This window comes from Parasteatoda tepidariorum, chromosome 9 (genome assembly GCF_043381705.1).
Source record: "Parasteatoda tepidariorum isolate YZ-2023 chromosome 9, CAS_Ptep_4.0, whole genome shotgun sequence".
NCBI lineage: Eukaryota > Metazoa > Arthropoda > Arachnida > Araneae > Theridiidae > Parasteatoda > Parasteatoda tepidariorum.
The window spans coordinates 36,552,892-36,624,980 of NC_092212.1; the positions used below are offsets into that span (position 1 = coordinate 36,552,892).

Here is a 72,089-nt window from a genome sequence, read left to right on the forward strand (position 1 = left end):
TTTATGATTTATTATTCGGTTCTTAATATTATTCAACAATCTAATTTATACGGTGAGAAATAAGGAGGGGGATAAAACAATTTTTTTTTCTAAATTACATTACTTACTAATTACGTTTTACTCCGTGTGGTACTTCGCATTTTTTTGATATTATCATTCTATTCGGGCGAAAGGGACACAATAAAGAACAATATGGTCCGTTCGATATAAATGCGTTGTTAAATAGTAACTTAAATAAGATGATTTTTCCAAAATTTATATCTTCAAAAAAATTTAATTATTTCTAGAGCGTTTGTGCAAAAATCATCTCATTGTCAAGAACATTAAATGTTCTTTACTGAGAATATAGATTTCGAACTATGACGTAGTAAACTACACGTATGTATATCTCTGCAATACGGAATTATAACAAAACGATCTCGATTACCCTACAGAGATTGACAGAATGAGTGTATATAAATGTTTGGAAAAGCTGAATCAGAATCTCTCTAATATATATATATATATATACTAAAAAAAACACTGTAGAGCACCGAGATAGTCTTGTAGAAACATGTTCTAATAGCAACGAAGCACGCAGAGCATGAGTTCACGCTACTAGAAAACTCTAAATTTTTCTAATAGAGAAATTTGGAGATAACCGTGATTGCCTAGTAGTAACTGAGCTGCACTTAATATACATTCATAAATGCGCTGGATGCTAAGTAAAAATGTTATCGTATTTAACACGTTGAATGCCATGAGGGTCACCGGTGACCGGCACTGAGTTTGTTCGTAGCACCACGGGGGTCACCGGTGACCGGTAAAGCCAAGATTATTAGAAACACATAATTCGAGTAAGTATTTAATTATTTTATATTATTATCGTTACTAAAATGGTTTGAAGAAATTAATGCAATATTATTACANTTAATGCAATATAGAACACACAAAAATAGTTTTATTTATAAACACAGAGATGCCAACTTGCTCTGGACAGAGACTAAATATTTTTAAGTGGTAGTTTATTTATTGTGATTCTTGGTTTAATAAATTCAATTTAGTAGATTTTTATCCACCACTATTTCTAAACAATTCGTAGGGTTATATAATTCCCCACTATTCTTAGATTTGTCACGCTATACGTTTCAAAAAAACAAGTAAAGTCTGTCTAATATTTGAAAATTTAGTTACCGTTTGGTCAGGCGGGCAAGCCATGTAAAATTAGCGTGACATTCAACGTGTTAACATAAGAGAACTATGTAGATAACTGAAATTGTCTTACAGTTACTGCACTGTGCCAAATATACGTACAAAAACATACGGGATGCTGCATGAAAAAGGCTAATTCTTTCTAATATAAAAGAACTCTGTAGATAGCTGAAATTTCTATGACGTAACTGTGCTGCCCAAAATATACGTACATAAATGAACTGGATGCTGCATAAAAAGGCTAATTCCTTCGAATATTAGACAGCTCTGTAGATAACTGAAATTTCTATGCAGTAATTGCGCTGTGCAGAATATACGCACATTAACGTGTGGGATGCTGCATTAAGAAGGTTAATTCTTTCTATTATAAGAGAGCTCTGTGGATACTGAAATTGTTTTGCAGTAACTGCACAGAATATGCATAAACATGCGGGATGTTGCATAAAAAAAGTTAATTCTTTCTAATAAAAGAGAGCTCTGAGATAACTGAAATTGTCTTGCAGAAAGTGCGCTGCTGAAATTACACGTACATAAACGTGCAGAATGCTGCATAAAAAATTCTAATTCTTTCTATTGATTTCCTATTTTGACGTTTCTTTCGTCTAGAACTGCAGCAATTACTGTCCTTACAGCTTTCTCGTGAGAAATTATTTATTATTTTTCTTTCGGATCAAATCGCAATATTTGATGAATTATTTCCGGTTAGAAAACCTGCCTCTTAAACAATTACCACAATGAAAAAAAAATCCATCGTTTGGGCCGAAGATTTGTAATCTAATTCTTCTGAAAAAATACATTAATATGCATCTAGGTTTATTGCCATTAAATGTATTTCACAATCTTTGAACAAAGATATGCCTTCAATTCACTCATTAAATATGATAAAAATAATAACAATGGAAGACTCTAGGCTGCAAAGCATTTAGTATTTAAACTACCTGCTTTGCTAATTTTAGGAAAAGATGAAATACTAGAAATAAAAACATTTAATTTATATCTTTTTCCAAGAGAAATAACCTGTCCGTGACTATCCCTTCTTGTGAAAGTTTACGATTTGTACATTATAACTCGAAATAAATATGATTTCACTTTTTTAGTAGAGTTTTGAAATTAATAGAAATTTAAAGTTAATTGTTTCTAAATTTTCAATGTTAAAATTTCTGCAAAATATTAATTATCTATTAAAATTTTATTCAAAATACAAACAATTCGTGTAAATATCTATATTATTTATGAATATTCTTGACTTATTTTAAATTGTTTAATAAGAGAGAGAGAGTAAAGAGATAAAAGAAAAAAATTTCATCAGACGTATTTTTTTAACACTTTTTGCTTATATTATTTTTTTCAAAACTCTATTTTGGATAATAAATAATTTTAAACTCTATTTGTTAATAGTGGAAATTTTTGAAAACTACTTTTAACAGAGTTCATGTGAAAAACATTAATAGCAAACTTTTTTAAATTAATTTCTGTATTATTTAGAAGAAACAAAAATCATTCTTATTAAAACATAACACATTAAAGCTCTTTTTTTAAACACGACGCATTAAATCTCTTTTTTTTTCTTTTTAGATAAAACATAATTTTTTTTCCAACGTAGTATTAATTGAAATATGCTTGCAAATGTAAACTGTGCAAATAGAAATATAAATGAAAACAGTTTTTACATTAATCTTCTATTGTTATCAAATTGAAATTTATTTTTTGAAATTAAGCATATTATGGATGGTGTTTTCTACACTACAGTTTGTCTATGGTAAGAACCCCCCTCTCGCCACAAAGTCTGAGGCCGTCTGCTGCTATAGAACCAAGAATAGCGCATTTCAGGGAGGGATCGTCATTTGAAAATAAAAGGATCTTTATAAGACATTACACTGTTAACAATATAACAACTCGCTGCTCGAACAATATGCTAACACCAACATATGAGGGTGCACAGCTTGCAACAAGAACAAACAGTAATAAACTAATAGAAAAGCGGCCAAATTGGAACTGCCAAAAAAGCAAGTTCTTTCTAAATCTAGCAACCATATCTCCTTTTTAAGCAATACATTTATAAATAACGAAAACAAATTTCCACTTCAAACTTACTAGAATTACTTAATATCATTAATATCTTATAAAATACAGCAGATTTAAGCACAGAAATTATATAATTTATTAAAAACAAAATTATCTATTTGAAAATATTGCCTCGTAGAATAAGCTATAGTAAGCAGCTGTTAACTTTTAAACCGGAAATAGAGCAGGTCAAGAGCTCAAAATTGTTGCTGTTAACATTTATATTGAAAATAACATCCATATCCAGATTATTCTTTGTATGGAAAATAATTTCCATCCATTTTTATAAAGAGTTTAATTAGAAATCTTGAACTAGAAATCTTGAAACTGTATTAGATTTGAGTTTTTTTAATTTATGTATTTAAAAACGAAAGTGGTAATCACACTAGAAATTATCGACTTAGCTTAAATGCTGTTACCACTAAGCTCTACCACTTTTTCGTATACTTTAGAAAGAATATCGTCAGAGATGACAACTAACATACTACAACTTCAAAGATATTTAGGACCTCCTTAGAATACGACAAAACAAAATCGAGGAATCGGTTAGTGGCGCTCCGCGCCAAACGCCGAAATAACCCGAATATCCAGCATCCAGAGATGACAACTGCTCCAGTCATGCCAAAATAATTATTAAAAAAACGGTAAATAACTACATACTAAATTTTGCAAATATTTGACTAATTTTGCTTGCTTTTTAAAAGATATAGCATGACATAACTGCTATAAAGTGGTGAATTATATAAGCCTACGAGTTATTTAGAAATAGTAGTGGATAAAAATCTACTAAATTGAATTTATTAAATCAAGAATCGCAATTGATAAACTACCACTTTAAAATATATATTTTTACTGATCGGAGCAAGTTGGCATCTCTGAGGAGTTAAACAAACTTGACCGGACTTACAGAAGAATAGCAATTTTCGAACAGCAGGAGAAAAAAACGAGCAAAAACCGCTTCAAAACATTTAAGCCAATTACAAATCAGCAAAACTATTTCCTAAACAGCAAATGCCAAGTAAACGCACATAAATTCAGTAATAAGGATAAGATTCATTCCGTTAGATACTGAAGATAATTTTGTTTCTGCCATTTGTATTAGGACAAAAATTTTAAAAATCTCAGTTCTGACGAGTTAAAAAAAAAGGGAGAAAGGAAGAAAAGAGTAAGAACTTACAAAAGGTAGTTTTGTAACACCTGAATTATAGCGATTGTAACTTTTCTTTTAGAATTCTAGGTAGACAAGAATGGAGCTTTTATCATCCCAAACTTGTTAAAATCCAGCTGTGCATAAAATAATTGCCTAGATGTATGGGCAACTTAAAAAAGTTGGTCTGACTTCGAAACCACAGGTACAGTAATAACTGTAAGCCGTAAATACTTTTCGAATTTTCTAAAGAATGCTTTCTTAAAGAAGGAAAATATTCTTGTTTCACTTTCCAGCAAATGATCCAATAATTACAATGATTTATTCAAGCTCTTACAAATATATTTAATATAAGTTGTAATCAACATAAATACATTGAAGGGCTGAGAAGTTCAATAAGAATGTATGTTGATTAATTTTTTGACAATGTTCGAAAATTGATTCAATGTGTTCCTTATCATTGTAATTAATTTCTTTATTGTGTACATATACTAGAGATGAGACAGGCTCAGCCCAAACCCGACAGCTCGAGTCCAAGAGCGATGCGGACTCGGGCTCGTTTACTGAAAAAAGGTTTCGGGCTCGGGCGAACAAATGAATCCATAGGTCTTGAGAGCCATTTTGTTCTAGCTCTCAATTTTTTTTAGTTGTATAGATCTTAATTTGATGAAAACTGAAAATGAATTAGTTGAAATATGGTTTCCACTGAAATAAAAAATGAAAGTAGACGTCGAGATCGGTTATCAGAAAAACATACTTAACACGTTGAACACTACACTAATTTTACATGGCTTGCCCGTCTGGCCAAACTGTAATTAACTACAAACTAAAATTGCAAACATTAGACAAATTTTGCTAGTATTAAAAGATTTAGCATGACTTATTTGAAAAAAGTGGTGAATTATATAAGACTACGAATTGTTTGAAAATAGTGGTGGATAAAAATCTACTAAATTGCATTTATTAAACCAAAAATCTCAATAATTCAGTAAAATTTGAATAAATTTTCTGCAATTTCATAAAAAAGTGTATACATTTTATAGTTCGATATCGTGTTATACGCTGTCAGCCAGTTGTTTTTCGCGGCCTATGTGAAAGGTCAGTGTCAGCAAGCGGTAGCTGAAGCAGCCTAAATGTAATTTTAGTGTCAGCCACCGGTGGTTGACGTGGCCTAAATGTAGTTTCAGTGTCAGCCACCTGTGGTTGACGCGGCCTAAATGGAAAGTCCAGTGTCAGCCATCGATGGCTGACTCGGTGCTCAACGTGTTAAAGGTGGTTGTTTTTATTCGATGCGGAAACTAATACAATTTTTTTATAAATGCATATCCATTTCATTTCATCGATATTTGTTATCGGAAAAAACATTGTTTTTAATTTGGATTTTCCTTTTTCAGCCAGCATATCAATTAAATAATTTCGTTAAAATAGTGGAAATAAATCTAAGACTATTGATTAAACGATATGATGAAAAGATAATATTCTTCGTTCATTGACTAAATGTTTTCAAAATAATTCATAAAATTCGAATCATTAAATGTTTACAAAATTATCAATAGTTTTTCGTTGATTTATATGATCAGAATTGTTAATGAAGTTTATTAAGTATCGGGGTATCATTTAGGATTCCATACCTAAAGCAAAAATTGGGCACCGTTGTGTTAAAGCATTAAAAGAAGTACATTTATATTAGTTGCTATCGAACAATAGTTAAATTGAATTCTATTTTTCTATCAAACATACAAATATGCGATATGGTTTTTTTCTTCATCCTTCTTAAAAAGTATAATTTTGAAGAAGAAAAATATAATATATTGATCAGTAAAGTATTTATTAGAATAAAGACAATTTTACTGAAAATTAAGTATATATAGCTTTACACAGAAGTAATTTTAATTAAAAGAGTGGTAATTATTGCATGAAATAAAATCGAAATCAATATTTTTACTATACAATGGAATCTCGATTATCTGAAGTCATTGGGAACGAACCTACATCAGATAATTAAAACATACGGATCATAGAGTATGGTTTGTATTTATTGTTTTTGCTATCTATTTTCATTAATATGTTCTGAAAACTTTCAAAGCTATTCTTCGGTTATCAAAGTAAAGCCTATGTTTCTCTAACATCTTTGTTTTCTTTGGTTTGTGCTATTATGCAACTGATTTTGAAAGTGCAATTTCGTTCCTTTTGTTCTTTTTAAGTGTTGAAATATTTTTTTTCTTTATTGAATTCTTTTTTAAATTCTTTAATAAAATACCCATTTAACACTATTTTCATTTTATAACTTCAGAACATTTTTTTAGTTGGAAATTTAAAAAGATTATTTTACAGTATTATTATTTTATTTTTAATATTTAGCATTTTAACATTAAGCCTTTTAACATTCAGCCTTTTAACATTTAGCGTTTTAACATTTAACATTGTATTTTCCTTGAAAAGCATTTATTGTTTCATATAAGTCCAGAGATTTGTGTTCAACTTCTTTTAGGCATTTTCTAGGCATATTTTTTTNAGTTTATTAAGTATCGGGGTATCATTTAGGATTCCATACCTAAAGCAAAAATTGGGCACCGTTGTGTTAAAGCATTAAAAGAAGTACATTTATATTAGTTGCTATCGAACAATAGTTAAATTGAATTCTATTTTTCTATCAAACATACAAATATGCGATATGGTTTTTTTCTTCATCCTTCTTAAAAAGTATAATTTTGAAGAAGAAAAATATAATATATTGATCAGTAAAGTATTTATTAGAATAAAGACAATTTTACTGAAAATTAAGTATATATAGCTTTACACAGAAGTAATTTTAATTAAAAGAAAGGTAATTATTGCATGAAATAAAATCGAAATCAATATTTTTACTATACAATGGAATCTCGATTATCTGAAGTCATTGGGAACGAACCTACATCAGATAATTAAAACATACGGATCATAGAGTATGGTTTGTATTTATTGTTTTTGCTATCTATTTTCATTTATATGTTCTGAAAACTTTCAAAGCTATTCTTCGGTTATCAAAGTAAAGCCTCTGTTTCTCTAACATCTTTGTTTTCTTTGTTTTGTGCTATTATGCAACTGATTTTGAAAGTGCGATTTCGTTCCTTTTTTTCTTTTTAAGTGTTGAATTTTTTTTTTCTTTATTGAACTGATAATAGTTTATTGAACTTTATTGAACTTTAAATTCTTTAATAAATTACCCATTTAACACTATTTTCATTTTATCACTTCAGAACATTTTTTTAGTAGGAAATTTAAAAAGTTTTTTTTACAGTATTATTATTTTATTTTTAACATTTAGCTTCGTAACTTTAAGCATTTCAACATTTAGCATTTTAACATTTAGCATTTTAACATATAGTATTACATTTTCCTTGAAAAGCATTTATTGTTTCATATAAGTCCAGAGATTTTTGTTCAACTTCTTTCGATCCCTAGGCATATTTTTTTAAATAAATAACGGTGAAAATTAAATATATTATAACTAACCTGAACTATTTTTTTTTCGAAAAAATATTCCAGCCTATAATTAAACGCATAAAAATCCATTGTTTCATAAAAACTTATCAACCATCAATTTCTTTTCAAGCAATAAATTTGACCGAGAGGAAAGATATTCCATAAACACCGCAGAAGGTTGCCTTTCAGCGATTCGCTAAAATGTTCAAAAACGTATAAAAATTGCAGTTTAGCGATTATTTTAAAGGATTTTATAATTTTTTAAATTAAAGTTACTACTCAAGCAAAAGAATAAAAAATACCTGACTTAAAGTGCATTTTTAAGAAAATCCTTGTCCAACATCTGGAAGTCATCGGGCAGGGCAGGTAATTATAATAAAGGAAGTTAAGATATTTTAATTGTGTTGGTACATGGCAATAATTGACTATTGTCAATAGATAATGAGTAACCATTGCTCTATTGATGAGAATTTTCCGCAATAGAAATCGATCTTAATGGTTCAAGGAGGTGACATCAAATATGGTAATTGCTCGATCAGACGATAGTTCTAGTTACGAAATCAGACATAGAAACGTACTTCCGCTGAATAAACGCATCTCTTTTTGGAGTATTATCATTTCCGACCACCAAAATATAAGGAATAGCAGCAATCTAAGAAATATGGTCCTAATAGTTTGGTCAGAAGAACAGTCAAAGCTTTAAAGTCCTTTATGTTTATTTTATTTTTGCTTATTTCGCCATATCTTGAGAAATTTTTAAGTCAATTAAAAAAAATATGCACGCAATTATAAAAATCGCTTATCCAAAGATTATTTTACACAAAAAAAGGATTTTTTTAATAAATAATTATTTATCACGTTTTATAATTTTATTTAATGATAGCCGATATATAATTGAAAATTTTGAATTTACGAGAGTAAAAATTCTTACATCATTTTAAAGAACATACTTTTTTATGACATAATACAAAATGTGAACGAAATCTCTTAAATAATTCCTAAGAAATCGAATTTTAAGTGCCTGCATTTTTAAAAATTGGTATCTTCAGGAACTGTTCAAGCCATTTCTTTCAAATTTTATAATTTGACGTATGAAATTACATTCTTTATACTGATGCAAATGCTTGAATACATTACAATTCAATTTTTTACGACTATTAATAATTAAAATAATAATAAATAATTATTAAAAACTTGCTAGCTTTGGCGATCAGCTCGGTCACCTTACAAAATTATTTTATACAACATATAAACTTTAATGGAAACAAATCCGAATGCACAGCACAATTGTATTTAAATAGCCCCCTTTTGCCCCCTCATACCTTAATATTTTCACAGTCTAGCTGTTTCCCGCCGCTTTGCTAGCGTGGAAGTATTTAGATTTAAATTTTAACTATTTTCAACTAGGGGGAAAAAATTCTGGTATAATTGCCGAATTGTATAGTAACGACATTTCTGGTAAGAAAAAAAAACATAATTCTGCCTTTAAAAAAATCAAAATATATGGTATTTAAAGTATTCATTTAGTAGTTTTTCCGTTCATATATTGACCGGAATTTCTGATTTTAAAAATTATGGTTCTTTACACATATTTAGCAAAAAATTCAAAACTAAAAAGTTAATTTGACCAAATAAATGTTTTTTATGTCATGTTCTAAAGTATCTTGATAAAATTACAAAATTTTACTACATATAGAAAATTTTATCACATAAAAAACATATTTTATTGTTAAAACCAAAAACATTACCAAATCGCATCGTTAAAAAGTATTGAACTTTTTGGTAAATTTTAACATATTCTGATAATTTTGACCATACTTTTTTCCCCTGTGAAAAGATGTTCACAACATTGTCAACGTTCTCTATATATTGAAATATAGCATTAATTTAAAATATGTTCGACTACCATTAAATCACACAAACTACAGTAAGTATGAGTTCGGATCATTTCAGCGTAATAGGCAGCAGAATTAATAAAACTATTTCCATCTCAGTTGTGAGATGACATGGAAAACTCCTCCCAAAATTCCATTATGCTCTATACTACTTCCTCACGCGCCACTTGAACCAAAACTTGAGTTTGTGTTTAAAATTTCTACAGTCATTTTAGAAAGGATCAAAACTAAATCTAAATAATTACTTTCGTAATTAAGTTTTTATTCCTATAAAAATATTAAATCATTCTAAATAAATACTTAACGCATAACATTTAAATGTTCTAACCAAATAAAGTGAATCTAAATAAATGCTTAACGTTTAACTTATTTTTAAAACAAGTTAAACGTTAACTTATTTTCTAACACTATTTTAATTATTTCTCAAGACAACCTAAAAAAAAATGAATACTAACTATAATGTTGCCATTATAGTTTATAGTGCAGGTAAGAGAAATATATACATAGATTATTTTTTCATGGAATTTGGATAAACAAATTTTGTAACTGTATGCAAAAAAAAAAAATTTCAATTTGCTTGTAAAGTTCACGAGACATGGAAAAATATTCTAAAAGTAAAAATAATATTAAGAAGTCCAAACTTTAGACTTTTCGTCAGACTGTTGGGACCATATTTCCCAGATTGAGGTTTTAAAGATTAAAAAATTTTCCACACAATTGTAAAATTTGTTTAGCCAAAGATAATTCTGTGTAAAAAATAACTTTTAGTATAGATTTAATATTTTTTTTTATTATTTAATGCGAGTCAAAAACATTTTGAATTTTAAGGAAAACGATGTTCGACACCATTTTGAAGACTGTAATTTTACATGACAAAATACAAAATTTGAGGGAAATCTGTCAAATAGTGCTTGAGAAATCGAATTTTTTTAGTCGAATTTGATTTCTTGGGAAGTAAAGAAATTTATTAAGATATAAATAAAACAACATATCTAAGTTGCAACAAATTTATTGTTCTCATTATTTACTAAATTATAAATTGCAACAAAAATAATGAAATGAAATTTTTAAAAGAATGCAATTTATTTGAAACAGTAACAAATTTAAAAGAAAATAAGAGAATTTTTTTGAAATAAAGAAATAATTCATACTAATAAAAATAAAATATATTTGAACTGATTTAAAAAATTTGCCCATTGTTTTGGAAGTTTTATTTATTTATTTATTTTGTAAGTTTTTCTTTAATTTTAAGACTAAGTACTTTTAATAAAACTTAAATTTTATTTCTTCCCAAAATAATTTTTAATTACTTAACAATATTAATTGTATAAATTCTCACTTTAAAATAAAAACCAAGCTTAAAAAAGGACAAAGAAAGGGAGAAAGAAAAAAGGAGAAAATAAATAGCGGGTGAATTTCGGTATTTTTTCACGATTTTTCGCTATTTTAGGAAATTTTCTGTAATACAAAATAACAACTTTAATTGTTAAAATTTGCCGCTGCGTTTGTATTTAAATAAAGAGAAAAAAAATTTACAAAAATAGGAGAAAAAATTTTTGAACTTAAGGCTGTTAATTATTTTTAGAGATATATTTGAGTTATCAGTATTTGCTTGTAGCTAGCATCGATTAAATTAATTCTTTCAATCAACTTATGTGTCTTAAGCTGAGCAAAAATAGGCAGTTGGGTTATTTCTGGTACATGTTAAACTTTATATATTTTGAATGAAGCAATGAACAATGATTGTACTTCTACGCGCGTTATATTAAATTTAAAATAATTGCTCATAATTCTGATTTTTTAGAAAGATATTTCAATGGCTTCTTTCTTTCGACAACAAATTGCAAGAAAGGTAATGATTTTAAAAGGAAATAATTAACGAGAACTTCGACAGCCTTACTCTTTTTTATTTTTATTCAACTCAATGGAATTTCAATTTTTTCTTTCTTTTTCAAAAATATATTTTTATAACGAAAACTGAATTCTCTTGTAATTTTTTGAATGAACTAGTTTATCTCAAAAGACTTTCAAATATTAGTATAGAAATATTTCTATGAGTACGTAACGGCAATATTTTCAAATACTATTTACTTGTTTTAGGTTTTACCCTTTCTAAGGAATAACGAAGGTTCTAGCTCAGTTACTCCCAATCTAATCTCTTCGTTTATCAAAGTGAATCGTCGCAGCAAGTAAGTATAAGTTCAATATTGTCCTTTATTTTAATTTTTTCAATTGATAATTTTTTTAATTTATTAACTTTAAATTAAATGAAATAGATGCTACTAATACAGTTAAAATAATTTTTTTCTGACTTTAAGGCAGTAGGAATTAAGATTTGAAAGAGAGTGTCCTAAAACTGTGTTTAATACAATTGCAATTTTAAAATTAGGCTATATTTCACCCTTATTTATTCTAGAAGCCATGATGCTAAGTTTGTCAACATGATTGAAGAATGCCGAAATGGGGTTTACATGGTTTCAAATGTGACAATTTTGCAATCATTAATGACAAAAAAATATCAATTGTGATAACGCTGTGATCTTTATTAAAATTGTGTATTAAAAATATAATACAGTGGGTGATCGGTTAACGAACATAATCCGTTCCAAGATTATGTTCGCTATCCGAATTGTTTGTTAACCGATCATCGATTCACCATAGACTTCTATGTAAAATCGATTAATTCGTTCTGGAGACCCAAGAAATTAAAATTTAAAAAATGTATAATTTCTTAGTAAGTTTTTTAAAAAATAATACATACATATAGTCTTGCATATTAATCAGTTCTTTTCATTTCATGCTTATGGGGCGTTGAAGAACATGTCCAACGTCGATTGCTTTTCTCTCTTCTTCAGGATTTTCCGGAAGTAATTAATAGCATTGTCGTCCCTACTGACATCAGCTTGGTTTGCGTGCCATTCTAAGACCATTGCTCTGACATCCTCCCACTTTTCAAAAGATCTTTAATGGCAGATGTCGGCATTGGTCCTCTTTCGTCTTCCTCTTGTTCAGAAGGAGACACATTTCGCTGTGTTTCTTGGTGTTCTTCATTCAAAATTTCTTGGAGTTCTTCTGTCGTCAGTTCATCTTCATGTCCCATTATGAGTTCTTCTGTGTCATCCTCGTTCACCTCCAATTCCAGATCTCTAGCAGTTGTCAAAATTTCAGAGGTGTCTCCCTGATCACCTCCGTCTCTTTGAACGAAGGAGGGACACAGCTTCCGCCAAGCAGAAATCAACTGTCGCTGTATGACTTCTGACCACGCCTTTTGAATGATACGAATAGCTTCAAGAATGTCAAATTTTTCTTTCCGAAACTTTTTTAAAGTCATTGTTGAGGAGAAGTGGCTTGCCTCAAAACACCGACGGAACAGCGCGCGAGTGTGCAATTTCTTGAAAGCCGCAATAACCTCCTGATCCATCGGCTGAATCAGCGAAGTCGTATTCTGAGGTAAAAACTGAACTGTCAGTCAAGGAAAGTCTGTCAACAAATTATCTTCAAGATCCTTTGGGTGTCCTGGTGCATTGCCTAGCAGCAGTGCTTTCAACGGCAAGTCATTGGTATCAAGGTAGTCCTTGATGCTCGAGGCACAAACTAGCCATTCTTTGAAAAGATACTGCATGACCCATGCCCTCTGATTCAATCTCCACATTACTGGCAGTTTGCTCTTAATTATGGAAATTTTTTTTGAATGCTCTGGGATTCTCAGAGTGGTAAAGGAGAAGTGGTTTAGGCTTCATATCACCACTAGCGTTCGCTCCCAAAAGTAACGTTAATCGGTCTTTCATAGGTTTATGCCCAGGAACACTTTTCTCATCTTTCGTGTTGTAGGTACAATTCGGCATGTGCTTCCAAAACAAACCAGTTTCATCACAATTAAATATTTGTTGTGGACGATACCTTTCTGTTTCAATGAATTCTTGAAATTTTAGACAGTACTTCTCAGCTGCTTCTTTATCTGCACTAGCAGACTCATCATCTCATCATGCATTAATACATGTTTAATTCCAGACCTTCTTTTAAACTTAGTAAACCAGCCAGTGGTAGCCTTGAATTCTAACTCCTCGGATGACGAACCTGGAGTTTGCTCTTTCAATTTCTCAAAAATATTTCTAGCCTTCTCTTGAATGATAAGCATACTAGTTACATCTCGTTTCATTTCCCGTTTATTTATCCAAACTAAAAGCAACCTTTCCATTTTATCATGGATGGCACTTTTTTGCTTCGCAGATGTGATTTTTGTTACACCTTCATTGTACTCCTTCATTCTCCACAATTCAAGTTTCATTTAGTAATTATCAATATACTAAGCATGCTTTAAACATTTCTCCTTTCAGTGATCTTATTTTGTATGCAAAATGATAACAAATGTTTAATATTAATTTTTTTTCAGGCCGAGAAGTGTTTGTTAGAATTTGTTTTGTTCATTATCTGAATATGTGTTCGTTGTCCGAACACAAAAAATCTTTCTTGAAAGTGTTCGTTATCCGAACACAAAAATCTTTCGTGAAAGTGTTCGTTAACCAATCTGTTCGTTAACCGATCACCCACTGTACTATGAATATTACATGGAACAATAATTATTGAATACAATATTGTTATAAATTTTAATATATTTTTTTGGGGTAGTAAAAATATTGACAACATAAAAAAGGTACAAATTTGAAAGACCTAATGCTAAAGATCAATATTTATTGACAATACTCATATTTTATATGGATCAATGTTCATGTAGACTCAATACATAATAACTTGGAAAATTAGTTGCCCACACATGGTCTCTTAACTCACAAATACCAATTTTTCCATATTGGTATTTGTTTACTCTAACTATAATTGTCAAGGCACCAAATTTTTATGTATTTGAAAATTTTAAAGAAAAGACCTGTAGTAATTATGCTGAGGTGATTACGAGTTATACCAGGGATTCCTAACCTATGACCTGCATGCCAAAAATGGCCTCCAAAACGTTTTAACTTGGCCTCTCTGAACTGAATAAATTTATATAAGAAAAAAGAGTAATAAAAAGTTACCTACTGATCTAGTTTACTGCCTTTCGCAAAGCATGTGAATGGAGCCGCAATGGCTCAGGGGATAGAGCGTTTGCCTTCCAATGACGCGAACTAGGTTCGAATCCCAGTCAATACGAATTCCCCATCCGGCCTACACCTAACACAGTGCTGACTTGAAATATCCTAAGTGGTTAAAGACGGTTCATGTGTTAGAGTTCCCTTGCCATCAGGCTAACCATAGGAGGTTCTCATGGACTTCCTCTCCACATAACGCAAATGCTGGTTAGTTCCTTCAATAAGTCCTCCACGAAGGCACAAATTTCTCCCAATACTTGATCCAGGAGTTCCCTTGTCCTCCAGACTGGGTTCAAAATTACAAAGCTATATAGTTGATCATTAGTAGTCGTAAGCCCGAAAATTGGGTCTGCAATTTATCTTTATATTTTTAATAAAAATGATATGATTTGTTTATTAGTCATTTTTTTTTATAATAAGTCTCCACCATCTATTTCAGAAATAATCCTGAATTACTGATGTCATGGCAGAAAATAGTTCATTATTCACCAGAAGTAGAAGACTGGCTTACATTACCAAAACTTGTGAATCTTCTTAGAAACCAGGTAATACTACAGAGAAATATTACTGCGCAAAATATGTTTTGTGGTTTAGAAAATTGTGTCATACCAAACACACACCATCATGCATATATATGCATCTATGTTTCATATATATCTGTCTGCAAAGTTTAAAATTAGGCATCCTATTTCTAACATGTATCCTGTTGTATAAGTCAAACCCCTATTTTTACATCAATATGGCCCAAATAATAACCAATAGATAATAATTTATTGATTACGAGATAGCAAATTTCTAGTTTGACGGATGTATAACTCGACCACTGAAAATCTAAATATTTCTAAAATTATAATTAACCTGGTCTGTTTAGAAGAAATCTGGGTCCGTTAACAGACCCTTCACAATTATAAAAACGGACCCTTCACAAAATAATTAATCTTTCAATCGGATTCTTCACAAATTTGTTTATCTTCATTATTGTTTTGTTAATCCAATAAACCTTTCCCGGAGGAGGAAGACGGTAAACTGAGTTTTCCAAGTTTCCCTAAGTTTAAATTCCAAGTGTAGTATTCTAAGAAAATATTTCTACTTTTACAAACAGTGTGCATATTCTTATTTATATTAAATCATAATTTTTTTGGGGGGTAAATAAATAATTGATCAATTTATATTTATTCATAAAATTAATTAATAGAGTATTATGTAAATATAAATTTATTTCTTGCAATTTTTTAAATAAAATAATATAAATTTAAGAATTGTTTAAGTTTAGGTACCTAATGCGTAACACATTAAAAGTGATACATTACTAAGTTGTATTATTTAAAATTTGTCAATTGAAATTATTAAAAATGTGAATGATTTTGTTTCTATTATTCGTCCGAAATGAATACTCTATGTTGAGCAGTATAGGCTAAATACCAAATAACAGGACCCTATTTGCACAAATTCACAAAAGCAAGACCCTGGTTGAAAGAATGTGGCGTAATGTTTGTTTTATATTCAAAAAATATGAATAGTTTTTTCACAATTTTACAAAAACAGGACATTTTACAAAATGTCTGGACAGACTTCTGAACCTAAAAAAGTTATTAAGTCTACAAAATTTTCTCGTTAAAAATACTTTACATTGTTTTCTTAATAAATATCCACGCTGCACTCCTATATGTCAAATGAGATTAGACATGTGTCAAAATGTGAATTCAAAAGTTATTATAAAATATTTTAAAAAGTGTGGAATTTCAAATTTTATGAATAGGAGTGAAGGCTATTTTTTTTTTTCGGACTATGCAACTGAGGATGAAGGAGAATCCATTGCTAATGTTATTGAATCTGACACAGTTGATGTTTAAAAAAATCTTCATATGTAAAGATAATCAGAGAAAATGCAAAATTAATTGTATAATAAATAGATATTAAAAATAGATTTGGAGCAGAATAAACTGAAACAGAGTTATTCATATCTATGTCATTGCTTATAATGCATCAATATTTCAGGACCAGTGAATGTCCGACTTTATTACCTGTGTATAAGTCAACCCCCCTGATTTTCGCAAAGTTTTAGGAGTTTAAGAAACTTACTTATAATCAGGGATGAGATTCTTCCGCGGATTCGCGGATTTCCGCTTTTTCTCAGATTTTTCCCGCTAATTTCCGCTGAAATTTTTTTTTGCACAAGTTAAAATATTTTATGAGGAATTTAATTTTCCGCGGAGCGAAATTATTGAAGTCCTCATTCCTCCCTCTGAAGTTTCTCTAAAAATCATTTCCTTGGGATAAAACCGGTTGACCTTTATACAGGGATGAGATTTTTTTTGCTTTTGTCTCTCGAATTTCAGCCTTTTTATCAAAAACTCAGATTCTCTAAAAGTTTCGTTTTTTTTTAAAATGTATTTATAAATATCCCATTTTCTAAAAAAAAATTCAGTCGTTGAAGTCAAATAATTATATTTATTTACGATTTTCAAAGAAAAATAGAAAATTCAGCCCTTCCGCATGTTTACTTATATTAACTATTTTCTCCGATTTCACGCACAGAAAGTAAAATTTTCTGTATCTTTTATCCGTCGGCGGAATAGCTCGTATTTTCGTAATTTAGACGTCGCTGCTTCTTGTATTCTGGAGTGAAAGCAAACAAAAAAAAAAGCGGGAAAAAATAGAGGTGCATTTGCGGTGAAAATATTTATTTGCTCATTCAATTAATCTTGTAAATTTTTATTTATTGTGTAAACAAAAAACAATTCAAACAAGCCATTTAGAAATCCCAAGTCCAGACTATGCAAATCCAATGTCGTGATTCGTTTTTGCGGTTGTAATATCGCGCGATTTTAAAATTATGCATCTTGATCTAAAAATTACGCATCATGATTTGTAGTTTTGCATATCGGGAAGCCTCATATCGGCCTCATATCATAAGCCTCATATCGGGATTTATAATCACATGGTTTATAAGTTTAAAAATCGCACTTTTTTGTCAAATTTTTGATTATATATATGTATATATTCTTGGATTTCCTCTTTTTTACTTTCTGACTACTCTCATCCCTGTTATAATACATTGAGATATCAGGGAATTTTCATCCCAAGCATTTCATTAAATGCTGATTGCTGGTCCATATGCAACATTAAAAAGTTTCAATAATTGCTAAGGCTTTCGATTGTATGCTAGATGACAAATTTTGTTATAATGGAGCAAAATGCACATTATTTGAGCTATTTATTATTAACAAAGTTTTAAATTTTGCATTCTTTTGAATATCTGGAAACATAACCGAAACAAGGAGAGAGGGGTGGTAGATATAGGATGTTTTTTATTTATTTATATTTTGCCACAATGCTTTTAAATCCGTGTTGTAGTTTTTTCTGAGTTTTTTCAATACAAATGTATGCCATATTTTGAAGTTTAATTTTCGCTAAAAATTACTCAGAATATAATTATAAAAGTCTTGAAACTAAAATATTCCTTTAATTGTTTAATTTTAAAATATATCTGATTTTATTATTTTAACTCATCTTCAAAGTATTACATTATTGTTTTAATTACACAGTAAAATTAAAAATACAACTTAGAAATTCTTTCTTTTACACAGGGCCTTCCAACTGCAGAGGGTGTTATTGACATTGGATTAAGTGAATCTCCTTTAGGACTGACATTTACTGTTGATAAACATGTATATTCCAAGGTATATAAATTATTTACATTTGCTCTTGCAATGGTATATGCCTAATTATTTTACAAAATTGTTCAATTATTAATTTTGAAGAACAGAATCTTCTAACTAAACCTCCATAACTAAACTAAACCTCCATAATTATCTGCGAATTTCCTTTAGGGTTGATAAACACTTTTGTCAATGGTATAATTTATTTACATTTGTTCTTGTACTCCAAATTATTTTACCAAATTGTTTCATTATTAATTTTAGGAAACTAATCCTTTTCATTAATTTATTGAACTCTCCAACCATTGCAATTTTCAATAGTTATCATTGTTACAATGTTTCAATAATGGTCATCATTTCTATCACCGAATTGTTATTCCTAATCCCTTTTTATCTGACTAGAAATAAGAAAACTGAAAAAGATCTGGTTGAAAATAAGAAATGACTATTTTTCACAAATCCCCATGCCCTCAATCATTGAGATACACACCAACCAAACACGGCTGGACAGTTGCTAAGGATGGGCCACAAATGGCTGCATAGCACATGAAAAATTAAGGGCGGTTAAATGCCAAGTGAAATAGAAGAATGTCGGAGTGTTTTTAGGACATTAAAAAAATGATAATTTGTTGTGCTCTGATACCCAAAAGGTTTGAAATGCATTCAAGGAACAAACTAGTCGTTTTGTCCTAAAAACGTGAAAATAAGAAGCAAATACTATTTGTGCTCATAATTAAGTAATATGCCAATAAGGGGTATTACCACCATGGTAGCTGTTGGTGCAATTTGTCCCATTCCTATGTCACTATAATAGTAAGAGTGTCCTTCCATATTGGGCAATCTCAACCAGCATCCCACATATTTTCAATGGAATTCAAATCTAGAGAAAGTGGTGTAAAGATGTGAATTTTATATTAGATTAGGAAAACCTCCTTTAGGCCTAAAATTTCTTTAAACACCATGTGCAGAAAAATTAAGCTACATATTTCCCAAAGAAGAAGTCTTCTTTTATCAGACAGTTAAAAATACAATAAAAGAAAATGGGTAGTTGGAAAATAAATGTAGAAAAAAAAAGCAATATAAGGTAAGATAAAGGNCCAATTGACAATATCTATTATAAGGCGGAGCATGACATAAGTACTATAAAGTGGTGAATTATATAAGCCTACTAATTTTTTAGAAATAGTGGTGGATAAAATCTACTAAATTGAATTTATTAAACCAAGAATCCCAATTGATGAACTACCACTTTAAAATATATATTTGCTGTCCGGAGCAGGTTGGCATCTCTGCTATAATAGTGAGAGTGTCCTTCCATGTTGGGGCAATCTCAACCAGCATCCCACATATTTTCAATGGGATTCAAATCTAGAGAAAGTGGTGTAAAGATGTGAATTTTATATTAGATTAGGTAAATCTCCTTTAGGCCTAAAATTTCTTTAAACACCATGTGCAGAAAAATTAAGCTACATATTTCCCAAAGAAGAAGTCTTCTTTTATCAGACAGTTAAAAATACAATAAAAGAAAATGGGCAGTAGGAAAATAAATGTAGAAAAAAAAAGCAACATAAGGTAGGATAAAGGAATTAGAATAATCAGCAAGTCAGAAACAACGAAATAACAAAGCTAGGGAAAAAAGAATAATATATAATAAATATAAATTTTTTAATAATAATTAAATAATGTAAATGTTTTGCATCCTTGCCATAAAAAGTACACAGGGTGTCCAGAAATAAGAATTTAAATGAGGGGAAGAAAAAAAAAACTATCGAGATCTGACAGATAATAGAATAAAAAACACCTTCAAGTTTCATCAGTCCGTTAAACTTGCTTTATGATGTTCTTTATCACTAGCAATTCTACAGATTTACATAGTTTTTGTTTTTCATGAACTTTATTATGTGACCCTGTTTATTATGTATTCTGGTATATGGACAGTAAATGCCTGTGATGACTCAATGGTTAAGACACTGAACTGTTACCGTAAAGAAATGGAGTTTGATCAAAAGTGGCAGCTTAAAGCTCACTCAACTCAGATTGATAGGCATCAGATTGTCTGCATAGTAAAAGCAGTCTGTGCTCATTGAGGACCGCATTGCCTCAATCATACTTTTGGTCACGAAATTGTAGAGTCTTTACCTGACTCTCCTAGCCCACAGTCGTAATAAGCAACCTGTACAAGAAAGTCAACTAAAAATTACATTTTTCAATTTTTGCTGATTTTTAAATGTATTTCTTCTTTTAGTTGCATTAACTTTTTTTTCTAGCTGTATAAAAAATACTGTAAAATATTTTTTTTAAAAATTTAAGACAAGCTGTCAACCTTGTATTACTAATTTTTTTGGAAATTGGTGGAAAATTGGTTCTGGTGAACTCTAAACTGACATTTTCTTTGTTAGAGTTTATTTGTTATTTTGGATAGGACCAGAGATAACAAAAATAAAATTAAGTGATTAAAATCAATAAGTGAAATAAAGTTACAATGTTATGATTACACAAAAATATGATCAAAATGACTCGGTTGGCTCTGTTCAGATTATAATTCTTCAAGTTATAAAAAATCAACTGTATATTCTTTTTTCTTTTTTTTTAATATTTTTTTGGTAAATATTATAAATATATATTTTTTTAAACTACCTTTTCATACAAAAACATTCACAACATATTTTTTAACATTTAAAAACTAAATTATCTCATTTAATTCTTATCTCAATAAATAAAAATCATAAATATGATGATTAATCTTAATATTCAATAGCCTTGACTTAAGTACAGAATAAAATCTATTTGTAGTGATTCCCTCTACATCTAACACATTAGCATAGAATTCAAAAACTGCTTCAAGGTTGATAAATGTTTTTATACTATTAAAATTTGTTATTATTTCTCACACTTTTTTTATACTAACACATTTGAAAGCTTAAGGTTACGAAAAAGAACCATGACCATAAATTTAAAGTGATTAATCGCCAATACACGGATTTCTTAACTTTCCTTGGTGAATAATATTGTAACATGTACATGATACTTGCATTTTTAATTTCTTGGTCGATGGAGTTGTCCTGTGTGATTTGTCCCTGCAAACACACCTTCTGGGCTATTTTCAAAATTATTTATTTGGTTATTCATATATATATTAAAAATGAAGATTAATTTTTATTTTAACAGAGTTTCATATTTTCAAAATTAAAAGAATTTTTTTTCTTTCAAGTTTGATTTTTTATTAAAGCAGTTTATGATATTTAATTGCTTCCCTATATCAATTAGGAGTAAAATAATGCACAGTTAAAAATGAATCATCAGCATCTTAAAAAAACAAATTGATATTTATCTTCAAGTATTTTTTTATAAAACTTTTAGGTTAATTTTTATTTATTTCTTCTAAATTATTACTGTTCCTACTAAATTAATATTCTGTTTATTTTAGATTGTTTTGACAGATATTTGTGAAAATGAAGAATTTTTGGCAGTAGATAACTCATTTTTTCATAATACTCCACTTAAGAAAATTGCTGTGCATTTCAGGTAATTGATGAATTATTTTCTATAGTGCACTTTTTTTTTCTTCTTTTTTAAAGGAGCTTTGAAGAAAGCATTTTATTTTTAAATACTGCCAATAAATAAAAACTTTTCTCTTTATTTCATAATAACGTGCAACACTTGTCTGGAATACTTGTTCAATAATTTTTTAAAAAAAAAAACATTTTTTTAAATTTTTTTTTGCAGTAACTATTTACATGTAAAGATATTTTTCAAGCATAGTGAAATGAATTCTGTTTTTATGAGATGATTTATAATAAGAACTTATTTTTTTTATAAAGTTTTTTTTTTCTAAACTAGAAATTTATCTCTAGCTCAGTTTCTATCAATTTCTTTTTTTGTGTGTGTGATTCTTTCATGTTTCTTATTTGTCATGTGTTAATTTTAAAATTTGTTTAATTTATAAATTTAACTCTTTTTAACTTTATTTTTAAGATTATTAAATGTCAAAACTAAAAATGTATGAATTTTTTTTTTTGTTTACATATTGTCGTCAAAACATATGTCATAGTTTAATTTATATTTATGTGGTCTTTCATTACTTTTAATTTCAACTATCTCTATTTGTTTTTTATTCTATGTAGCTTGCCTTCAGTTGGTGAAAGGTTTAACATGAGTGATTTTCGTACTATTATCCATTGCAATTTTATAGAAAATATCAGTACATTTTTTGGAAATCAAGTCAATAAAATATACTCCATGGCAGATTGGAACCTAAAGTCTGGTAAATTTATGATTATGAATTAAAAATATCTGCATTTTATGATGATATAAATGTTTAGTAATCTAAAATTTTTGCTTTTACCACTATCTTTTGCAAAACTCTAGTTCTCACTTAAGTTGCATTAGCTTTGTTACACATTTGTGGTAATCGTAGTAGCAATTTATGTGCATGAAAACTCGTAAATGGGATTCTTTACCTACATCCAAGTTTCACAAAGAACCTTTCCAAAAAATGATTCATAAACTAAAATAAGACCTTTACCTAGCTACTCACATGTACCTTTGACAAAGTTCGAAACTCCTGAAAAAAAAATTTCTCTTTGATTAATAATTTATTTTGTTTACATCCTTTCAACGCAAAAGTAATTTTCATGAAAATTCGCTCTTTTGTATTTATTATTTTTTTATTTTATAACCGTGAGTGAACAGCCACTCCAATTTTGGGGTTTACGACTATTAATATTCAACTGCGTAGCCTTGTAATTTTGAACTCAATCCAGAGGACCTCCTACAAGTATAGGGATAAATTTGCCTTTGTGGAGGACTTTTTTATGCAACTAACCCACATTTGCATTACATGGAGAGGAAGACCGCAAGAACCTCCCATGGTTAGCCTGATGGCAAGGGGACTCTAACCCATGATCTGTCTACCGCTGAGGATATTTTATGTCAGCTCTGTGGTCGGTGCAAACCAAATGAGGAATTCATAGCGACTAGACATCCCTGGGACCTCAGTTGACCTCATGTATTTATTGACAAAAAAAGAAAAAAACAATAGAATAACCTACAAAGCTAACAAAAAAAGAGGGGAATGTGATACAACTTTTTTTAGCAACCAGTATTAGCCATGGCAATTAATGAAAGTTGTGCAATAGTTAAATTAAATGTACAATAGCAGTAACGTAGCTAATAATATTAAAATTTCTTTAATTTGGTTGAAATTTCTTTCTGTTATTTTGCCTTTAAAACAAATAAAAATACTTATTTTCATGACAAATAAATTTTATAGAATTCTAAACTATTTATTATAAAATTAAAAAAATAAGACCCAATTAAGGAAACCTGAATTGGCCTCTGAACCCAAACATGAATTATAGTTTTACTCAAAAAAGTTTAGTCTAATTCTTTTAATATTTGACTTGAAAAAGCCCTTACCCTTTGAATTGGGTTCAAAATATCTAAGTTCTTAAAAGAATGTTCTTAAAATTCTACATCCAAACTTAAATAAAATGAAAAACTTACTGTGAATACAAAATCTCAATTAAAAAAGTATTCGCAAACAATTGATTAACTCTTGTATCTAAATTTCAACCTTTTCATTTTGGTGACACACAATTACATATTCAATATTTTAATTTCTATATTTAGTCATACCACAAGGATGAGTTTGTTAAAAAAACAGAAAAGCTGAAAGTAGCAATCCAAAAATGTTATGTGCGAAAACACTTTTTAAACAAGCAAAAAATAACTGAAATTTGAGGGAGAAAAAAGTTTATATTAAAGTGTATGAATTTATCCACAGAATATTATCAACATTTTAATAAAAATGTCAAAGGGAGATTTTATGTATTCATTTAAATTATGTGAGTATGAATCTCAATATGTGCTTTTTAAATCACTCGAATATAAATCTTGATATTTAATTTTTAAATCGCTTGGATACAAAACTCGATAGTTGATTTTAAAAACGTGTGTATACGGATCTCGGTGTCTAATTTTAAAATCGAGAAAATACGAATTTTGATGTTTGATTTTAAAATTGCGTAAGTTTGAATATCGGTGTTTGATTTTAAAATCGCGTGAATACAAATTCTGGTGTACAAATTTAAGTCACTTGAAAACAAATCATAATGGCTTTTGAAATGCATGAATACGGAAATATTTGATATAAAATTGTGAAAATGCATAACGCGGTGTGCAATTTTAAATCCCGTAAATATTAATCTTCATGAACAATTTTAAATCATGTGAACACACAAACAATTTATTTCGGTATTATGTAATCATACTTGAAACTTTATGTTGCTATTATTCCATTATTCCAACATAGTTTGAACAGTTTTCCGTCGCTGTATTCTTTGACCTGTAAATAATGTGCCATTATGTTAACTTGCTGTAAATTAATATTTTGATTACAACTTAGAAAATGTATAAAAACTGATTAAATAGAATGATAAATTCGTTAATTGATAAAGATTCAGGTTATACACTGTCAATTTGGAATTGTCATTGTTACAATAATAATTAATACATCATAGTAATTCATTAATAATAATACACCATAATCATTCACTAATTAAGTTATAAGTTTTGTCAATTAAGTTGATGTTTCTACATTTGGGTTTGCAATCCAAGTCTTATTAATATGAATAATTTTGGCACAATTTAATCATAATTTTGACTTCATGTAGACATCATAATCAAGTTCTCTTCTGTTTTTTTAAGATAATTTTAATATTCTTCAAATGCTCTATTTTTTGACCTGCTGGCATATTAGTGGTATGACATAAGTTAACCTTCTGCAAATTATTATAATTTATCATTAAATTTGATAATTTTTACTCCATAAAGCAGCTTTTATGTTTACAAAGATAACCTTTATTTCAATTTTTTACACACAAAAAAGTCATCAAATTTGTTTTTAAACATATTCTTCAATTTTTTTCCTTTCTTCTTTTATTAAATTTTTTGTTATAACTAAAAATCTTATTAAAAATTAATATTCAAGGTGTATTATAGCAGTATGTGTCATTGACTTTTATCATGAGAACTCACAAGTTTTAGATTGTTTTTCAATGTGTTTAATTGTTTTTTTAAATAGGTAAATTTTGTTGATGGATTTAAATAGGTACTACTCTGTTTCTAGGGATCTTAAAAAACCTATATCACTATATGAATACATAGTTTAGTATCATCACAGTGCCTATTACCACAATTAAATAAGTATTGCTGACAAAAATTTTTTGCAGCCATTGGATTTTAAATTTTCATGCAGATTCTATTTTATTGATATATATATACATATACAGTACAGAACCCGTTATCCGGAAATCAGAAAAGCGGAAAACCAAAAAACCGGAACGAAATTTAATAAATTTTCCAGCCATTTTTTTAAAAAAAATGTTTTTTTCCTCATAAGATTTTAGGATTTTTCTTTCTTTTTTGAAAGATGTTTACCTTACCGTCATTTTGGAAATAATCATTAGTGTATTACTTCATCGTTTTTTCTTCTTTTTAAGATTATTTCCAAATATTTTTTTTTTAAGTTGGGTTTAACAATAAAAAAAACAGCTTTTTGTAGCGATTCAGAAAACCGGAAAAATCAGTAATCCGGAATAGCGATGGTCCCGATCGTTCCGGATAATCGGTTCCCTACTGTATATATATATATATAAAATTTAGTTGTCGATAAACTTAGAATTTAGATAAATTTTGGGAAAAAATCGAAATTGCATAATTTATGTTATGGTGCACATCAAAAATTATTTATTGCAATCTATAACACCCTAAAGCTAATTAGGTTCATTATTTCGTAATGATTAAAAATTGGTATTTATTTAAATTAAGTGAAAAAAATGTTAAATAATATTAATAAATAGATTAAAATGCTGAGACCAGGTAAATAAATAAATGGGAAAAGTAAGATCTAAAAAAATATTGCATTAAAAATTATCTAAAAATTATAAAGTTTTAAATTTAGTTAATTCTGAAAGAAAACAAATTTATTTATAAACAATTATACTGTCTGCATACGGTTGTAAAGTAGCTCATAACATGTAAATTTGCAATTTTCGTATTTAATTTTAAAATTTTTGTACTAGACTGCTTTTAGTAATTCCATTTGAATTCAATAACATGCATAGAACAATAAAATTAGTACAATTTTTGTTTTTTTTTAAATGCATGAAATTTAATACAAAAAAATTATTTTTCTTTACTATTCTGTAAATTCTAAACATATTTTAAGGTGACAAATTTTTCGCCAATGCGTATAATTTTAGCAACATTTGTGGAACATTTGGCAACAATTGTCAATTTATGTCACCATACCGGCATATATGTATGTGTGTGTGTATGTGTATATATATAGTAATTTTCTCATCTATTGAAAAGAGAGGCTATACAACTGTGATTTATTTACGTTTTTAGCCAGTGAAAGTTTCCTTCTTATATTAGTCATTACAGATTGTATAAAAGTTTTGATTTTTTTTTATTTGAGCCAGAGTTTTATTTTTTCTTTTGTTTATAGACACTTAGGTTCAAAAGAACTAGTACTGATTAAAATTTATAAAACTGTCTAAAAAATTTTGTTTTGAATGATAAAATTTTGTTTTCAGCTATAACTCTGACAGGTTTCAAAAAGTTGGGAGATGAAAAAGAACTCCTTAATAATCCAGCAAGTCATCTGTTTGAGGTATTGTACCTTTTTTTTTTTCTGATTACCTATGGGCAATTCCACGAAAAGTAACTCAAAATTTCAAACTTCAGCAAACTTGACATATTTTATATCATCATTTTAAAACTTTAAATGTATGTTTTAATCTTAGGCAGCATGATTTCTATTAGCATTTAATTAATACCAGCATTTATAGCTCCGAACTCATGTTTCATTTTTGCAAGAATTATAGGAAATAAAGGCCTTATTTTAATGCTCCATTTTAATATTTTATAAAATATTTTAAGCTTTAAACCTATTTTGTTAAATTTCTTGTAACATTTTACTACAATTATGTACTTAAAAAAGTAATTCTTTGATGAAAAAAAATTTTTGCTAATTTTAGAATTTCAATTGTAAAATTTTTTGTTACGTTCGTACCATAAATAAAGCAAAATGTAAATTTTTGTCAAATGAAAGCGATATTTTTTTTTAAAAAAAATTCTGACTCTTTTATCACTTTAGTAAAATGTTAAATGCCACAAAATTTTTTTCTTAGCATGCAATTTTAAATTTGTGTTAAAGACGGGACATTTTATGTTACTGACGTAACATATTTACATTGTTACATCATTGGTGCCAATATTTAATATAGTATTTGAAAGAGACTAAATAATTATGTTTTTTAACTTTTGTTATTTTTAATTATTCTAAAATTCAATTCTATATAATTTAAAATGTATTATATGTATAAGGTTTCAAATGAAATCTTTTACTATGAAGTTTATAATATTTTGAAAAAAAATTGTATTTTGAATATTGGCAGCATTATTTGATAACAGGTCTCAAAATTAATGGCTATCCGATGGTCCAAGACTAATAAAATGAGATTCTGACCACCATAAAATAATTAGCACTAGTCCCCCAGACCAGAAATCAATTATTTTCATTTTCCGTCTCATGTTTTTGTTGATGGTTTTTTTCACAAAATAGCGTATTTCATCATAATTATGATGTTACGCAGAGTCTGTATTATAATTTTTTATGTAAATTCATTTTTTTAAACTTATCTTTATGTAATCATTTCTTTTATAAAATAAAGTATTTGTTTTTCTCAAAATTTTTTTAATAAAATTCTTTCTTGAGTATAAAATATAGTCATGAAATCATTAAGACTATTCAATCTTAGTTATAAATCATTTTACTTTTGCATTCTTTTATTTATTAACCGATTCAATTTTTCAACAGTTAATCCATAATTTAAAATCATAGAGTGTTATATCCAGAACAAATTAATTTGCATTTTTCATAGTTATTAAAAGTCACAATCTTTAAAACTTGAATGTTTTTAAAAATGTAACAATTTTCAAAATTTATATGAAAATACTTTTTTTTAAATTTCCTTATGATTTATGGAAATATGTAAACGATTGACCGCTTTGCAATTTTGACATTTGTGTGAGTTACGCCCATAACAGTCAGTATTTTTTTAAAAAATTTTAAAATTTATGCAGGTAGAAAAGTTTAAGAAAAAGTACAAAGGACCACAAGAGTTGTAACTACAAAAAATATCCAAAGTATTTAATGGTTTTTTAATTAAGTTATATGCATTTAAAATCTACAAATCTTACTTTTGTAGCCGTGAAATTGCCGCGAATTTTTTTTAAATAACTCCTAGTCTAATTATCCATATGTTTATTTTAGTATTCTTAGTTATTACTATTCTGCCCACTACAGTTCAAAACCACCCATTTTACTTTATAACCTCTTGCAGCTATAGTTATAAAAGTGATGTCTAGATTTAATAAAGTGGCTATGCACAAATAGATGAAACTACTTACAACTCCAACTTGTAGTAAACTGAGGAGTTGTCATTTCTATTTCAAACTGTACAAGTTATGAGGGAAAATTTTTCCTATCACTATCATGGTGTAAATTCGCCTCTTCACTAGTGTAGGAGTGCTTCTCAGTCCTCTGTAAGCTCTCTACTTATAACAAGGTATACCTACATTGGATACCTGGACATATGGGCATTCTTGAAAATGAACTGGCTGATGAAGCAGCACGGCTGGCTCCAGTGTAATTTTCAGGTGCCCTGAACCAGCCTTGGAATTCTCTCTCACATCATTCAGGGCAACTATATTCAAGTTGTATGGCAAAATTGCCCATGCGCTATGGCGTAACTCGGATGGTCTGAGACAAGGTAAAAAGCTGAATCGCGACTGTCCTAGTGTACGTCAAAAAGAGCTTCTTAAGCTAAACAAGCACAGTTTGAGGAAGTTCATTGGTCTTCTTACTGGACACTGCACCCTCAGGAGACACCTATACATAATGGGTATTGAATGTGATTCTCTTTGTCCAGGTTGTCATCTTGAGGAAGAGACTTTACCACATATACTTTATGATTGTGAGGTTTATTCTGCACAAAGAATTGAGCATTTAGGGCAACATTGCATTATAGACTGGGAACTGCAAGGCATTCCTGTCAGGTGTTTGCTGAACTTTATTTCAGCTATAAAGCTTTCTTGTTGATCATGATTTAGAGTTTGGGTTCAACAGACCTCAGGTCGATGTACCCTGCTCTTTGGAGCTGCCCGACCTCTAAGTCTAAGTGTATGAGGGAAAAGGGAATTACAAAATTATAATACATTAATTAATTGATTGAATTGGTACAAGTAGATGCCTGGTGAATATTGATCCTAAGAAAAGAACGCAGAAAGCATGCTCTTAATATTTAGAATTTTCTATGATGTGTGGGATGAAATGGTCTTAGAAAATAATAACTAGTTATCTCAAGTTGCATTTGTTTTGAATGTTCAAAGCTTTAAAGTTTTGAAGATCGAGAAGTAAAGATATCTTGTGATAATTAATTTTTTCCTTATTAAGATCGTTTCTTCATGTTTCATTGTAAGAAATTCTGAACAAGCAAATGTGAACGTTTCTTAACATTAACTTTTAGAAGATGTCTATTTGTACTCATTTCTTGATGCTCTATAACTTTGTATTTCACTTTTCCCCCATATCTCTTTCCGATGTCTTACATAGCCACTTTATTACACACCAAGCTACCACTTTAGTAGCAAAAGCTGCTGTTGTTCCAAAGTTGAAGACAACCTGTATGAGTAAATATATACAAAAATGGCAATATCATTTTTAAGTGTACTAATTCTTTTTTACTATTATGATCATGTGGATAAAAATTGTGTCCATTTTAATAGGTTTCTAAAATAGCCAAACAGTTATATGAAAGTGACCCAAGCTTTCAAAACGAGGTAAATTCTTGTTTTAAAGATGAAGGTAATCATAGTTTGTTTGTTATAATAATCTCTTTTTGATCAAACAATTACTTATTTTGACTTATGCTTTTTATTTCTTTTCTTTTTTTAAATCACAATTAGATAAATGTTCTGAATGGTTTAATATCAGAAATTTATGCTGGGAGCAATACACACCAGTTTTTGAGGTAAAATTTATATTTAGTAATTATATATATATTTGTAACGTAGGTAAAATTGCTATGGGCAATATACATTTGCAAATACTGTAGCCAGGAGTATATCCCAGCAGCTCCCAATCTGAAATTTTTTAATCAATTTTTTTTAAATTTTAATCATTAAACTGTTCATAAATCTACTCAAAATAATAGAATTCTCATGGTGTTAGAAAAGGCTTTTAGGTGCTTATTTTAACTTAATATCTCTAAAATCGCTTAGGATTGCATATTTTTTATAAGTAGTCTTAGTAAAAGTCAAGTCCTTATTTTCCTTTTAAAACAGAATTAATTTTAATGCAAAAATTTTATTGCTCGATTGTCCAATTTCTTTATAGAAACAAACTGACCATAAACTATGTACTTGGGAAAGTTGTCTATGAATTGAAACCAAGTCTTCTGCAAGCACCACCCTTAATGCAGTTATGTGTGCATATACCTGCCCATATTTTAAAAATAGAAATGAATATAGTGTAACTTTCTGTTATTTTTTTTTTAAAAAAAGTAGACTTAAATGTGTTTGCATATTAATATTGCTTTTATGAATCTAAATAAACTGTAAAAGCATCTCACTTAATCAAAAATCATATATCAAATTGTTAAATATAACTTATGTATATATACAGTAGAGCGCCGATTATCCGAACCCTTATTATCCGCACTATGTCAGAATTCATTTTTTTGTTTTTAAGTTTAGAATACTATTCAACTTATCGAAAAATTTTCTAAACTTAGAAGAATAAATAATGTCCACTACATCTGAATACCTTATTTAATTTACAACCTTTTTTAGCAGCTTTCTTATAGTAACCATACATACATGTATTGTTATACAGTTAAACCTACATACCCCTTAGCCCTATTCAACTGAAAATTATCTTCCAAGAATGGGAGCTTCATTTTGACAGTCTACAATGGTAGAAATGCGAAAGAAAATAAAGAAAAATGTGGTAAAATCAGTAATTTACAAAAAAAGTAATAAAAAGCTGAAATATGATTTTAAAAAAATTCAAAATGAAAAAAAAAATTTTAAGAAAATAAATAAATAAATGAAAAATATTTAAAAATTTAAAAAAACATTTTTTAAACGCACCAGAGATATTTTAGATAGTACTACCAGTCCTGAGTCTGGAAAAGGTGTGAAGGGAAGTTAGTGCATAAATATTAATCATTTAAACTAGATTTTAAACAACTTTCCAATTATCCGAACTTTTCATTATCAGAACCACGTTCGGTCCCGAGCAGTTCGGATAATCGGCACTCTACTGTATATATATGGTTCTCCAAACTGCTATTTTAACTTGTTTCAAACTAATATTTTTACTTAGAATCACTCCAATCTATCTTTCAAATAATCTATCAGACTTATATATATTTATTTTATTTTACTTACATCAAAATAGGCATTTTGTCAAAATCTTACTTGCTTTTACTCTCTTTAAAATTACTTTTAATTAAAAAGACAACATTTGTATTTATATTTGAATTTATATGATCATTAAATTGCAAATTATCCAGCAATAGAGAAAACTCTATTTGGAAGAATAGTTTTGAAATTTTGGAAATATCAGGAAATTTCTCAAAAATGTTAATACTATTTATATTGCTTGTAAAAAAATATAATAGTTAAAATTTGAATAAAATTATCGCCTCAAAAGATTATCTGCCTATGAAAACTGTGTCAAGACTGTAAAACTACTGCTCTTAATTGTACTAAAATTACTGAAATGCTCTTTTTGTTTTCCGTAAAAGTGCCACAAAATATTTAACATTGATATTGATGTTTTGTTAACAATCCTCTTTGATCAAATTTTAGCATCCCATTTGAAATATAAATCATGTATTATTTTTCTCGCAGTTTCTGTTTTTATTATTATTAAATATTTTCTCAGTTTTGTAAAATGATATTTTAATTTATAACTCGTATTTGTTCTACCAGAAATAAACTTATTGCTTTAAATTGCTCTAAAAATATGAACTATAGTGATTTTCGAAAACTGTATTTTAACATTGCACAATCTGATTTTTAATTTAAACATAGTGGTTCATGGTCACTGAACTTTAGTATCCTTTTTGAAATATGCTTAAAAATTGTATAGCATTTTTTTCCCATGGGATTTCTGGGGCTAATATAATGCAAAATAATCATATGTGATGTTTTTCAAAAATATAGGTAAAACGCTCCTTATTTCACAAGTGATTATGCGTATATGTTATTTGCAAACAATACACAATTTTTAATTTCTTTATTTTAGAAGTTAGATTTAAGTTTTGATAATGTTCGTTTTGATTCTTCCTTTTCATCAGAAGTTAAAAAAGTATATGAAGATCTTGTTGCAAAGAATTTGATTATTCCTCAACAGTGAGTAATATTTTAAAAATTCAAAGCCGTCCTTTATATTTATATTATATTCCTTTATATTATTATCATACCTTTCATATTGTATGGTTGCTGGAAAAGGTTTTGGCAGGAGGTAGTAAAGTAATCTACCTTACATACTTATGTTTGAATTATTGATTTTTCATACAAAAACAGTTAAGATAATTAAAGTAGATTGAAGTATTAAAATTCAATATTTATGCTTTAACAATATTTTAATATTTTTAATACAATATTTTATAAATTTTTTTAATATTTATGCATTACTATCTCTAAGAAAAATATTTCTCATAGACTTTATATATTGACTGGTATATTTATACACTGTGTTTGTTATTTATCATATGTGTTCTTTTTTATTTTAAAATGGTGCTAATTGAATGCATAAAATATAATTATTTTTATCTAATAAATAATGTATAAAAAGAACACTAGTAAAAAAGGTAGTGTTTTGTTTTTTAAGCACCAGACAAACATTGATATCAGCTCTGGTGTCATAAGGGTTGTCAATTTTTGGCAACAACCTGGCAGTAGTACACAAGAAACTAAAAAATAAATTTATTTATTAATAAAAACACCTCAGAAAGGGGCAAACTCAAAGGTAAGAAACCTCTTTGGCACTTTGGTGCCTTAGAGATTGCATTTGGCAGACTTAGAATGTGATACTGAAATGTCTTTCAAAAAAATAATAAAAATCAGTCAAGTTAAAGTATTTTGTACCCATTTAAAGGAAAACAGAATTTTAAATTTGTTTATTTATTTTATCTTTTATTTATTTTTTGCATTTGTTTAACTATGTTTTTGTCAAATAATAACATTGATTAAACGTTTAACATTTTTTTAAAATTAAATATACTATTTTGTCTACAGTTACTATGACTACTTTTGCAAACATTTTGAACTGAAACAAGAAGCCTAACAAGTCTTTAATTAAGTACTATCGTCTCTACACTTCTTTTAAACATTTTATATCACTGTGCTGCTCATCTGCAACAAACACAAAAAGCATATGTATTTTCACAATTATTGCAATTCTGCAACATTACTTTTAACACATATTGTTCTACTTTTTTCTACTGTGGTGATTTTTTTAATTGAAGTTCAATTTGTTGCTTACAAGGATACATGTATTAGTTTTGGTAATATAACTCAAACTGAAATTTGGATTGAAATTTTTGAATTCTTGAATATGTGAGGCATTTTTTACAATGATGCAGAAATACAACAATCAATATTTTGTAGTTTTGCATTATGTTATTAAAATGCTTCAAACTTTTTTTTTTATAAATTTTTAATTTTATAATGTAGTTTTTTTTTAAATATTTTTTGTGCTTCAAATGATGTATTCTAGTACATTGAATTTTTTTTTCTCAAATCAGAAGTGTTGAGATAAAGGGCTAGGTTATAAATTGTAAATAAGCAAAAGTTAATAAATTGTTGAAATTTTAAAACTCAATTTTAAACATAAAAACATATTACAAATTCACCTTTAGAAAGTCATCATTTTATTGTGCAATGTATAGAAATATTATTTTTATATTACCCATTATTAACTGTAAGTTTTTCTTTCTTTTAGTGATGGTACATTGAAAGCAAATTTTATGAACAATCATAAAGAAGACGCCGCATCTAATTCTCAGATTTCAAAATTTTTTATTTACAGTCTGTGCAAGTCAGTTACTTCATCATCATAATATTAATTCTTTGACAATTTTGTTTTATCGTTTGTATTTTGACCTTTTTATTAGTAAGTCAAAACTAATTTGAGTAATTTTTTTTTAGTGCTATACATTCAGCTATTCATACAGAAGCAACTTATAATTTTGATATTTTATATTATGTGGTGAGTATTTTTGTTGTGGTTATTATTATTTAGCTAAACACAGAAATTCATAAACATCACTTTCTCCTTTTTAATATATTTTGATGTACAAATATATTAAGAAGGAGAATTTTGTACTATATTTGTTTTTACTTAGTATCAACAGAAGGAGGGGTGACAATAGAATTAGGCAATCAAACAAGACATCAATTCACAACTAAATAGGCTAAAACTTAAAATCTTGTATTTCTTTTATTGGATATTATTTTTTATTAGAAAATTAAATTTTTTATTTGATAAATATTTGTCTTGTGTGGAATATTTTATTAAAAAAAGAGCAAAATAAGAGTATTGATACAAGTTAAATATTAACATTTTATGTCATTAAAATTCAAATCTTTTTGCATTTAAGAAATTTTAAAAATATTTTTTTGGAAATATGAAATTTTTATAAATGAAAAATTTTATAATTTTGCAAGTGAATAATTAATCTGACCAATTTTTATTTCTTGCAATAATCTTTCGTAAAAGATTTTTATTCTAAGAGAAACCCACGAAACATATTTGCTAAAACTATTTTTCTGGATTGGTTAATTCTGCAGATTTATCTAATCCTTAAAACCTAGCTTACTCCTTGGCACTACAGCCTATGATGTATTTTGACCTCTCTTACAACACATCTCCAAACTTCTCTGGTTTGATTAATTCTGCAGCTCCCCTGTCTGTAAAAATTATGGTGTTTTTTCAAAAAATGGAGGAAAAAACATTTCTAGATCAAATTATCTTTTTAACTTTTGTAATTTCAGAATTTTTATTTATTTTTTTTATTTTATTTTATCAATTAAAAATTCTAGCTGAAGCAAGCCAGTCACTGGCGTATTGTTTTTATTCCAAAATCAGAACAGAAAAATCAGGAGTATTTCTTTCCTTTCGGATGAATGAGAAAAGTATCTTTAGAATATAATTCTGCAGAAAAAAAGAAAAAATTATCTGCTTTTGTATTTTTATCAGTTATTTTATTGCTTCGACTCTTTCTTTACTCTGATTTTTAAATTAAAGTATATAAATGTGAAAATGCAGAGTATAACAGTTTTGATTGTACTTATCATTTCAATTAATGTTATTATAATGCTTTTTTAAAGTTATTGTTGTGTTTTTGGCGTAGAAAATAGTAACTTCCTTAAGTCATTCTTGGAATTAGTCATGAAAAGACATGGATTTGAAAATCTAAAATGTAGCAGATACCCTGCATATTGTTGCTATGAAATGATTGCAAAGATGTGTTACCTTAATAATTTTTTTATATAGTTTAGATCCAAATTGTTTAATTTAAAAAAGAAAAAAAAAGCTTGTGTCAATAATACATAATGTATTACTATCTCCGTAATTGTATTATTATCCAGGGTGCCAATGAAGTCCATATTCACCCTTTTAACTGCCAAAAGCTATTGTTTTAAAAGTGGTTGCTAATTACAGTAAACTCGCTGTGTTACACAACATGAAAAACAACTTTCCACACCACTTAGTGTTTAGTTTAAGATTTTGAAACCCCTTTAGCTTTAAACATCTGACATAAAAGTATTTTTTGTTGTTATTTGTAGGGTTCAGACCAGTTAGGCGACAATTGCTGCTGAAGTTTTTACAAATATTGCTAAAATCATACACATGTGCAATGAATTTGTCGCCTTGAAATATGTTTGGAATTTACAAAATAGTAACGAATAATGGAACCAAACCCTTAAGTTTTTCGATTTGGAAAGGCAGCTTTTAAATGAAGAAAGGAAAAGATTAGGCATTTGTTTATGGATCATTAAAAATGAACTCCTATTTTATTAAAGGCCTATGACATGACTAAACGTGTTTCTTTAAATTAATTACAATTTGTTCTTTTCTTTATTTTTTTTAGTTTCAAAATTTTTCAATTGGAATAACTGAAAGTGTGATATAAAAAATATTTTAATTTAAATGTTGAAATTTCAAATTTCTATGTTGTGCTGTTCTTAGCATTCATGTACTACTAGTATAATTGTTAATCAATAAAATATTTTTTTGTTTTTTTTAGAACTAACTTTACTTAGAATTGTATAATTTTTAGAAAATAAATCTTTAATATAATATTTTGTTAGTTCTTCCTTGGTTTTCCTCTATTTATTTGATGTCAGCATATTAATCTATATGTTGAATCTATTTACTAATATTTTTTAATTTTAATAAATAATCTTCAACCATTGTGAGATAATGAGCTTACTTAGTCTCAGGGTGTTATTGGTGGCAATTAATAATTTTTTGATGTATACCATAACATGAATTATACATTTGTCAAAATCAATTTTATTTTAAGTTTGTTTACCATATTTAATTTTCAGATCACTAAATGAATACCTAGGTGGTCCTATTGGACCACTAAATTTTCATTGATATGTAGACCCTAGTTATTTGCCCCCCCCCTTCTTTCTAATATTCCCTCAGTGTAAGTTATTGCAAACAAACATATAGTCTTATTGGTTTTTGCAGTATGTCCACTGGGTGCTTTTTTGTACTTAATTGATGGCGCTATTCAGCTTTGTAGTTCACCTTTCACCCAATCTCATGCTGTTTTTGAGACAGGAATGCTACCTCCATAGTCTTTTTCCTAAGTAGTGCTGTCAGTGATCTCATGCGGAACCACTTTACTATACCTAGACACTTTTATATCTATAGTTCAACCCTTTAGTAGTCAAGATGATGGATATAGACTTTAGTGGGCACACTATATAATGTATTATTATAATTATATTTCCCCCTAATTAAATTGTCTTTTCTTTTTCAGGCTCCAAAATCTCAGGAAAACTTTTTTGAAGTGTTTTCATCTTTGCTAACAGAGCTAAACTATAGTTGGTCAGAGTAGGTAATATTTTTGTTGCTTTACTTAATAATGTATACTCATTGTTTATATGGAATCATGTTGAATTCATGTTATGATATCTTTTATTGTTTGCAGAAAATTATGCTTCATTGGTGTGGAAAACATTAGTGACTTTCATGGGAGAAAGAAAAGGGCATCAGTTGAAGACATACTTAATGAAATGAATCTTTTTATGCTGAAAAAATTGGAAACTGAGCTTTGTAAGGCATGATATGTTTTATCAAATTTTCATTCTTGTAATTTGTTAAGTGTTACAGTTTTCTTTAACAGTGTGTGGTTGTGGCTGTAAGTTTTCAAATAGTTTTTTGTTAATTCTCAAATTGATGAATTTTATTACCTGGCGCTAGAAACTCAATTGCCTAAAATTTTTGTTGGAATGACTAAATTCAAATTAAAGTAGTTTTATAGTGCTGCTTTCAGGAGAACTCCTCCAGATGCGCGTCGGGGCGGGTACTATGGTTACGAGGAAAGACCACTTCGAATAGGGATGTGGGGTGAATAGTTTTGTCTTAGTCTTAGCGTGGGTCGTCATTAGTAAACCAATCGACACCTTCTTTCCACCATTTCACCCAAATTAGAAATGTGCTCTCGCTTGTTACCAAAGCAGCAGACAGCCGCAGACTTTCTGTCTGGAGGAGTTCTCCTCAAAGCCGCACTATACAAAATCATTAATACCTTGTAAAAAAAATTAAAATATATCCAATATTTTAACTGTTTCTTGTTATACAATGTAAGCTGTCTTAGTTAATAGAAAGTAAATAAAACAATACAAATATTGAAAATTCTTCGAAATTAAATGTTTATTATATCTACCATGGAACACATTAATTTTTTTTTATTATCATTGGATGAATATTATCATTATTTTCTTATCTCTTATAAAATCACATATTTAATATAGATAAAGATAAAACAGCATTTTAAATTTAATTTACTATACAAGTTCAGTCAAATGTTTTTATGATATTATTTTTTTTTCCTATTCAATTATGTTAATAAAGGTTTTAATAAACTCTTTTGTTTTAGATCTAGAGACAAATGAAAGTCTGGAGAGAGTTGCTGAGATTCTTAGCTACTCCTCTTTACTTATGTTTGATATGAAACATCGAAGAAACTTTAATTACTCTCTTAACTTGAATGAAATACTGAGTTTTGGAAGAAACAGTGGAGCAGCATTTCAACTTTGTCACGCTGGTTTGAAAGGGTAAATTTTGCACTATTTTTTATCATGGAATGAGTTTGATTTTCATATTGTAGAATAACTAAATGGTAGCGCTTCGCGCTCCCGTGCCACAGGTCCTGGGTTCGATCCTCGGGCCGGGCAAAGTTGACTCAGCCTTTCATCCCTTCAGTGGGTTGATAAATGAGTACCAAGCATGCTTGGGAACTAAACACTGGGGGTTTCGCGTTCGGCTGACCACCTAACCAGAACATCTGCTCCTGCACCCCAGAGCCCACGGTCAAGAAAACTGAGATGGGCACACTAGGCCTTGGTCCTCTATGGGCTGTCGTGCCACTTAGTTTAGTAGAATGACTAAAACATTTACTCATCTTTGAATTTTAGCACCTATTCCCTCAGATTGGTAAATTTTTTTGTGCTAATATATAAAAAATGGTCATGTTATAGTTGCTTAAGTCTTTACTTTTAATAGAAATGTAATAATACATAGTTTAGCATGTTATTTTTATACTGTGGAATGACTACAATATTTACTCATCTTTGAATTTTAGCGCCTATTCCCTCAGATCGATAAATATTTTTGTGTTAATATATAAAAAGTGGTCATGTTATAATTGTTTAAGTCTTTACTTTTAATAGAAATGTAATAATAGGTAAGATGACCACAGAATAGAGATCAGGAAAAAGTCAAAGATTTTTATCAATTTGGAAATGACCGGGAGTTTAATGAAAACACATAAAAAGTCTGGGGAGATGAATTAATTCAAGGTTTGAGCTTGTCTCGTCGGAAATTCGCTTAATATTGTACGGAAGTTGATCGTGTTTTTATTGTAATTATTTTCAAAATCTGTATCGCGTCTTCACTAAGAAAACAATGAAAGTTCAGATTTTCTTTTATCAACCTTAGACTTGTTGGATTATTTCTATAACTTGTATTTTGAAATGGTGCAATTTCCTGTTATTAGGTTATTTGAAGATAATGAGATTCTTTTCAAGGTGGATATTGACACATCTCCTCTTTTAGAACCTGAAGCCCAGAACTTAATTTTACACCTCTCTAGGTAAAATTTTATTTGTTTCTTAAAATAAATTTCAAAGCCAACAATCATCTAAAAATGTTCTTTTTTTAAAAAAATTATAATTGTATCTTCTATGAGATGTAAATTTTCTTAAGAAATTTTTCATTGAAAAAATAAGAAAAAGATAAGATTGTCAGTCTTTTTCTTAAAGAAATTTGAGACAAATTTAAATCTTTAAGTGAAAAATTTAACTTTATTTTTTTCTTCTTTATAAGCATTATAATTTAAACCTGTTTTTTAAAAAATTCTGAAATAAATAATAAAAATATGCACATGATAAACATTATATGTTTTCTCTGTGTCTTGAATTTGTATATACTACTCAAAATGCATTCAAATAGATCAACAGTATGTATGAAAGTGCTATGTTTTGGAACTTTAAAGCCATGATTGCTATGAATTTATTTATTTTGACGTTGCGTTTACTATTATAATTTTTTGTATGCATTTATATAATATTTAATCGGGTCTGTGTTGAAAAGGCTAGAAAACTAAATCAATTTATCTTATTTGATAAGTCAATTATTACATAATTATTACATATTATAATTTACATAATTACACTTACTCTCCAACTGAGATGTTCTATCACCTACATATGCATAAATTATGTTCTCCAAAATAATGTTATAAAGATGTAATACTTTTTTTCAATATCCTGGTTTCTTGTTAATATTATGATATGTATATTTAGGGTGATTAAAAATTACTTATGCTGTAACATGGGTATTTATAAACACAACTTGTAAGAAATAATCTAAAGTTAGTAAAGGCCGCTAATCAAAACATCTTAAAATCTGATATCAGCTGTAAAACTGTCTATGTCTGAAAGAACAAAGCATAAATATTATGGTCAGGTCCTAACATGTTCTATTTCTCGAATTATTTTAACTATTACTCATAATTGACTAACTCATTAATAAACAAAGCCTACAAAAATTTAAGATATATTTTATGTGGCTGCTCACATTTCAATATTAAAACAAGGTTTAATGAATTTTTCGTGTTTTTTGACAACATTATTATTATTACTAATCAGCAGTTTTTATATGAAAGTTTTAATGGGGTAAATTATTTAGATAAATCAGCATTAAACTGTGATTCTTTACAAATGCTTATGATTACAGGTTTATTTATTTCTTTAATTTTGGTATTAGATTTATTCTAACGTAAGACTTCTTATGTTAAATCTTTAAATAAGATAATTTGAAAATTTCTGGTGATGAAATAAAAATTCTAATTGAATTTTTTATGTGAATATGTTAACTGCTTATTTTATAAAAGTCATTAAAAATATTTTTAGCTTGTTCTTATCAATTATTCAAATTATTATTATATGGGAAAAAAAGTGTTATTTTTCTCAGGTTCTTGTCTTTATGAATTCTTTTTTTTTTATTATATAAAAGCCCAAAATGTTTTTTAATTTAATCATATCAAATGCATGTGAAAGTCTCAATAGACCTTAATCACAGATTATGCTACATATCTCTATTTTTATTACTATTCCTTTTCATTAAGAATTATGGTATCCAAGGGACTATCCAGTATTTTGTCAATGAATAAAAAATAGTTGAATGAGTTTTTTCCTAATGTCTCCTATTTAAGTTGTATTATTATTCCTGTATTTTAAAATATGTCTTATCAGGCATGATATTCCCTTGATAAATGTTTTTAGAATCCTAGTAAAAAGTAAAGTAAAAATATGGTCATTAGAGGTCACAAACTAATAATTAAATTAGCAAAGATAAATCAGAGAATCAGATAAAAGCATATATTGAGAAAACAAGATTAAAAATTTTAAAACCATTTTCATTGCTCGATAAAACTTTCATATGGTTTCTAATAATCAGCATTTATCTCCCTGTTTTCCTCCAGCCATCAAACAGGTTTGGATGTTCTTAATATTGCCTTACTAATGTCAGATTTTAATGTTAATTATGTTTTGTTTTTTTCCTCACTTTAGTATAGAATTTAAGCCCAAATATATTTTTTTATTATTATAAACGTAGTTGACCACTCCACAGGGAAAACCTGGAAAATAGCGGTAATTTAAAAATCACCAAAATTAACAGAAAAAATACAGGGAATTTTGAGTTTTTCTTTTCAAACTAGGAAAGTTCAGGGAATTTTTTTTTTTAGATTTGAGTGACGTATGAAGGTAGCCCCAGAACAGAAAGTTTTATTAACCAGGAAAACTCGAGGAATTTAGTTAAAATACATAAAAAGTCGGGGGAAATGAATTAATTTGAGTTTGAAGTCCAATACTTTTTCCAAACAAATTCGTCTTGTAATATTTTTAAAATAAAAATTGCTTATTTCTGGCTCTAAGTGTGTGTATAAGTCTTTTGTAATATAGGTATTCCAAAAATAAAACTGAGGCATAACTTAATTAATAACATTTGTGCCACCAGTTTAAAAAACCAGAGAAATTTTGTAAATAAGTCCAAAAAAATCTGGAAAGAAACTGAGATTTTTTTTTTTTTTTTGTATGCCTGTGGTCACCTTGCATATACTAATATACTTCTGGGTATTTGACCAGTTTGTCAATGAATCCTAATTTTGTCATTGTCTCTATTCTTCAAATAAATATATAAATGAAAAAATCAATTGATTTTGCAGTTTTTTTAAGTACATTTTAACTCTAATATAGTTAATAGTGCTCTTCTAACTTTACGCAGTGTTTAAAAAACCAATTTCCTGTAATATAAGACCACATAACCTTATCTTTTTAAGTATAAATATACTTAATTATGCTTCTTTGTAAAAATGCTTTGTTTTAATTGTTAATTTTTCCCCAGCAGTTGCTTATATATTTACTAAAACAGGCATGTGTTTCTTGTTCTGACAGGTTCTTTTTTATGTTTGCCACTGAAAATTAAACACCATGTGTATGATTTCTTAATAAAACATTTCTGTGGCTATTTATTAAGCATATGCATAATTAAAAATATTTTTAGCAGAGTTATAATTTTTCTTAAATGAAGTGAATCCTTTCAAATTTTCTTTTTAATAAGAATTTCTGTGGAATTATTGTGGTATCACAAAAGAACCAGGAATAAAAAAAATTCAAAAATGAGAAAATACAACTATTGAAAAGAAATAGTTTCTCTAATTATAATATTAATTATCACATTCACACTTATATTGACTTATATTATTCACACTTATATATTTTTTTGTATTTTTCATTTATTAACATAATTTATGCTTTCAGATTTGATGAGATGGTATACAAATCTTACTCAACTCTTGAACCATTCTTCTTGTGCCAATACTTGTCAAGTTTATGGTATGTCATATTCTTATGTGTTTTTTAAAATTTTTAGCATTTTTATAAAATTAACAATGAGAAAAAATTCTGAATGTTGTATAAATATAAGAAGTTTAATGTCCATTTGCAATTTGAATGATTATCAAGCATACATTTCTAAATTAATTAAGAACAGCTGTGAAATCATGAAGAGGTATTAAAAAATGTTGAGTGAAATAATTTTATGAATGATTAATTGTTTGGCTTTTTTAAAAACCTTTTAAATTATAATTTTGTTCTTATGTATTAATATTTGAATTATTACTAGAATTTGTAATGATAAATTTGACTTAAATCAGTCATATTATTCTTATTTATTTTTTATCTTGACTCATAGATTTTTTAACCATCTCATGTTTTTGTTCAGTTATTTGATTACATACAAAATGAGATCTTTTATCAAGGTATTTTTATTTTGTAACGGATAGATAATTCGTAGCACCAGATGGCGCTATCCCTCTATACGCAAAAACAATAACAACAGTCTTCATCCTGACTTAATGTGAGCTGACGTAAGACGAGCTCCGAACCTTCCTGGTTCCCTTTTCCCCACTCAGTTTGGGCAAAACTTTCAAGTTCTTTTTTTATGTTACTTAATGTTATGTTGTTACTCTTTATTGTTAAATGTTTAATGTGAATTTACAATTAAAAATACTGAGCTCTTTGTGATGGTGTTTTCCTTCCATCATCTTGCGTCCTTACAATTTTGTTTCTTGCCCTAGCTAAGCATGTTTTTTTTTGCTATTCCCATGCACTAAAATAATTCATTCAACCAGTTTTTACCATGTATTTCCTCCTCAAATGTACTCATTTTTTATTAATTATAATTTTATTAAATTGAGAAATTTCATTTAAAAAGTTGAACAAAACAAATGCTATCATATTTTTATAGAAACAGGTGACAAACGTATTAATTTGTTGTTTACTGTGAAAAAGATTATTTAACTTTCAATACTTTTTTCAAAAACTTGTCTAAATTTTAGCAATTTCAACTATTTCAAAACAATTTTTAATTACCTCTTGCAATTCTAATATTAATATTATTATGATAAGTGTTCTTGGTTTAAAAAATTTTTATTTTATATATCCCAAACAGAAATGTGCATTTAGCGAATATTTGATTCATATTTAATTTCTAAACTATATCATTCTATTATATTAGATGCATTTGACTGTTGTTGACCGCATGAATAACAGCATTTAAGTTTACTCTGTTTATCCCAAAACTTAAATTTTTCTTTCTCGAATAAGTGCATGTCAAACTGCCCTAATCAAAATGTAATCAATTGTGGCTAAATTGCAAATAATTTTGTTTTTAAATTTTTATTTTTAAAAAATTGTAAGAGGCTGAATTATTTATGCTTAAGCATTAATTTGTATAAATATGCTTAAAATCCTTTTATTATTTTTGAATTTCTTATTGGATCTTTTTTCATTTTTCAGCAAAATTTGTTTGATCATTGCTTGTAAACTAATATTTTTTCATTTCTGGTTATTTATTATTTATTTTTTATTATCAGGTATTATACAGACAGAGCTGCCAGTGTTTTAAAGCTTGATCTTAAAAGTGACCGATTGATAGTAATTAAGGTATAGTTTGTTTTTGCTTCATTAGAGTTTGCAAAATAGGTTTATTATGTTCAACATTTCTGTATTATTTTTTATGTTTTAAATCTAAAGTAATTTCAAGTAAATACCAGACTTGAATCTAAGTCAAATAGTGCTACTATTACTCATTGCCCTTTGAGAACTGAAGCCTGCCTTAGGGCAGCCTTCCTTCTTTGCAGTTTTGAGTTTTATTCTTCCAGCTTCTTATTTTTTATCTTTTTGAAGTTCTCTTTCCACATCCTTTAACTTCTTTTTCCTTAGTTTTTTAAGTGACTTAGAGCTATAAAGCATAATTGGTAAATTTTGCTACTGGTCAGTTGTAACTTTTTTAATAGTGGTCAAATTTTAAAACATATGACTGCATTTTTGAGAAAATGGAAATTTTTAAATTATTAAAAAAACAGTTAATATTAATAGTGTGAAGCATTTCTTTTGAAGCATTTATCAAAATATGGTGAACATTTAATGGTTAGTTCTAAAATGAAGAAAATTTTCAGAAACAAGCAAGAAATAAATTTTCAGATTATAAAATATTTATGATAATTCTATGTTCATTAAAAAAAATAATAATAAAATGAACATATGGTGCATTTTTATTGTAAAAAGTGGCGATGGACAGGCAGTTTTTGAATCACCATTTGTTATATTTAGTTGCCCTGTTACTGGTGCGTGCCATTAATTTTGCCCTATACCTAGAGCCATCTGTTTTTTAATAAAAGACCCTTTTTGTAGCTCCATTCCACTGAATGTGCCACTACCACTTCAGTTTCCTTATCTCTATATCAGTGACAACATCAATGTGTCCATATTTTTTTCATATCTGAATTGTTTCTCTTACAACTCCTCTATCATTCACAGTTATCAAAAAAAATTTCTCATTACATCTCTCTTCTAGATTAACAAACTCTTCTGATCTTTTTTTATTTATGTCCAGGATTCACTTCTATATAGGTTGAAAAAATATTTTAAGGGATAATTCATTGCTTTTAAGTGATAATTCATAAAAAAAAGAATTAATCTATCAATGATGTGTTTTCCATAGTTTTGTCCATAGCATTTGTACTTAATTTCAAAACTCAAATTTGTGCTGCTAATAAATTGTAGGTTTATCAATTCTTAGTGATTAAAAAGTAAAATCCATCATTTTCTAGAAACAAATTATCTTCATAATTGTTTATAAATATGTTCTTTAACTGTACTTGCTTATAATCAATGAAAGTGTAACTACTAGTATTTGAAGTCTTATTGTTATACTTTAAAACATTAACTCTTGTTGCAAATATCAAATGCTAATAGCTTGTTCATTGTTCTGATATTGTTATGTACTTTTATTTGCTCACTTAAGTTTAAACATTTTTAAAACAATATATGAAGATAATTTGAAATAATTATTCACATTAATTAAAAAAATTTAGTGGAACTAAATTCTAGGATATTTTAGTGAACCAAATTTAAAAAACGTAACAAGAAGCTGCATGAAAAACCTATTTTCTCATTGAAAACCATCTTAGTTAGCAGGAGGCAGGAAGAAATTAATTTTCATACTAAAGGTCTTATAAGATTTTTGTTAATCCGAAGATTTTTGCATTTTCTAAATATCACTGGCTAAGTTTTACAATTGTCAATACTGTAGCAATGTAATAAAAATATTTAATTTGTATATGAAATCTTGTGATTTTATCTTAAAACTTCAAGTCTTTTTTTAACCTTTTTTTACCAAGAATTAATTAATCTGCTTAATTGTTCTAGTTTTATTTCTAGTTTTATTTTCTGCAATCAAGTAATATTTTTATTTATTTTTATTTTTTAAGTTGTGTGTCCTTATATTACTTTAAAATATTTACTATTCATGTGTAAAAAATATTTTTCAGTATGTTTTTTTTTTTCAATATTACCTACTTGTTATTTTCATAGTTTAATTTTACTAGCATCTTATTAATTAAATGTATTTATATAATACAAGGTTATTTTCTGTATAAAAAAGTTATGGCTTTCAAATTAAAAACAAGTGTCTTAATTTTTTATTAATTAGCTATTAAAATATTTATAAGTTTTTGGATTAATAAGATTTTTATTCTGTTTCTTCTTTTTTATTATTATTGATCTTGATTGTTAGTTATGCATCATTTATAAAAAGTTATTTCTCATATGTTTTTATTGTTATACATATTTAGTGTTTAGATGATTTTAAAAATTTGACCTTTACCTTTTTTTTTGGATTCATAAGATTTTTATTCTGTTTCTTCTTTTTTATTATTATTGATCTTGATTGTTAGCTATGCATTATTTCTAAAAAAAAATATTTCTCATATTTTTTTTTATTGTTATACATATTTATTATTTAGATGATTAAAATTTGACCTTTACCTTTTCTTTTTTTTAGGCACGTCTGCTTTTGTTTTCTGCTACATTAAATATTCTGCAGAAATGTTTAGAAATATTGGGAGTAAAACCATATGTAAACAAATATTCTCAACCAAGATTTGTATAAAATCTGAATTAAATGTCATGTAAATAAATTTTATTGTATTTTCAAGAATCCTATTTTAATAATATTAAAATCTAACATTTTTATCGAGTGAGGGAAAAAAAAAGATTTCTCTATCAATTTTTGCTGTTTGTGTACAAAAAACAGGAATAACACACCAATACAAAAGCTGTGGCTTGAATACTCAAACAGAAAAAGTTTAGACTTATTTTTAAAAAAATAGAAAAAGAAAAGACATATTTTAAAAAAAGAAGGAAAAAAACATCTGAAACATGTTCAAGTTTTGCTTGTTACTGATTTTGAACCGTAATACAGAACAAAATATTCTGTAAAAAACCACTTTATTTTTAACTTAAATTTATTTTTATAGCAGTTGATGTAAGTGGCAATTTAATTTTTTAAACATTATGATTTTTTTTAACGACTTATAAATTTAAATACAATCTTTCTAAAAATAAATATTTGTTGAAACATGGCAAGAATTCTTGGTTTGCTCTCATTAATTTATAAAAATGAATTTTTTTTTTTGTGAGTCACTTTATCAAATTAGCTGCCAAATCATTAAATTACGATTAAAAATCTAATATTTATTTAAATGCAATTTTATTAGAAAACATGAAATAAAGAAAATTTAGATAAATGAAAGGATGTGTTCGAAGACACTCATAAAAACAATTCATAATAGTTTTACAGTTTTATCACTACAAAAATGCCACCTTCACTTATTAACGCTGGTAATCAAACAAACTTTTAAATCTTTAATTCCAACTTAATAATTACTGATAGATTTTTATAACAGTTTTTTTTCTTCTCACATTTACTACCTCTGATGTTGTATAGAATTTTGCCGAGGATTTTAAAATATTCATTATGGAGCTTATCCACTTATCTGTTGATGAAGAGTTTACTGTCTTACTTCTAGCTTTTCCTACTCATATGCTGCCCTTTATCTTTGAACTTTACTTCCTAACCTTTGTCAGCATTACTCCTAGAACTTCACTACTTTTTATTTTAATTTTTAGACTATGCTGCTATGAATACTTCATGGGTGATTAGAGTTGTCTTAAAGGTGTGGTAAGAAGGCCATTTACCCAGAGCCCCAAATTTCTAGAGTTCAGGATTGTCTAGTGCCAGTTATACTCAAAAAAATATTCTTTTCATAATTATGAATAACAAATGGCGCACCCTTTACAATCATGAATTATATATAAAATATGAACAACCAGACATGTTCATAAATTTATAGATCTGAAAACCAAAACTCTGCAAAAAAAAGTCACTTTTTTTAAACCAGAAGGTACAAGAAAAAGGGGTCGCCCGCAGACTAGGTGGCTGGACGCAGTTGAGAAGGACCTAAACATAATAGAAATAACTTACTTGAAGGTCATGGCTCAGAATAAATCAAGATGGCAAAAACTTATTGGGGCGGCCTTCATCGGTTGTAGTGCCCAAGACGAAGAGTTATAAAAGTTAAGATTTAATTTTTTAAAAAATTTCGCATTGAAGATTTTGTTTTCTATTTGAACTATATAGCAATCTGGGAGCTAAGAAGATTAATTTTAAGCGCACCGAGTCCTTAGGGCAAAGAATATAGAAGAAACTGTAAGGCACCTTATACTTAATACTTATTTTTCCCCTATGCTTCAAGTCATCGCTTTGACGCAACTCAGACGGTTAAATACAGGCTAAGGAGTTTAATCGTGGCTGTCCTGGTGTGCTTCAATAAGAACTTCTTAAGCTTAACAGGAATAGCTTGAGGAAGATCATTGGTCACTGCACTCCCAGGAGACACCTCTACGTTATGGGTATAACACCCGATTCTCTTTGTTATGGTCGTCATTTTGATAAGGAGACTTCACGACATATTCTTTCGGAGTATGAGATCTATTCTGCCGTGCAATTGAAACTGTTTCACGATTGATTCAAAAAAAGTGGTTTGACAGCTGTTTTTCTTCTATTGCTAATGCTATGAACATTAAAATAGAATTTCAAAAAACTGATGAAATAAAATTTATTTTTTAAAAAAAATTTCTTGCATTATGTAGCTTACTATACAAAAATGCCAAGTAAATAAAAATTTCAATTTTTTATTTTTATCATTTATGTTGAATTTTCAATTGTACGGCAGCATTCTGCTCAGAGATTTGAGCATCTGGGACAATATTGTAATAAGGCCTGAGAACTACAAGATATTTCTCTCAAGTGTTTGCCAAACTTTGTTTCAACTATAAAGCTATTCCGCTAGTCATGATCTAGAATTTGAGTACAAGAGAGTTCTGGTCGATGTGCCTTGCTCCTTGGAGCTACCTAACGTCTAAGGCACCTTTATATTCTTTGCTTAAACATAATTATCATAATTACCATAATTCTGTGGGTTTCTCAAAAGAAGACTATATAAATAGTAATAATATAAATTATTACGAATGATATTTTGAAAATGCTATATGTAGGAGTACACGTGTTTGAAATATTGATATCTGGTTCTTTTTTTACGGTAGTTAACACAATTTCTATAATTTGAACAAACATAATTTTTTTAATTTAGCTCTTTAATTATTATGTATATGTTAGAATATAAATGAAATGCGATTCGAATTAAAATAACAATATTCAACTCTAATCGTACGTAAAAGAAAAGGAATATCTAAATTAGAATTTACCATTTATATACTAACTAGCTGAATACTCGTTCTTCATATGATGTGAAGAAAAAAAAACAACAATAAATTGGTACTGATCAGCACTACAAAATCATACACTGAGCTGAAAGAAATATACTTAGCCAGCCAATGAAGCTATAATTCCAAATTATTTGTATTTATCATTATATAATGTTCTTCACTGTAGTTTTGCGTGATTAGATTTTATTTTATAACCGTCGATCAACATCAGACCGAAATTTTTAGTTTACTACCACCTATGTTCCAACTCCGTATCATTGTAATTTTGACCCCTATCCAGAAGACAAGAGGACTCCTCATTCAAGCATTTGGAGAAATTTTCCTTCCTGAAGGATGTTTTGATGGAACTAACTCGCATTTGCATTACATAGAGAGGAAAAAGGGGACTCTAACCCATAATTCGTCTACTATTGAGAATATATTACGTCAGCACTGTGATCAGTATAAGCCATCGCCGGGATTTTATTTTATAATCGTTGTTGAACAGTCGGCCCAATTTTTTGAGTTTGTGGTTACCAATAATAATTCGTAACCTTGTAATTTTGAACCCAATCCAGAAGACAAGGAAACTCCTGGATCAAGTATTAGGAGAAATTTGTTTTCGTGGAAGACTTGATGGAACTAAATCCGAATTTCCGTTATATGGGGAGAAAAACCTTCCACGGTTAGCTTGAAAGCAAGGGGACTCTAACCCAGCCACCATCGAAGATATTTTTTATTAGCTCCATTAGGCGGTAGGAGGCGGGTGTAGAATTCGTATCGAACTGCCATCATTGGGATTTGAACCCGATTCACCTCATTGGGAGGCTATCGCTCTTATCACCTGAGTCCACAGCTGCACCAATTACGATAATTCTAGTAGTGCTTATTACCTAAGTTAATTAAGCATTACTGGTGTCATTAAAGGTATGGCGAATTTTTAAGTTTCTTCAATCCGGGTTAGTTCCAATATTTTTTCTTCATATTACATAGTTTATTTTATTTTTAATTAGTAACCATTACTAAAATTAACTAAGGATCTTTGGCGTCAAAAATGGTATGGCATTTTTTTTTTCGTTACTCCTGAATGAATTAGAACTATCTCTCAGCTAATTTTGCTTTTTAAGACATAGCTTCTTTTTTTTTTACATTGAAACCTATTATCAAAAATAATTAAGCAACTTTCGGCGTTACTAATAGTTTAGCGATTTTTAACGCTACTTTTTTGCAAATCAGTATCATTCTCCATTAGATTTGTTTTTTTTTAGTAGTTCATAGCTTATTTTTTTATTTCAATTAGTAACTATTACTATCATACTAATTAAGCATCATTGGCCTCAATATTTGTAAAGCGATTTTTTGCGCTTGTCCTAAAATAGCTTATTTGTTTTTTTAATTTCAATTTGTGCATATTCTTAAACTTAATTAACCATCATTGGCGTCAGTATTAGCATGGTGATATTTTACGATTATCCAAAGCAAATGGTTAAACATAATCACTTCACTTCTTCTCGAGTTGCAAGTACCCAATGGGATACCTGCACGTGACGTAGTGTGACTATCTCGATCCTGATTGGTTGTTGAAACGTGGCATTTATTTACGTTAGTAACTTTTCTTTCTATTCTATTTAGAGTAAGCCAAGCCCGCAAGTACCAATTCTTTTACGTGACACAACCTATATTCTTTCACAAAAATTTTTTTAAAAAAATTTAAACTCTTTTACTATATATTTTATTGCCACTTTATAAAAATCAAATGTTCTCAAAATGGACATGATTTTAAATAACACCGGCATTTGATCATTTTTACCTGAAAGAAAAATGAAAAACAATATTTTCATTAAAAAAAATAGGTAGTAGTCTTTATTATGCTTTTGTGGATAAGTGTTTTCTTTATCTCTTTATTTATCGTTAGGAAAACAAAACCGAAGGAATGGCGAAGAGCCGCAAAATTAAAGAGACATAAATTGTATGGTCATTCATGAAAGAGTATTGTACTCAACCGTGACGTGAGCATCGCCAATTGTTGATAGAGAATAGAATTTTTCAAATAGAATAAAAAAGAAAAACGCTAAGCTTTGTCTCTGTTTGTTTATTTCAGAAAGTGGTCGAAATTTGTATTGACAATAAATTCAGTCGTCAGGGACCAATTGAAACTTGTATTGCTATAAAAAGCACAGAGCTTTTGTTAAAATTTGAGCACTCTAGCTAGTCCCAAATTTGTTTTAAATTTCGACTGATAATGGAGATTACTAGTATATTTGACGATAAAATGCTAATTCTTTCTGCTTACACTCCCCCAGTCAAAATTTAAGCCCTCTAGCTGGTCACCAAATGGTCGAATATTCTATTTGCTGTAAATTCAAGTGAAGCAGTAATTAACTACTGCTATGAAAACAATTCATAAAAAATCTCATGTTGGAAGGTATGGAACAAAAAAAGAAAAAATTACAATTTTCCCAGCAGACTTGCTCTTCTGAAACAAGAAGGACTTACAAGCTTTACCATTTTTTACAAACTTTATATTTATACTTAACTCTCCCGGTTTGCACGTATTTGCTTTTTAATACATTTCGTTGTGATGTAAAAAATATCTATGATATATATTTATAATCTATCATATATATTTGTAAAAAATCTATGATATATATTTATAAAAAATATCTATGATATATATGATATATATTTATATGTATGAATTATTTGGCATTCATGTTAAGACTAATTCGATACACTTTCAAGTAATTTGTATAGTAATTTCAAGACTATTCTAATAGAGAAAATAATAAAAATAATTTTTTTTTTTACATTTTTAAACTATAACTTCAGATAGATAATTTACACGGATGCCCGAAGCCAGATTCAAACTCGGGCCCTCCCAAGGTACGAGGTCAACTCCTTAACCACCATAGAGCCAAGCGGCTTATTTTGTCACTTTATTTTCAATCGCTTACTCTTCCTTCTAGTTTAGTCACTCTAGTTAATAATCTCCCGAAATGCACTACCATTAGGTTTCGAATTGAAGAAACATTTTAGTCATATATTAGAGAGTTCCCGTTCTGTCACTAATCACTTGATTTCGTGACGAAATGATTCTCAAAATTAACGAAATACAGCTCAAAGTTTGTTCAATGATTCAAAATGAGAGTTTTATTGAGAATGTACACCATATTAAATAATTAATTTGTTTTATAATATATATATATAGCAAATCACTTCAGCAATGTAGTAAGAATGGCACTTTAAAATCCTCTATTTGCGCATTTGTTTTCATATTTTGCAATCTGGCAATCTTGTTGCGAAAATATTTTTAAATCATTCTTGAGAAATTTCACGTTCATGTAAGTACATCTGATTTCGCTACTCGCTTTATAGTATTTGTTTTGTTTTATACTGTTTTTTTTCTTTTTNTCACTTATTTACGCTGGTAATCAAACAAACTTTTAAATCTTTAATTCCAACTTAATAATTACTGATAGATTTTTATAACAGTTTTTTTTCTTCTCACATTTACTACCTCTGATGTTGTATAGAATTTTGCCGAGGATTTTAAAATATTCATTATGGAGCTTATCCACTTATCTGTTGATGAAGAGTTTACTGTCTTACTTCTAGCTTTTCCTACTCATATGCTGCCCTTTATCTTTGAACTTTACTTCCTAACCTTTGTCAGCATTACTCCTAGAACTTCACTACTTTTTATTTTAATTTTTAGACTATGCTGCTATGAATACTTCATGGGTGATTAGAGTTGTCTTAAAGGTGTGGTAAGAAGGCCATTTACCCAGAGCCCCAAATTTCTAGAGTTCAGGATTGTCTAGTGCCAGTTATACTCAAAAAAATATTCTTTTCATAATTATGAATAACAAATGGCGCACCCTTTACAATCATGAATTATATAAAAAAATATGAACAGCCAGACATAGTTAATGTTATTAAGGCCAATCGCATTCGACAGCTGGGACACCTTTATAGATCGAAAACCAAAACCACGCAAAAAAGTAACTTTTTTTTAAACCAGACGGTACAAGAAAGAGGGGTCGCCCACAGACTAGGTGACTGGACGCAGTTGAGAAGGACCTAAAGATAACAGGAATAACTAACTGGAAGGCCATGGCTCAGAGATGAAGAAGAATTATGAAAATTAAGATTTAATTTTTAAACAAATTTCGCATTAAAGGTTTTGTTTTCTATTTGAACTATATAGGGTACTATTAAACACTCTGGGAGCTAAGAAGATTAATTTTAAGCGTCCCGAGTCCTTAAGGCAAAGAGCATAGAAGGAACTATAAGGCACCTTATACTTAATACTTATTTCTCCCCCATCCTTCAAGTCATCAATTTGGCGCAACTCAGACAGCTAAAGACAAGCTAAGTCGTGACTGCCCTGGTGTGCTTCAATAAGAACTTCTTAAGCTTAACAGGAATAGCTTGAGGAAGATCATTGGTCATAGCACTCCCAGGCGACACCTCTACATTATGGGTATTACACCCGATTCTCTTTGTTATGGTTGTCATTTTGATAAGCAGACTTCACGACATATTCTTTGGGAGTATTCTGCCTTGCAATTGAAACTGTTTCACGATTGATTCAAAAAAAGTGGTTTGACAACTATTTTTCTTCTATTACTAATGCTATGAACACTGAAATAGAAAAAAGACCAGGACTCTCTTTATCTCTCCCTGGTGACAGGCGAACCAACACCTGCTTATCCCGACTGGCCAGTGGACACCTGAAATGTCTCACATTTTCTGCAAATCAAAAAGTCTTTCCTCTTTGCCCTAAATGCCAACAAAACCAGGCATCACCTGAGCACATCTTGAACTGTTTAGGACTGGACTGGAATGACATTCATTCCTCTCCCATTCTGGTTTCGGATTTTCTGAATATCAACGGATTCATTGATCTGGTCTGACCCCGTCAGACCAGATGGGAATTAGCAACAACAACAACACTGAAATAGAACGTCAAAAAACTGATGTAACAAAATTTCTTTTTTAAAAAAAATTTCTTGCAATATGTAGCTTACTATGCAAACATGCCAAATAAATAAAAATCTCAATTTTGAAATTTTTATCATTTATGTTGATTTTTCAATCGCACGGCAGTATTCTGCTCAGAGATCTGGGACAACATTGAATTAAGGCCTGAGAACTACAGGATATTCCTTTCAGGTGTTTGCTGAACTTTGTTTCAGCTATAAAGCTATTCCGCTTGTCATGATCTAGGGTTTGAGTACAATAGAGTTCTGGTCGATGTGCCTTACTCCTTGGAGCTACCCAACGTCTAAGTCTAAGGCACCTTTATATTCTTTGCTTATTCAATGCCTTCCATAATTCTGTGGGCTTCCCAAAAGAAGACAATTCTTAGAAATCAAAATCATAGAATACGAAAACAAAATTGAACATGTTTATATTATTACTTAAGCGGCCTTAAACTCGAATTTCTGTACTTCTATTTCTAAGGGTCTCGTGCCTGATAAATTATTAACATTTAAATGATTGTATAAATTTGAAGAAGAAAAAAAAGCTGAAGTTGTTTGTTCTTAGACATGGAATTATTGGAAAGAATAAATAATTAGTCATCATAATAATGAATAAATAAATCATACAATCTTTTTCAATGATTTGGGTAAAAATGTGAGGGTGCACAAAGAACTCCGCAAAAGAGAATATTTAAAAGGTTCAACAAAATGTTTTGCTCTGAACTCAACCAAATCCAGCAACATTGGGAATTAAAGTTTCACATGTTTTATACTTTTTGAAATAAAAAAATATTCATTATCTACCTGAGTATATTAATGATATAAGTTGTATGCATTTGAATAAAATGACTCAATGCAAAATATTTCTGAAGGAAAGTGTAAGCTATAATTAAAAAATTTAATTATCACTATAATTATTTATATAGGATGCTTCTCTCCCTATATTTCTTCTTATTTTTTTTAAAAAATTAACCAACAAAGCATTCTGATGCTGCTCATTTGCTTTAGTGTTCTATTTCAAAAAAATTATTCTTTTCCCATCTGAATAGAAGTTTAGATAAAACTTTTGTGATGTCAAAAGTAATAGAAATCCGGAGCAAAGCTTTACACAGATTTCACGGCCCCGAGGAAAAACTTTATTACCGGCCTGAACACAGAATTTCTTATGAAAGTTTCAATAATTTGTTCAAATATAATTTTTAAAATTTTTTTTCAACTATTATGTTAGATTATGTAGTGTAATTTCAATTTAAGTATTTAACTCTAATCGTACATTAAGCAGAAAATAGGTAAATTAATATTAACATTTATTTATACTAATGATTTATATTACAATAAATGATGATATAAATTATTACCAATGATATTTTGAAAATGCTATATGTAGGAGTACGTGTGTGTGAAATAATATCTGGTTCTTTTTTTAACATAAGTTTACACAATTACTATAATTTGAACAAATATAATTTTTTAAATTTAGTTCTTCAATTATTATATGTTAGAACATGAATGAAATGTAATTCAAATTAAAATATTCAACTCTAATCGTACGTAAAAGAAAAGGAATATCTAAATTAGAATTAATAGTTATATACTAACTAGCTGAATACCAGTTCTACATATGATGTGAAGAAGAAAAAAAACAATAAATCGATACTGATCAACACTACAAAATCATACTCTGAGCTGAAAGAAATATACCTAACATGCTAATAAAACTATAATTCCAAGTTATTTGTATTTATTATTATATAATGTTCTTCGCGGTAGGTTTGCGTTGGGAGAAATTGGCCTTCCTGGAGGATGTTTTGATGGAACTAACTCGCATTTGTATTACATGGAGAGGAAAAAGACAACCTCCCATGGTTAGCCTGGCGGCAAGGGAACTCTAACCTATAATCCGTCTACCATATTACGTCAGCACTGTGGTCAGTGTGAGCCATCGCCGGAATTTTATTTTATAATCGTTGTTGAACAGTCGGCCCTATTTTTTGAGTTCGCGGTTACCAATAATAATCCGTAACCTTGTAATTTTGAACCCAATCCAGAAGACAAGGAAACTCCTGGATCAAGTATTGTGAGAAATTTGTCTTCGTGGAAGACTTTTTGAAGGAACTAATCCGAATTTGCGTTATGTGGAGAGAAAAACCGCCCACCGTTAGCTTGAAAGCAAGGGGACTCTAACCCAGCCACTATTGAGGATATTTTTCATTAGCTCTGTTAGGCGGGTGTAGATTTCGTATCGACCAGCCATTGTTGGGATTCGAACCCGATTCACCTCATTGGGAGGCGATCACTCTATCACCTGAACCAACACGGCTCTCATCGCCGGGTTTATGCAAAACATGTTTTTTAGTAGAACATCCCATCAAAATAAAGATTAACTGTATTCAGTATTATTTGGCATGAAGTTGCTCGAGGCCAACTCAAGATAGTAAAAAAATCGCGCAATTTCTAACTCTTTTTAAAGGACCGTAAAAACCTCTTCCATACTATCTATATTAAAACTACGCAGTATTGATGCAGATTTAATGTGTACCAAATATACCAATATTATACAAAGTACCCATATAAGTATATTTTTTACCTATTAAACTGCACCAATTACCATAATTCTAGTAGTGCATATTACTTAAGTTAAAAGTATTATTGGTGTCATTGGTGAATTTTTAAATTTCTCCAATCCGGGTTAGTTCCATTGCTCCTATAATTTTTCTTCATATTATACATAATTTATTTTTTTTTTTTTAATTAGTAAACATTACTAAAATTAAATAAGGATCTTTGGCGTCAAAAATGGTACGGCATTTTTTTTCCTTTCTCCTAAATGAATTGGAACTATCTCTCCGCCAATTTTGCTTTTTAAAACATAGCTTTTTTTGTTTACATAGAAACCCATTATCAAAAATAATTAAGCAACTTTCTGCGTTACAAATAGTTTAGCGATTTTTAACGCTTCCTTTTTGCAAATCAGTACCCTTTCTCCATTAGTTTTGTTTTTTAGTTCATTGCTTATTTTTTATTTCAATTAGTAACTATTACTACCATACTAATTAAGCATCATTGGCCTCATTATTTGTAAAGCGATTTTTTGCGCTTGTCCTAAAATAGCTTTTTTTTTTTTTTTAATTTCAATTAGTACATATTCTTGAACTTAATTAAGCATCATTGGCGTCAGTATTAGCATGGTGATATTTTACGATTCTCCTGAACAAATTACCACCATTTTTTTTTACTTAATTTTGGTTCTTAATACATAACTTTTTTTTCTTTTTTATTTCAAATGCCGTTGACTTTCTATTAATTAGCTTTATAAAAAACTTTTTTTTAAAGCATAACAATAGATTGCTATAGAAATGCTGATTTATTGACTTAATCCGTCTATTCTACCACGTTCTTGGTGGTCATTGAGTTTAGTATTCGCGATCGCAACGCTTGTTGAGTCCGCCCTCTAGCGGGAGCCTGAAAATATCCGCATTAGTTCTATCATAACCATTGGCAAAGACGTTCGCCATTTTCTTAGCAGTAAATAAGATGCAAAATTTCCCTAAGGAAAAGGTAGAAGAACTTGAGAAAACTAACCAGAACATGCCAAACATTGAAGCAGAACACGCCAAGAACAATTTCTCAATAATTTTTGCCTTTCTATTACTATCAACAAACTTGCAACTTTGGGATCGCATACTGTTACAGATGCAAATGTGTGTACTACGATAAAAAAAAAAAAATTCGATACATTTTTTTTGGTCGTCAATTTATTATAAATTAAAGAGAAGACAACATTGCTTTCTTCATTCCAATGGATAAATGTGAATTCAGAGCATACAAAACTGTAATAGTTATAGAATATTCTTCTTTATAGAATAGTATATATTTCTGTATCTATATAATTCGGAAAACAACAATAAAGAGTCATCGGAATTACGTGAAATAGTATCATTTGTGCTGATTATTATTAAATTTTTTATCGTTTTCTTGGTAAGCATTTTTTTAGTTTTAAAAGAATAATTTCAACTAGAATTACGCCATTTTTTTTTTTTTAAGCTTCTGTAAATTAAAAAATGTAGTTCAAGTTTTATGAAAAAAATGTCAAATATGGATTCAATAAAAGCAAAATATAAATGTCCCAATCAATTTAACATTTAATATATTTGTAGAGACGTTTCTCCCCCCCCCCNGTTTCCCCCCCCCCCCTAATTGTGGGTATTCCAATTTATAAAATCAGCCATTTTATAAAAATCAAATGTTCTCAAAACGGACATGATTTTAAATAACAGCGGCATCTGATCATTTTTTCCTGAAAGAAAAGTAAACAATATTTTCATTAACAATAATAGGTAGTGGTCTTTGTTATGCTTTTGTGGAGAAGAGTTTCCTTTATCTCTTTATTTATCGTTAGGAAAACAAAATTGAAGGAATGGCGAAGAGCCGCAAAATTAAAGAGACATAAATTGTATGGTCATTCATGAAAGAGTATTGTACTCACCCGTGACGTGAACGTCGCCAATCGTTGATAGAGAATAGAATTTTTCAAATAGAATAAAAAAGAAAAACGCTAAGCTTTGTCTCTGTTTGTTTATTTCAGAAAGTGGTCGAAATTTGTATTGACAATAAATTCAGTCGTCAGGGACCAATTGAAACTTGTATTGCTATAAAAAGCACAGAGCTTTTGTTAAAATTTGAGCACTCTAGCTAGTCCCAAATTTGTTTTAAATTTCGACTGATAATGGAGATTACTAGTATATTTGACGATAAAATGCTAATTCTTTCTGCTTACACTCCCCCAGTCAAAATTTAAGCCCTCTAGCTGGTCACCAAATGGTCGAATATTCTATTTGCTGTAAATTCAAGTGAAGCAGTAATTAACTACTGCTATAAAAACAATTCATAAAAAATCTCATGTTGGAAGGTATGGAACAAAAAAAGAAAAAATCCCAGCAGACTTGCTCTTCTGAAACAAGAAGGACTTACAAGCTTTACCATTTTTTACAAACTTTATATTTATACTTAACTCTCCCGGTTTGCACGTATTTGCTTTTTAATACATTTCGTTGTGATGTAAAAAATATCTATGATATATATTTATAATCTATCATATATATTTGTAAAAAATCTATGATATATATTTATAAAAAATATCTATGATATATATGATATATATTTATATGTATGAATTATTTNTACAATTTTCCCAGCAGACTTGCTCTTCTGAAACAAGAAGGACTTACAAGCTTTACCATTTTTTACAAACTTTATATTTATACTTAACTCTCCCGGTTTGCACGTAGTTGCTTTTTAATACATTTCGTTGTGATGTAAAAAATATCTATGATATAGATATATATGTATGAATTATTTGGCATTCATGTTAAGACTAATTCGATACACTTTCAAGTAATTTGTATAGTAATTTCAAGATTATCCCAATAGAGAAAATAATAAAAATAATTTTTTTTTTTACATTTTTAAACTATAACTTCAGATAGATAATTTACACGGATGCCCGAAGCCAGATTCAAACTCGGGCCCTCCCAAGGTACGAGGTCAACTCCTTAACCACCATAGAGCCAAGCGGCTTATTTTGTCACTTTATTTTCAATCGCTTACTCTTCCTTCTAGTTTAGTCACTCTAGTTAATAATCTCCCGAAATGCACTACCATTAGGTTTCGAATTGAAGAAACATTTTAGTCATATATTAGAGAGTTCCCGTTCTGTCACTAATCACTTGATTTCGTGACGAAATGATTCTCAAAATTAACGAAATACAGCTCAAAGTTTGTTCAATGATTCAAAATGAGAGTTTTATTGAGAATGTACACCATATTAAATAATTAATTTGTTTTATAATATATATATATAGCAAATCACTTCAGCAATGTAGTAAGAATGGCACTTTAAAATCCTCTATTTGCGCATTTGTTTTCATATTTTGCAATCTGGCAATCTTGTTGCGAAAATATTTTTAAATCATTCTTGAGAAATTTCACGTTCATGTAAGTACATCTGATTTCGCTACTCGCTTTATAGTATTTGTTTTGTTTTATACTGTTTTTTTTCTTTTTATTTTATTTTATTTTCTGTTTTTACGTGTTGTTTTTACTTATTGTGTTCTATTTTATTTGTTGTAATTTTTGTAAAAAAATTTTTTTGAGTGCTCCTCACACTATTGTATTAATATATTTTGCTTTGGCTATATTAATACAATATCATAAAGCACTCTTTTTTGCGGATATGATCGTGTGGGCTGATGAGGGGATTATATATTTTATTTTCCGGTTTTTTAAAAAATTTCGTCCTTTTTTTTTTTTTTAAATTAGTTGCTTGCTATATTTTTTTTATTATTATTCCCCCCCCCCTTTTTTTTGCATATGTCTATTATTTTCCTTTGTTTTATCTTCATTTTAAACTTATCTAATGAGTTCTGTTTACTTGGCAGCTTATGCGCAATAAATGAATTTTATTGTTTTTCTTAACTTTCTTCGTGTTTTCTGGTATTTATTTATTTTGTTATATATATATGTATACAAACATCAAATAGACTAAAAACGAAANTCATGTCTATTTATTTATTTATTTTTTATTTATTTATTTATTTATTTTTTTTAAATTTTGAAACTTTGAAAACCAAGATTTATGTATGTAACATGATACTACCACTAAGAAATTTTTCTCTGCTACCGTAGAAACTAAAAAGTAGAACTATAAAGTCGTTCAAATTTGAGTCGTTCAATCTACATAAACATCTCCTGAAATAGAGAGTTCCATTTCGGGAAAAAGAAACGAAGCTTTTCTCAAAAAGATATTAAACAATAAATTCCTAAGAACTTATTTTATCGAAACAAGAAATTTGTGTTCACTAATAAAATAATATGAACAAAAAAAATTATATATTTTTATATGATATTATGTTGTTTTGGCATTATTTTAAAAGCTATAAAATGTAACTAACGCAAAAAAATGTCAATTTAGATTAACAGCAAATAACCTACCTTTTTTTCATGAAAGCAATTTTCACGTCATAATAAAAAGTTGCTTTTTCGCAAGATTATTCTTTAAAATATTAATTTCTGGAATAGCGTTTAATTGGGTAAGAAAGAAAAACAAATTAATTCCTCTCCAAAACTATTACCTTTTCAATAATGTTGACCCATAAAGTTAACTCTCGACAACGTTTAACATTATAGAAAAAAATAATGATAAAGGTAAGCTTAATTTGATTAATTTTCTAAAATTAAAACAATTAAAAACATCAAAGGACGATTAGCAAGTCTTGCATATTTGTTTAAATTGTTTAATATAATTGTTCAAGTGATAACCAGTGATAAAATTACGTAAAATTTGTCTAAGCATGAATTCGCTTTTTTTTTCCAACTAGGTACATATTTTTAATGTTATTACAGATTGCTATGCTTGTATATAGAGCACATTTTTTTCGTTGTCTACTAATTTAGCTTAAACCGTTTACCTGCCAGATTCTTATTTTGCACTAATGCAAAGAGTGTCTTAACCCCTTGGAGACGACTGATTCATAAAAGCATTCGTACAAAATCTGAATCGGGATGTAAATAAATAAAGAATGGTAGCTTAAATGTAGGCGTTGCTTATTTGACAGACTTACTTTGCTTTTACTTTAATTATTATTAGTTTAATCATTTATATAATCAATGTTAATTCAAAGTATAACTAAATAATTTTATTTTGAACTAAAGTAATGGTGGATTAAATAAATCAAACAATTATACAAATTAACTGCCCACAAATAAACTGCTAAACAACTACTTTGGTTACCAGTTTTATCTTTTTACCCTGATTGATACGGTTTTATGCTGGCACGCATTTGTGACAGTCGGCGCGAGAGGGTTAATGAAAAATGTGGTCGCAGGACTGCATTTAAGTTTTACGGATAGTTTATTCAATTAACCAATTTGGTTCAACAAAAAAAAAACCTAACAATTACTTGTGTTTAGAACAGTTCACTTATCAAATGGAGCTGGGTATCTGAGCTAAGCATGGCTTTAGTCCATTCATCATGGTCATAATTGTCAGAGAGGTAGATAAATTATATGGAAACGGAAAAGAAGTTTCATATAGTAGAGGAGCGGATATCGTTGTTCCTTATGCATGGTTGCCACACGTGACTAAAAATTCAAAATTTTACTAAAAGAAAGGAAAATTCGCTACTTTTAACTGCATATATTTTTCAGTTTTGTATTTTAAAAGAATACATCTAATTTTAAATATGAATACTTTGAAATGTAAGTTACAGTGGTAGTTACAGTTGAATAATTAAAGATAAAATAAATAAACAGAAATGAATTGAGTTTCTACCACTTTTTACAATTGTAGTCGACTGTGGCATCTCTGCTTTTGCTTGGTCTTTAACGCTATTTGTAATAATATTGGAAGAATTTAATACAGATATAAATTTGAAGTCAAGTCGTGATTATGTCATATGGCGGCGTATTTGGTATGTANAAGGTCCGAATATTAAAATAAGTGGTCAAAGCTAAAGGGTATTTTATTCAAGGTATAAACTGTTCTGTAGGACTTCGTTTGTTGTGCGACGTACGTCGCACAACTGCTTCTTCTGCTTCTGGGCATATATATATATATATATATATATATATATTCTGCTTCTCCAATTGTAAATGCAAAGAATGAAAGGTATGAGTTACCAGTCATTAATAATTGAAAAGAGACACGTTGTGAAAAGAGAACAAAGGCGCTTAAATGGTAAAGAAAAGTCTGGTCTGGCTGGGCTCCTGAGGCCAATAATGGCCCTTTTCCCATTCATCCCGTAATGAAAACACAAGCAAAAACAATAAGCAGATTACATAAAAAGCAACAAATAATGGCACATGTTAAGGTAGAGAAAAAAGAATGGCACTTTGTCAAAGTAACAAATAATTCTAGTATGGAAAAGTGCAAGACATATTTACAAGTAGGGAAACGAAAATTACAAGAAGGAAAAATATTTACAAAAAATGAGAAGAATTAACAAATATTCATAATGAATAACGTTAACATCATGAAAAACTTCATTAACAAAAAAGTGTACCTCTGTTAAAGTAGAGACCCGACCGTCCTGGATGTTACCACTCGTGTCGGGTTGCTCTCACCACAAAATTTCGGGTTACGCCACCGGGTTCAGAATTCATATCGAAATATCAATATTTTTAATAATAACATATTTTGATAAACAAAACAATCTATATCTTCTCTCTGCAAAATAAATACAAATAAACACTTTTTCTATCTGATTTTTCTTTTTTGAAGGATATAAAATAAAATAAAAACTCCATTTTAAGGAGCGCTACGCTCAAATGGGTTAAAACTGAGGTCTATATTTAAGGTAAAGAAAAAACAATAAAAATTTTCTTGCTATGCTTTAAAACAATTGATGCACTTCGATAACATCATGATTTTAAAACAATTTGATCTAATACTATCTAATATTTTCATTTACCTGCAAATACTAATGTTTGATGAAGCACATTGTTTCTTCTAGTTATTAATGATTACACATTGGAAAGTTTGGTGATGCGTAAGTATTAGAATACTTACTGATGCGTGAGTGTTAGAGTCAAATTTGCTTGAATGAATTAGATAAACAATTTATTAATGAACTGTAAATTAAATTTTTTTTTCTTGCAGCTTTTTTATGGATTCTGAGCTGTTTTGAAAATTTTTGAGAAAAAAAATAATCATGTTATTACGGAGAATATTTTGTGCGTACCACTGTTTGTTTTACTGTGTTGCATTTTTTTTTCTTTTTTTGCTATACGCAGTAACATTTTACTTAAAAGGCACAAAAGGCAGTCCTAAGAATCATGTTCGAAAAATCATCTGAAACAAAAAGAAGAAAAAAAACGAATTATTACAAAGGAGAGAAAATTTTTATCTCATTATTGCGATCAGCAATCACTGGCTATCTTTAGACATATCGGTCTTTTGACAAACGTTACCACAGTATTTCTAGCCATGAATTGCAAAAACTGCATCAAGATATGTTTGTTCTCTTATTGTAGTCATCCAATGGGCTGGATTAGTTTTCAATTCCAGCGGACGTGCGTTTCTTAAGATTTCCCAAAATTCTTTTCTTTATTCAATATTCATATTCATATTAAAAACACAAGGCAGTAATTATAAATAAGTTAATCATGAAAATACTTAAAATTAATATTATGTAAAAACATTAAAAATGCAGGCTGGTGAAAAAAGGAAGAAGAAAAAGCTAAGTCTGCAAAACAATCAACTCCAAGAAATTCCAAAATTATCGTCTACTTTTATCCTTATTTGATCTTGTTCTGATGCCTTTTTATTAATGCTTATGTCAGCTTAATTTTTTTGACTTTTACAAATCTTTATTTGGGATTATGGTGAAGTTGATCAAGTCTAGAGTTTCTTCAACTGTGGAGCAACCCCAAACTGAGAAAATTTCTAGCAACCCCAATCGGAGTTGTCAGAAATTTTCGCATTTTCTTTACTTATTCTAATTATTTTATAATTACCAAATATTTTTATATAGTGTATCTGAAAATAAATAAAGATATTTGTGTGAAAAGAAATTTTTCTCTTTAAATACCACTCAATCATAACTGTGTCAATCAAATCTGAAGTATATTGAATAATTGGGTAAAATATAGCCTACGTCACAGGTTGTGTTGTTCCTACTAAATTTAACCCATGAACAGCATTTTCTGCGAGCCTAACTTCAAGCCACAAATAAACAAACGAAGTGTTCGATCGTTTAAATAGCTGCTCGCCAGATTTTATTGCATTATAAAGAAAAGTTATTGAAACTAAATACAACTAAATAAACAACAACAACTAAAACAAATAACAACAACTACTAATAACAATAACTAAATAAAAAACAACTAAATTCCATTCGTTTAGCATTGCGTCATATGTTGCTCCTACTAAATCGAAGTAGTTGTATTTTTTTTCATATTATACCCAATTGCGTAAATCTTCGTAGTATTTGCATTATCATTAAATTGCCTGGGGTAATACAGTGATAAGCCACACTTTTTCCAAAGGTGATATTTTTGTACCAATTTTTTCCCTTGTTTTGTTTCACGATGAGTACTTTTCAAGCATCCAGAATTTTTACTAAACAACAGTATAAACTTCTCTTTGTTAGGTAAAAATCTTAGTTTTTCTTCCAAACAAGCTCTGAACAATTTGAAAATGTGGATTATTATTATATTACCCAAAGACCTTAAACTGAACTAAAATTAACTTTAGATACCACTTTCGTTCGGAAAAACCACAGCGACATGTTTACAGATATTTATACTTCATACCTTACTAATTTATTATTTTTTGTGGCATGCATACCTTCAAACCATTACGAAAACGATATATACTAATTAAAATTCTTTATTTGTTTTACATACACACGCATATAAGCAATGTTAGCTTATTAATTTTTTTAAAATTATTGTTCTTCTTTAAGAATTGAATTTTTTAATAATTTTTTAATCGCAAATTTTTAACTGGAAATTTTTGGTATGCTTTGTTAAATCTGAAAGCCAATTTCATCTTATTTCTAATTGAAAAATGTGAAGATAGAGTCTGTTAGGAATTTGAAAAAGACCTCTGAATTTTAAAATTAGTGTAGCGAATATACTAGATTACCGCATTTAGCGTTTTTTTTTTATTTATTGTTTCGATAAGAATTAGGCCATATCATCAAGTTTTTTCATTCTTTAATATCATGCAACCTTTAAGTTTTAAATAGAAGACAGTTTTCAATCCTTTTTAATTTTTTGATTGTAATAAAGAATGCCAAAAACTGCTCATTCAACTTTCATAATACTAGAGTTTTCATTGTTGAATAAATAATGTTCTCAATGTTTATTCTAGAAAGAATTTAAAATTGATGCCAAAATGAATAGCTTTTCATCTCAAAATCGTCTGCGCTTAGGGAAAAAAAGTAATAAGACAATTAAGCAGCGTTATGTTCAAACATCGGTTGGCAAACGAACTCACGGAAATTTTAAACGCTCGAGTGCAGTTAGGGTTAAGGTTCGTTTACTTTATTAGCGCGCATGAAGCGCTTTTAAGAAGATTTTCTTACAGTAAAAAAGTCATTTGTTAGATTCAACCAATTGTGACGATATTCACTTAAGAATGAGAACGGAATCGCCCATCGTGCAGCCATCTTTTTCGATGTAATTTCCTCAACGTGACCATTTTTCGAGCAGACGATTCTTTAAGTAGTGCAAAAATAAAAAGACGAAGGATGTCAATGTCTACGTTTGACTTGAAGAAACCCAAATCCTTTATTCATTAGGTCAACTGATACCTGGATCGCTTCTCTAAAACATTCGATAAGCGAAAGTTTGGGAGAGAGTTTTAGCTGAAAGATATGGATCTCTGAGAATAACAATGTTACCAAAGTGTGCCTTACCTGGCTTAGCGGTTATTACGTTTCATTTCATCTTGGTGGCATTTGCAGAACAAAGTAAGATAATTTTAATTTTTTGTGCTTATTCTGTCGTCCGAATCTGGCTCTCGGTGATAAATTTAAAGTATATTTTAAGATTCTTACTTTATTTAATAAATTTGCTAAATTCAACTTTAAATTTTTGTACAGCTTACAACTTTGCGGGTACAATCCTCTTAATAGAAATGTCGCATCTTCGATATCAAGTCACACTTTACTTAGCACGCGTATTATGGAAATGTACTAAAATATAAAGAGTGGTAACTCATTTATCTAGTTCTTATAGAGCTTATTTTGTAGGGACAACATATTTGCATAGCTCTCAACTTGTACGTCCATTGAAAAATAATTTTCTTAGTGATAGCAATGTCGGCGTTTCAGCCTCTTGAAGTTTAAAGTTAAAAAAAAAAAATTAAATAACTACGACAAATTAATAATTTGAAGGAAAAAATATGCAGATAAGATCTAATTGTGGGCTTATTATTCTTATAGATGCCTTAATAGTTTTGTTTTTAGAAAATTCTCCCAAACTTAATTGTTGGCTTACTACCGCCTTATAAAATCCTTTTCAACAACCGTACAAGTTAGCCGGTATGCATTTCTGTCCACAAAGATGTTAATTTGCTGTGTCTTGTGCGAAAAGTTTTCTTAGCGTGAGAGTTTATATTTGAAATTGTGATTTAAAAGATTCAATTTAGAATGATTTTGCCTATAAATAATTAAAACTCATATATAAAACGCTGCTTCGTAACCCGGGAAACAAAGATAGATAACGACAATTACATATTTTTTGATGAGACGTTTAAAACATTCTCAAAATTAGCAGAATTATCCATTTTTCTACTTTTTGAAATATTTCGCCCTGTGAGCTGCAGTTTGCATTCCTGCTTTTCAATTTCATTAAACGAAAGTTCCCAAACACTATTCATGTAAAGGCGCTTTTCACATTTGTACATAAACATGCACTTTTATTCCTTTGACAAGAAATAGATCAATTAATGTTTTGAAAAAGGATTAACAATTGTTTCAATTTTAAATCATCTAGTAAAGTGAATTAATTTATTATCGATTTATTATATGTGTTAGTAATAATGAATTAATTGGATACTTATACGTTATCCCAAAAATTGTTAAAAAGCAAACTGAACTTATAAACCACTTTCTTATTTTTTCTCAAGAACTGTACGATCTCTATTGAATTATTTCGATATTGAGAGCTGCAAGCGGCCCCAAGCTCGCAGTTTCAGGATCAGGATCGATAGTGAGAAGTTCAAGAGATAAAATTTTTTTGACAATAATACATTATAAAGGTTGAACATCTGTCTGTTTTTTCACATGGTAGTAAATTCAATTAAAAGACTTTTGTAGACGCTGTGACACTTTTTGCAAACTCGCGCCGTGTCTTTGCGTTGAACCTCATCTCCGACCTCGTTGTCGAAGCTGAATCGCTATTCAACCTGGTATTTTTTTAACTTATGGTAGTCACAGACTAGATGGTAGTCATTGGGTGTTATGCTCGGATTTTAGGGGGTGTGTGGTATTGTACCAGTGAAACTGTTGCAGGAGAGCGACGGTCTAAGAAGTGACGAAATTAAATATGAGGTTCAAAGCAATAATACGGCGGGGAGCTATTGGGCTATAGTTTTACAAAAAATGATTGGGGGTCTACAAAATACATTAATTGGTGATTATGTAAAAAAAAAATTAAACCTTCAAAATGGGCCGGGATAGCTGGTTGAAAGGGCACTGGGCCCATGTCGAAGAGGTCGTAGGTTCGATACCCGCAATCTGAAGACTCCCCGTGAAGCAAATGGTTACTGATGCACGTTAAATCTGTCGAGTCCCAAAGTCAAATCATACATCTGGGAGTTTCCTTGTCTTCTGGATTAGTTCAAAATTACAAAGCTACGGTGCTGAAAATTAGTTGTAAACCTAAAATTGGGAGAGCTATTCAACGACGGTTATAAAAAAAAAACTTAAAAATGTTACAATAATTTTTAAAAAAATAAGCAGATTATCGGTTTATGAATACGAAAAGAGAAACACAACATATATTAATTTAAACCTATATATTAGCCCTTTGCAATCGAAAGGTGCCTCCTAGGCACCCCTGTCACCCATAAACTACCCGCAACTCTAAACGTTAAAACTTTTACGTTTTAATGCTAAGAGACACAGTTTTATTTAGTGGACTCTAGATATTATATAGTAGATGTGTAAATAATGAGTTAGTAAACTTTTGTGGTTGCTTCCGTTTATTTAACCTTTAAAAGGACCTCGTCAACGAAGGGCTAAATGTTAGAATTATAAACAATTAGGCTTTGCATTTCTAATAAAAATTTCATTAAAAATTTTATTTGCTATAAAAATTGCAGCTTTAATTAACTATCACTGGAAAAAATTTTACGCGTAAATCTGAAATGATAGAGGACGATAGCAATAATTCAGGCAGAGAGCTATTTAAAGTTTCAGCTCCTTTACGCAATCTCACCACATATAATGCGTCATTTTCTACCCAATAACTTTTTTTTTTTGAAAGCTTAAAAAATTCTGAATATAAGTACAAATATTTAGAGCAATATCTTTAATTTTAAAGAAGTTACGTAAAGTTCTGAGCAAACGGATGTAACAAAGAACGCGGCTTAATTTATGCAAAACACTCAATGCATTATGTTTTTAGCAACGTTGATAATAAACTTCCTTTTTTTTTAGTTGATAATAGAATAAATCTATTAGCAATAAACTTAGTAAAAACAATTGTAAGTTGAAAATTCTTACGTTTAATTCTCTTAATCTACCCAACATTTAATACTGCTGCATTTTTTTTACTGCTTATAACAATTCATTTCGGCCGGGATAGCCTGGTTGGTAGGGCGTAGGGCCGATGTCCAAGAGATTGTGAGTTCCCGAAAACTATCTTTGTATTAAATGGTGACTGATGTACGTTAAAGTTGTCGGGTCATAAAGTCCTCTATGCTCCCATAAGAAATCATACTTATGGGGGTACTGAGTTGGAGATTGATCATTCTCTGGTTTAGGTCAAAATTACGCTCTGTGGATGAATTAATGGATGTATAAATGCTTCCGCCATATAAACGGGATGAGACTTATGTGTGTGGTAAGTTTATATCTTGGCCATTGATGGCGCCTACGGAAGAGCACCCACATTGCTTTTGGCATGCGATAACAACCATCCAAGTTTAGACAGCAATTGTTTTGATTACGCAAACACTAAATATTTTAACGAAAATTGTTAAGACTTTACATATTTATTCAAGTTATTTTTATATAGAGGGGATTCAAAATCGTTAGTAATCAATTTTATTAAACAAAGACAGAAATATCAACAAATGCATTTTATTCAAAACTCTCTTCAAAATAAAAAGTCAACTTTAAAAATAAAAAAAAATCAGTTTGTCGCTTCAAAAAGAAAAAGAAAATTTCATTCAGCGAAACAAGAAATTTGGCAGTTCAGCAATTGCCAATATTGCATTGAAATTGCATTGAATGGTATTGCAATATTGCATTTACAATTAATAGCTAAGAGCTCTGACATTTTTAATGAGTGATCCAAATAATATGATAAATCTACGGCTATTTGAATTAAGGTAACTAAATAGTCCTAAATGAATTTTTTGATTATTATGTAATTTTAACGTTTCTTAATTCGACTATTTTAGTTGTTAATTATTATGTTGCATTCAAATAAGTAAGCCCATATAATACTTAGCCACAAAAAGTGTTCTATGCATAAAAAACATCTAAATAAAAAAAAGTTTCATTTCATATATTTATAGCAAGTTCAACCAATTACTTCACCTTTAATTAAAAGCACAATATTTTGTCTTTAGATAAAAACAAGCAAACTTATATAAATAATAAAGTATGGTATGCAGAACTCTCTTATTTTTACAAAATAAATCCTAATAATAAAAAACTTGACTTACCACTAGTTTTTTCCTGCAAAAGAAATCACCGTTTTAAACAGATAAGCAAAATTTGGTAGATATTTGGTTCAAACGGTTGCCTTAATATAAATACTAACTGAATAAGCATTCTCCGTACTGTGTGAGAGAGATTAATCTTAGATTAAACTACCACTAAATCAGAACTGAATAACATTTTGAAATTCTGCACAAATTTGAGACCTATACTCTAACACAATTAATAAAGCTAAAATAATTTCACTTTTTGTTTGTTCCTGACGGCGAATCTATTTAACGATTAACTGTATTGAATATCTTTTGGAATATTGTACTCATGATTGTCGAAATTTACCACAATTAAGTGATTTTTTCTGGAACTTACTCCTTTCAAAAGCCCGTAAAACCCCTTTTATCTCTTCCTAATTATCTAAATTAATACTGCAAAGTATTTACACAGTTTCAATAGGTACCAAATAAACCAAGTACTAATTCTACCTGCATTAGTATGTTTGGTACCATGATACCAAAGTGCCTGTTACAGAAATTAATAAAGCACCATTGACGTCAATAATAGCATGGCGATTTTTATGTTCCTCTTGAATGAATTAGTGCCATTTCTTCATTAATTTTACTTTTTAGTACATAGCTTCAG

At 28.9% G+C, this 72,089-nt stretch overlaps 2 protein-coding genes across 4 annotated transcripts in view; both read left to right on the forward strand.

Moving 5' to 3' along the window:
- The first annotated feature begins 11,443 nt into the window (after positions 1-11,443).
- On the forward strand, positions 11,444-47,459 carry LOC107447757 (probable arginine--tRNA ligase, mitochondrial). The gene is made up of 19 exons (XM_016062758.4): positions 11,444-11,614; positions 11,863-11,951; positions 15,289-15,394; positions 18,440-18,532; positions 21,939-22,036; positions 22,636-22,775; positions 27,112-27,188; positions 30,368-30,446; positions 30,548-30,612; positions 32,895-33,001; positions 34,596-34,691; positions 34,802-34,862; positions 37,651-37,724; positions 37,822-37,946; positions 38,773-38,950; positions 39,892-39,987; positions 43,220-43,294; positions 44,836-44,905; positions 47,307-47,459. Exons 1-19 carry the CDS (start codon positions 11,579-11,581, stop codon positions 47,412-47,414), a joined length of 1,773 nt encoding a protein of 590 aa, XP_015918244.2. The 5' UTR covers positions 11,444-11,578; the 3' UTR covers positions 47,415-47,459.
- A 19,574-nt stretch (positions 47,460-67,033) lies between these two features.
- The window catches only part of LOC107449065 (uncharacterized), a 22,157-nt gene continuing 17,101 nt past the window's right edge, over positions 67,034-72,089 (forward strand). Inside the window, exon 1 of one of the 3 annotated variants that reach the window (XR_006225039.2) lies at positions 67,034-67,529. Coding sequence is in view for 1 of the 3 variants with exons in the window: in XM_016064486.3 (XP_015919972.1) it covers positions 67,454-67,529 (76 nt within the window). In the remaining 2 variants the exon portion in view is untranslated. The remainder of the gene's footprint in view (positions 67,530-72,089) is intronic. The other 2 variants (XR_006225040.2, XM_016064486.3) reach the window with 2 other exon arrangements.

Bases quoted from the DNA above. Each gene is read 5' to 3' on its own strand.
- LOC107447757 (XM_016062758.4), top strand. From the start codon at position 11,579: ATGGCTTCTTTCTTTCGACAACAAATTGCAAGAAAG. The intron at 11,952-15,288 runs GTAAGTATAAGT...CATCTATTTCAG, and splicing joins AAAGTGAATCGTCGCAGCAA to AAATAATCCTGAATTACTGA. The intron at 44,906-47,306 runs GTATAGTTTGTT...TCTTTTTTTTAG, and splicing joins ACCGATTGATAGTAATTAAG to GCACGTCTGCTTTTGTTTTC.